This window comes from Pteropus medius, unplaced genomic scaffold (assembly GCF_902729225.1).
Source record: "Pteropus medius unplaced genomic scaffold, Ma_sr-lr_union100, whole genome shotgun sequence".
NCBI lineage: Eukaryota > Metazoa > Chordata > Mammalia > Chiroptera > Pteropodidae > Pteropus > Pteropus medius.
In genome coordinates this window covers 16,566,711-16,638,799 of record NW_024349803.1, presented here as the reverse complement: position 1 = coordinate 16,638,799, position 72,089 = coordinate 16,566,711, and the positions used below count along the sequence as shown (strand labels likewise).

The window sequence follows — 72,089 nt, the reverse complement described above, 5'->3', positions numbered from 1 at the left end:
CGACTGGCTTTTTTTTCCTAACATGCTGAGGAAGTCATGATACCGATGCCAGCTCCTTCCTGAAAATAAGAATAGCGCCTTCCCTTCCAGTTCTCATGCCCTTTTAATTAAGCCTGCTAAGTAAGAACATTTTCTGTGTGCTTTGCAGTGGACTTCTCTGGAATGCTTAGTTCAAATGGCAAAACATACCTATACCCACAACCTGGTGCGACTGCATGGTTACTTATTTGGTGCAAAGCTCGTTTGATCGTCAGAGGCAACTCATGGAAACATCGATGTGCTTCCTTCTCCTACAGCCACGTAAATTAACCGAATCAGCTGTGGGCTTTGCTAGGTGAGACAGAATCACTTCACGAAAACCTGGCCATGTGCTCTAAAACATTTATTCTGTCTCCTTTTAACAGGATGACTTGCTGGTCATTCTAGGTGACAGGCAAAATCCTTTGATATTCTATGACTTTGATTCCCTGTTAGCAAACAATTTATCTCTTCTGCTCTCTGCCGCTCTTGGCTTCACATGAGAAAACGGAAGTAATGGCAGAGGAACAACTCAGTATTCGAAGGCATGTTTAATTCAGCACTTATTAGCTGGATTGGCTCGTGTTTCTAGACAGCGAAGCGAGGAGGTAGAGTTCTGCCATACTCTAGAAGTCAGGAAACCTGTGTCTGCAGCCTTGTGGCCCACGCAGGCTCGTGCTGGCCAACAGAGTAACCTGAACTGTGACTGTCAACTCTTTTCCAAAGGTCGGACTAAAGAGAGCACTGATCACATGGGCTAGGCACCATCTTTCCAGAATTTTCCAGTTTCTGAAAAGTGTAATGGGAACAAAGAAGGAAGCCATTGCTACTTTCAAATCAAAAACTACAGCCCTGCAGAGGAGAAGGGATCTTCTGTGAGGACAGGGTCACCTGCAGATGCCCAGCCTCTGGCAGGTCCCTTTCCCCACTGGCGAGGGGCAGTTTTAGTGTCTCAGACCAGGTGTCAGGGGCTCCCTGCACAGAGTTCAGAAGACTCTCCAAGTTGTCTTTCCTTTTTTTTTTTAATTCCTTCCTTCCTTTTTTTTTTTTTTTTTGCAGTGTCTTATTGTGTCATACATATAGCTGAGAGACTCAATCTGAATGCCAGAAACAGAACTTTGTAGATGTTTTCCAATAACTCTTTGTTCCCAGACCCCAGGTCCCTCTCTACCTTCATTGGCTTTAAAAAGCAGGCAAAATCCTTCCAGTTCCTGCCTTCCTGGAGCAATCCAGTCCTCAGGCAGGCTCCTTTTGGGTCTGGCTGGTGACAAGTCCGTCCCTTTGTCCATCACGCATGAAGAGCAGCTAAGTGTGAGGAAGGGCTCTTCCCGTGAGAATAGTGAGAACAACGCAGAGGCATGAGTTCTGCCTGTATAATATATTTTAATCACAAAATAGTCAAATTTAGCTTCAAAATACATTCTTGGATTCTATTCCCGACTCACCCTGTTAAGTGTCTGACCTGGGTCTCACAAGGTCTGAGGAACGAGGAGAGAGGCGTGGTGTGGTTCCTGATGGGTTTCACCTCACACACTCTAACCGGAGTGCTGTGTCACTTCAGTTCTCACATCTGCGAGAAAATACTGACTTGCCAAGCCGGGTGCATGCCCAGATCCCATAGTGGCAGCAGTGAGGAGTGTTCAGGTGAGTAAAGCGCCCAAAGGAGACAGAGGCTCCACGTGCATTTTAATCTTACAAACCATCGTGACCGAATTATAACTTCCTGGCTGTTTTGGGAAGCTGTGGCAAGCATTTGATGGCGGACGGCCCCCTCTGGCATCACTCGTGGTAGGCCCAGGATAGGAAGTCTGGCTCTCCAGAGATTAGCATAATACGGGGTGGGCTGAACACAGCAGAAAAAATATATGGCAAACAACACAAAAAGGTGGCAGACAGAATTCCAGCATGGCCCAATGAGACTGCTCCCTCCACCCGCCTCTGTGGGCTTGTGGGAGCCCGATGGCACCAGGCCCGGGCAGCCTGGAGTTCGTAATCGGGGTGTCAGAACATGTTCAGAGTACTGCTGTTTGAGGCCAGCTTCCCGCCAGGTGTAACAAAGTGGTCTTTATGAGAATGTGGTACCTCAGAGGGCCCATTCTTTACTTCCCGCTTTTCACCTGAATTGCCAGACCTTGCTCAGTTCTGCCCTGAGTCTACAAGATGCTGAGCCTTGTCAGCGACGCAGAGAAGCTCGTGCTTGCCAGGGCACATGGGTGCCGGGCGCATGGGTGCCAGGGTGCAGCGGGCAGCCTCCCTCCCGCTCCTGGCAGAGCAGAGGCTTCCTCTCAGGCAGTGGTTCACCCCAGCTGCAGGGTAGAAGCACCTGGGGGAGCTTTCAAAACTCTGCTGCCCAGGCCACACCCCAGGCCAATTAAATCAGAAGGGAGGGGTTGGGGACGGAGGGGCTGGTGACTGGTGCTCTGTCAGTGCCCAGGACAGTCTGGGCCCCTGAGTTCTCCAGTAAACAGGAAGCAATGGATGCTCAGGCCCTTTCTGTCCCTCAGCCAAGGGCTGCCCAGATGCAGAACCTCTGTAGCTTGTGAATTCCTGACTATTGCAATAGGAGGATCCCCAAGCTGATCATGGCCCAGCCGGGGGTGGGGCGGGGGTAGAGGACTCTTTGCTTCAAGCCTGGGAGGGTGTGGGGACCGTCCCAGGGCTGCGGGAAGCTTTGCGGGTCTCAGAAAATGTTTCTGCTCTTCTCGGCGGGGAACGGGGATCCGCCCACACATTCTTTCTCAGGTTAAGCTGCACGTGTGGCCAGTGCACGTAGTGATTAGGTTCCTATTATAATCATTACTAATAATGATGCAAAGAACCAATCTGTGCTTTTTAAAAAGTAGTTTGGAACATGAATATTTTAATGATTGATGAGTTGGGGGAAGATTCTGTTCTCCGTCTGATACTTTTTGTAGGAAGTAAATCAGCACTATTATCCTGCTTACATGTTTAATAAGGTTTTAATTTAAGAATCCCAGAGAAACCAGTTTTATTTCAAAGGGGATAATGTTGCTCCCTCCCCACCCACCTCAACCCCAGACAGGGTAGCTAAGGAGAACTAAACAGCCGAGCTGCAATAGGCAGCCTTGGGCCTAGCAGCAACGGCACAGCCGATTCCATCTGGAGCTCAGCCGGAGCCCAGAGCGTGGCCTGGAAGCCATCTGCCACAACCCCCTGCGACACCAGCTTGCTTAGCAGAGACTCCCGGGTCTGAGGTGTGATCCATGGAGAGACTTCCAGGGCTTGTTACGAACTCAGAGTCCTGGGCTCCACCGCAGAGTGAGTCAGCCTCTCAGGGAAGGGCCTGCGATGCGAGTCTGCGGTTAACAAGGTCTGTCTCCTTGGGACTGAACGGTCATGTTCCTTCGGATCAGAAGTTCTGTGCTTCTGGAGTTGTTAATTCATTCCGCCAGCGCTCACCATCTCCCCGGCAAGGGAGTATGTAGGAAGCACGCTGGGCTGGGGCTGGGGCTCAGCCTCCCCGTTCCTCCTTACCAGGAGGGTGGGCGGTGGGTTCTTGTACAAGTTGCATGACAGTAAACCGAGGCCATCCGGACCCATGAGCAGTAGACAGCAGCAGTTGCTTTACCCGAGAGAAGAGAAGCCATCTCAAGGCCAGATGGCTTCTGATGCCATCTTTCAGGCAGGAGCAGTGGGGGCCGGCCCCGTCTGTGCAGGAAAGGTTTGGATGTCACTCACGGACCTCAGAACCAGTGTGACTCCGTCTCAGGCCGGCGGGCTGTCGCAGCGGTTTACTTGGGTTTTCTTTGGGCTTTAGCGACAGGTTTTCAGTTCTGGTCCTGCCGTTCGCTCAGCGTGTCCAGCAGGGAAGTACAGAGACACAGAGACAAGCCGAACCCCAGCTTCCCCCACAACCCAGTGAAGGCCACCAGGAGCACAAGCATTCCCACGATATTCCCTTTGGTGATCACAAAGCTCCAGCAGGCAGATCAAGCCCCGAGGGACCCAGCCACAGACGGAGGGGCTGGGCTAGGGGTGGGTTTGGTCCAACCCACCAGACCGTGGGGCCTGATCACTTGTCTTCAAAAGAAGCCTCGCTGTAGGGCAGGAGAAGGAAAGGCAGAAATGGAGCCGGGTCACTCGTGCAAACTGTCCCTGCCACCTGGCCTGAGGCACGAGAGGATTGTGGGGTCCCTGGCCATCATCCTGCCCTTGCTACCAGAAGTGCAGTTCAGTGTAGACAGCCCCGCGACCTCCCAGACATGCCCAGCCTCCTAGCAGCTGCCCTAGGCAGGGCAGGCAGGGCAGGTGGGAAGGAGCACAGCCGAGACGTTTTGAGTCCAGACGCCTCCCAGAAGGTGCACTGAGGTCACTTAGGGCTGGGTCGTTCAGGAGAGAGGGCCTGCCAGAGGGAGCTCATCCTCTGGCCACTGTGGGGCAGGAGGCCCCTCCTGTGTGATCTGCCAGACACCTCTGCCACCTGTGCCGAGGACAGGGGGCCCCAGCCAGAGCCACACACAGAAATGGGGACGGGGGCAGAATTCGCACCTTGAAAAGAGTCTCAAAGGCCTTTTGAATCAAAACCCATTTGATCAAAACCCATTTTGATTTTTCTCTCTGTGGAATGCTGGGGAAGTGTGGCTGGAAGATTCTGTGACAAGCTAGGGAATGTTTTATGCTCTTATGGTTCTAGTTTAAATTTATTTTAGCCTTTAATTTCTTAGGGTTACTTGTCAAATCTGAAAATAGATTCATCTCTCCTCTCCCGCTCTCCCTCATAAAAAGGCATTTTAAAAGGTCTAATTATTAAATGACACCAGCTGGAAGAGTCTACAGTGACTCTCAGCTGAAATATTAGTTTACCTGGTTGGGGATATTTTACATTAGTAAATAGGCGAAGTGGGCTTGTGTGAGGACAGGCAGTGTTAGTAACAGAAAAGGTAGCAGATGTGAAAAATAGCTTCTAGGGAGACTCGAATGACATGGCAGCTCTGCTCTCCAAGTTTGTGAGCTAAATCAAACTGTCTCATTGCCCCTCAGGCTGAAGGTTACTTAAACATGGGTCATTTGGGCAGGCGTGTCCTTAGGCCAGCGTCAACTCCCGTGCCCACTCTCTGCTCCAGGCCCGCTGAAATGCTACATCCCCTGCAGGAAGAGTCCCCCCACTCACACACACGCACACATACACACACCTGCAAACTGGTCCCCTTCCCCATCGAAAGCTGTCCACTAAACTCTGCTCCCATGTGGACACGTGAGGGCCAGGCAGTCCGCTCTCAACTCAGACGCGGAGGTGTCAGCCTCCAGGGGCCCATCTCTGTGCCACCTGTGGAAGACGGGCCAGGCTCGGACGAGACGAGTGCCGTCCGAGCGAGAGGGTCTCCCGAGGTACCACAGGTGTCGAGGGTCCTCGAGAGGGAGGCAGGTTGAAGCAGGAGGCCGTGGCTTGTGACTTTACGGTCTGTGAAGGGCCTCTCCTCCCCGGAAGCCAGAGGGCGCGCGGCGATGCGTCCAGCCCCATGTGGCGCTTGGGGCTCCCAGGGGCAGCGGGGCCCCAGGCACCAGCAGTGTTTGTCTCGGAGTTTTGTTTTTCCCGTAAGTAAATAGCCGTTATCAGAAGTCTGTGTGTTTGTGTTTTAACCCAAATTCCAAAGTATTCATTCATTTGTTCAATAAAAAGAGCAAGGCTGTAGCCATGTTCTCCAGCGTCCACCAGAGGAGGAGGCTGGGCCCCGGGGGGCTGGGGTGGGGGGGGCGTGAGGGTGCTGCCCCAGGGCGAGACCTCCTCCCCAACGACACCGCCTCAACCCTGAAGTGCAGGTTTCTTCCTCCTGACACGCCCCTCTGAGAGCCAGCCAGGCTGGACCTCCATCCTGGCCTCGCCCTCAGGGAGACGTTGCAGGATGTCCCAGTGGTGTTGGCTGGAGATGTTGGGTCCTGTGGCTGTAGGGACAAAGGGCTGGTAGCATGCTGTTTTGGAGTGTCTGCCCTGGACCAGGGAGCTCGTGTGCAGGGGCCCCCACAGCCGCTCTGCGGGATGGGCACCATCGCTCCCACTGTGCCGACACGGAGACCGAGGCTCAGAGGTCACGTCGCCAAGTTTGCTCGAGTCACGGGCAGAGCAAGGGCTTCCATCTCCCCCTTACCCTGGAGGTCCGGGGGCAAAGGGAGATGCCGGCCGCTTCTCGATTCAGTATCTTTAAAATCCCCTCTGAGCTGGGCTCACGCGTTTCCGCCCGCGTGTCCTGGTTCCCGTGTCGTCAGTCCGGACACGGCTCTCAGGAGGCCTCGGGCGGCGTCGCAGGGCCACAGCTTCTGCGCGTCCAGAGCGTGCTTCAGAAAGGGCGGGCGCCCGTGCCGTCACCGAGGTGCCACCCCTTGGGCTTGCGTAGCTCACCCAGTGTCCTGTGTTCTCTCAACAGCAAATGAAGCTCACGGCGGAGAAGCTGAAGGACGAATCGAGGGAAGAAGGTGGAGAGAAGATGGCGGGCTGAGCGCAGGCAGAGGGCCACCCGGAGCAGCGCGGTGGCCCCCAGGCCCACGCCCAGCGCTCGGCCAAACGCGGCGGCTCCGTGCGGCAGGCACCCCGCCCTCTGCAGTGTCCAGACTCTGGGCTGGTAAAGGGCCCAGCTCCTGGCAGTTCCCTCCCAAGCCCCGCACTCCACACGCCCCACCTGGCTTCAGAGCCACTGCTGCCCCTGAGCCCCTGCGTGGAGGAGCCACCATCTCTCCGAGCTGCCCTCATGGTGATGACCACGCCTGCCCCCCTCCCCGACAGCCCAGGGCCCCATGGGGTCAGGCGCTGGGTCGGGGTATGGGCCCACCGTGCCATCACCGGAGCCATTCTGGGGGGGCTTCCCTCCCAGCCTCAGCTGAGAGTGGGGTGTACGGCGCGGCGTGTTTCCAGCACCCGACGTCCGAACACCTCCTCCTGGTCCTGTTCCGCACCATGTTTGCAGACCCGTTGTCAGCGGCGGCAGTAACTGAGCTATTAAAGGCCACGCGCATCTCCGGAGCTGCTTCCCACGCGTGGACGAGGAGCCCGGGGCGGCCCATTCGAGGCGGGAGCCGAGGGTGGAGCTGGGCACCGGGGCGCCACCTCCGAAGCCTGCAGCCGAGGCCCGGGCAGTCCTCGGGAGGTTCCGCTGCCAGGGGAGCCTGCCCCCCGGTGCCGGGCGAGGGCCGCCTCCGTGCACACGGCACCGGGCCGAGGGCCGCTGCCACGCCTGGCACCCTGGTGTGGCCACGGCTGCGGAGGAGCGGCTCGTCTCGCCCAGGGGTGCTGTCCACCTCCCTGCCTGTGTCCGTGCGGCCGCTTCTCTTCACAGGCGCAGTCGCCCACGTGGGCCGGTGCTAGCCCTGCTCAGGGGCCCCGCGAGCCGGGAAGCTTCGTTTGTGTCTGCAGCTGCTCCCCAGCCTCAGCTCCACCTCACGTCATCAGGCGTTAGATTCTCATAGGAGCACCGGTCCCTGGTGCCACAAGGGTTGGGGACCACTTCTTTAGACACAAGGCAGTGACTAGAGCCCGGGCTGCCCCTGGCTGTGGTCTAGCTGTGGTCTAGCTGTGAGGAGCACCCCGAGAGGCCTGGGCCTGGCTTCCTTTTCCTGCCAGCTGTGGAAACTGCCTCATGAGACAGCCAGCCCATCCCCACCAGGCCCCATGCCCCTCACTGCAGACCGGTGGGCCCTTCCCCTCGGAAAGCCTCAGCCACCTGGGGAAGAGCAGGGAGGGGCTGAGAGGCCTCAGGTTCTAGACCTGCCTCTCCCTCAGGGGGCCAGCGCCGTGGTTCCCATCTTCACATCAAGATGAGGGTGGCCCCAGCAGCCCCTTCAAGCATCCTGGGGTTGAGAGCCCCAGCTCTCCTGTCTGCCACTCGTGGCTGGTCAGTTGGTCTCGCTGGGCCACCCCTGTGCCAGCACGCACGACTTTGCCCCGCCCCTGTGTGGTCTGAGGCGCTGCGTGGCACAGGTATTCAGTGGTGTTTCGATGCTTGCCCAGTGCTCTCTAGAACATGCTCATGCTTCAGAACACCCATGAACGGCTATGACCACTGTGGTCCTGAGCCCCGAGCCCCCGGAGCTCCCTCGCGGTCCCAGCCTAGGCGCCTGTGTGTGCCAGGAGAAGACGACGTTCGGGCAGGGACCCTGGGTCCAGAGTCTGGCTTTAGGGGCCGGTCGCATGAATACCACTGGGTGTGAGGCAGTGGGTCTTGGATGTGAACCCCATAAGCTCATCTCCCCACCTGAGGGCTTCCAGCTGCCTCTGGGAGCCACCCCGTCTCTGGGTGGCCCTCCTCACCCTGTGATGTGCCAGCACAGCCCCCGGGGTCCCTGTGCCTGTCTGTCATCCTGGAAGCCTCCCTCTGCCTTGCCTCAGTCTGACACACCACTTAATCAAGACAAGCCAGTCATGCCTGGGGAGAAAAGAGCCACCTCCACTGGGACCAGGCCATGGGCCACGGGGAGGAGGAGGATGGATGTGGGGACAGGTTGAGTTGTGTCAAGAGGGAGGCTGGCAGGAAGGGCGTGCTGTATAGGTGCCCTAGGCCCGTAGAGGCCCTCCCTGTCTCAGTGCTCAGAGGGGGTGGCATCTAGCTCATGGTAGGTGCTCAGGAGTAGGGGTGGTAGGGGCCATGGCGTGTCCTTCACTGCCCCTCACCTCGTGGTCCTGACCATCTTAATTGAGGGAGCCAGGCAAGATGACGCCGTCTCTCCCAGCCCCCACGCCCGGCCTCACGTGAAGACGGTGCTCCCCTCAGTCTGTTCGGTCACTGGGTGTGGGCCTCGTGATAATGAAAACAGGTGAAGGAGGTTCGATGGCGGTTTCCCTTGAGCTTATGACACATCACACTGACGACACGTGGCCTCTAGATCTTTAACGACGCTGTGAACTTTCTCAGAAGAGAACACGGTGCGAAGCATCAGGTCACATGGCTCCATCCACCTGCTCGTTCATCCCCCGTTTACACTTGAGGGACTGAGGCCCAGGCAGGAGGTTGCAGATGGGGCCGAGCTGGTCAAGTCCAGGTCTGCTGGCCTCCTGGAGGAGCAGCCCCCGCCCCAAGTCTCCCACAGGCACCAGCCTGCACAGCCAGCCGAGGTATGGAGAGCAAGCACCATAACATCACATTAAAGAACTGCTCAGCAACCAGGAAAGTCAAGGTCAAGTGCTGAATGTTACCTAGAGGGCAGCTCAGCAGTGTAGACACGACGCATACCTCCCTTTACATCACTCTCTGGCCCGAAAAGCAGAAACCACATATGTCTCCACCCCAGTGGGAACTGGAGAGCCACTTAAAGTGACCTCTGCCCCTCCCAACCCCAGATCATGAGGCCAAAAACTGGCACCCCAAGGTTTGTCCTTTGCAGATGAAGTCAGCTAAACAGAGACAGGGAAACCAAGAGTGAGCGTGATGTTTACAAGTGCTTTCCAGGCTCTGGGGGCCTCTGGGGGAGCCCTGGCCGTCCACAGTGCCCTCAGGGAGCAGCCAGCTGCAGCAGCTGCCCAACTGCGAATCTGCGGGGACAGAAGGAAGCGGGCAGGGATCACATTAATAACCTGCATGGACTCAGCGGTGTGGCAGACTTCCGCCCAAGCTGTGTCCACTGGTCCAGGTGTTTGCTTCCTACAGAAACGTGGAAGATGCTGATTCCTATCAGATCACGGGCATCTTGGGGGTCGAGAGACCCTTCCTCCCATCTGTTTCCTCCCAGATGGCAGGTCCCGGGGAATAGCCATCCAGTCCAGAGAAGCTTCAGCTGGCTGGAATTCTCTGGAAGTGCTGTGAGACCAGACCTCAGACCCTGAATCCAAATGATCCCTCATCATGAGGTACAATGAGCTGCCCTACTTGGTCTCATATGTCCACAATCCCCTAAGACCAGGTGTGTCACAGAATCGGAGTTTTCAGGCATTAGGTAGCAAGGTGCATATACGTGTTAGAGGTTCATGTGGTTTAAAGTGGAACCCTATAGTCCGGTGCCTTAATAATGCCTTGCCCAGCCCTCTGGTCAAAGGTCAAAGGCAACATTAAGACCGTGTCATCCACTCTCTCCTCTCTCCCCATCCAGGTGGGCAACCTGAGGAGTGGGCTCTGGGATCACAGCCATGCGCCCTGGGCAGGCCCCTTTACCTTTCTGAGCCTCAGTGCCCCCACAGTGAAACAGGGCAGTGCGCCCCCTGCCCATCCTTTTCTGCGGGGCGCATCAAAATGACACGCGCACATTCGCTGTTACTGTGCCCACCTCTCACCTGACGCTTCTCAGAGAGGCTTGCTCCTTTCGACCTCAGAGGAGCCTCTGGTGCTCAGAGCCGATCTGCAGACCACTCGGCCCTAAGACGTTCTCAGGCTCACCTGCTGGCCTCCTGCTCTGTGGACCCTCCATTCCTGGCTTCCTCGATGCTTTCTCTCGCCCCTACACTTGAGATGGACCCTGGGCTTCTCTCTCTGGCCTCGGCCGCTCTCTCTGGGCCTGTCTTCTCACCGAAGTCTCCCGTTCTCAAGGTTGAGGTCACCTCCTCCACACTTGCAGGTCACAGACCTACAAAGCAATCCCTCAGCCGGTCCCACTGCAGGGCCCACTGCAAAATTAAAATGAAAACCCTCGATCCAAAGTTAATAGGAATTGCAAGACAACATAGAGCTTAAACTGTGGAGGGCCCCGAGTGACTACAGGCCGTACACAGTGCGATAGCGAGTCAGCCTGTTTCCACCTTAATGCCGGCATTCTGCTCAGCAGGCCTCTTCTAATCCTGAGACCCTGGCATCCTTGCGAAAAGGTACAAGCAGCAAAAAGGATTCTTCTCTTTCAGCAGAGTCCACTCCTACGCCCTGTAGCTCACACAGGAGCCGACAATCTGAATCCTGCTCAGCTACTCTGTCCCCTGCACTAATTCCTTCCCTGACTCACCCTGCTCTAACGGCCCTGACCCTGACACCATGTCTGATAATCATCTGCTGTTAATCTAAACCCGTTCCTGCCCCCAAAGAGACGTTATGAACTCACAAGGACCAAGATCCATTTTTTTTCCTCTTCCTAATATCCCCACCTATAACGCCTCGCTTGGAGTGAGGTGCCCACTAAGCGCTCAGTCCTAGAGTCGGAAGTCCTCAAATCAGTGCCTCCCCAGCAGTCAGTATGCTTGGGCCCCATTTCCCCTTCTCATCTATCCCAACCCAGAGCCCAGGAGTCTGAGGGGCCCCATCCCTGCTTGTCCACTGTGGGGGCAGAAGGGCAAAGGGGCAATCTGAAGTCTGACATATTCTGCAGCAGAGCCAGCCAGCTCTGGAAAGCTGCAGTCTTTGAGCACTGATCAGTACAGGTGTGCGAGAACTCTACCTGAAGCTGGAGAGAGAACCCCTGGCAGGCAGTAGGCTGAACAGTGCTTGGAACTTACAGGAAGCTGGGAACAGTTCATGTTCCCGGTAGCCAGAGTTGAGAGACTTCGGTAGAGTGCTCAGAAGGACATCGCCTCCATCGTGAGCCAGTTTAGTCCTAAAGACTGCTCTGGGATCTGTCCTGATACACTTTAAAAGCAAGACCCAAAAGAGTCCAACTGATTCTAAGTAACTATGCCAGAGGAAAATCCGACAGTTTTTACATGAATATTTCAAAGTCCAGCACTCAACGATGTCAAATTTAGCGTCCAGCATTGCAATAAAAAAGTCTACCTTGAATTCTATGAAAATATCCTTCATGAATAAAGTAAAAATACTTTTTCAGACAAGCCCAAGCTGACAATGTATTGTCAGCAGACCTGCACTACAAGAAATTTTAAAGTTTTCTAGGAAGAAGGAAAATATCAAAATGTGGATCTATACAAAGAAATGAAGAGTGCTGTAAATGATAAAGATGTAAGTAAAATAAAAAACTTTCCCTCTCATGTTTCGTCTCTTAAAAAAACTACTTAAAGCACAGATATTTATGCATATGGAAAAATACAATGTATGACAATAGCAGCACAAAGAACAGGAGGAAAATGGAAGTACACGGTTATAAGTTTCTTACATTCTGCAGGAAGTAATACTGTAAGGTAGACCGTGAATACATATATTATCTCTCTATAGCAAGAGCTAAAAAATAAAAGAGGTATAACCAGTAAGTCAATAAAAAGCACTGAGTTAAACCAAAAGAAGGTAGTAAAAGCAGGAAAAAGAAACAAAAAAACGGATGAGACAAATAGAAAACTGGAAAGATGGTAGATTTAAACTCAACCATGTTGAGGGAGGATCACTTCATAAGTTACATATAAATGTCTAACGACCATGCTGTACACCTGAAACTAAGATACTGAATATCAACTGTCATGGAAAAATAATAAATTCAACCATGTTCATAATTACACTAAATATATTTGGTCCAAACACTCCAAATGAAAGTCAAAGATTTGCAGACTGGATATAGAAAGCAAAACCCAAATACATGCTGTCTACAAACCAAAACGAACAAAATATTTTAAATGTAAAGACAGAGACAGGTTAAAAGGAAAAAGACAGAAAAAGACCTACAAGTCAAAGGAAGCTAGAGTGACTATATCAATATCACACAAAGCAGACATCAGGACAAAGAATAATGTACCGGGGATAAAGAGGTACATTTCACAATGATGAAAGGGATCGATTTTCAAAAAAAACAATCTTACATGTGTACGTTCCCCTAAAAACAGAGCTTCCAATTTTATGAAGTAAAACTGATAGAACCAAAGAAATAGGCAAATCCACAATAATAGCTGGATTTCAACACTACTCTCTCGGTAATTGGTATATAAGGTAGAAAATCGGGGTATAAAAGACTTGAATATCATCATCAATCGACTTGAACTGACAGATATAGAACACTTTACCGACAATGGCACTTCTCAAGCACTCATGAAAGCATTCGCCAAGACAGGCCATTGGCTGGGCCACAAAACAAGTTTTAATCGGTTTTAAAAGACTACAAATATACAAAGCATGAATTCTGACCCAAACAGAATTAAATTAGAAATGAGTAACAGAAACTTCCGTGGAAAATTCCCAAATATTCAGAAATTAAACACCTTTCAAAAGATACGAGTTAGCTCTTTTAAAAGGATTGCTCGACACTGCCCAATGGAGAGCAGATGAGAGAAAAACGAGCGAGAGCAGCAAGACCCTTTAAGGGGCATTTACGGTCGTCCAGATGAGTGACGATGGCATCCTGGATCAGAGCGGTAGCACCGGAGGTGATAAGGGGTCAGTTTTTGAGTGGTAAGAGTTGCCGATGGTTTAGATGTTGGCGAAAGAGTAAAGGATGACACCAACGTTTTTGGCTTGTGCAAAACTAATGAAGGTTTAGAGTTGCCACCTGTGAGATGGGGAGCATCGGGGGGTAAGGATCTGAAGGGGGAAATTAGCAGGAGTTTTGGACTGGCAAAAACTGAGATGCTTATTAGACACATCCGAGTAGCAACGTCGAATAGGTAGTTGGAACCTGGTGTTCCCGGGAGAAACGCGGGCTAAATGTGTTTGGAATCTGACAGCATGTAGACGTTAGACTGCGTGGGATCAAGACTGCAGGTAGAACAGGGATCCAGAGCGGAACCTTGGGGTATTTCGAGATTAGAGGTTGGGAGAATGAGAAGCTGGTGGACTAAGGTAGAAGTGGGGTCCTGAACCATGGGAAGTTGAAAGGAAGAGTGATGGACTCTTCAAACGCTAACACAGGATTGAACCGCCCTGTGGATCAGGGGTTGCCTGGGGCTGAGGCTGGGGTGGGAGATTGGAGAGAGAGGGAGAATGTGCTAATGGGGGTAAGATTTGTTTGGGGATTTATGGTAATGGTTGCAGAACTCTGAGAATATACTAAAACCACTGAATTGTACAATTTCAATAGGTGAATTGTGTGGTATGTGGATTATCTCTCAGTTAAAAAACAAACAAACAACTAACACTGGATTTAGCACATGGAGGTCATTGCCGACCTTAAGTAAAGCAGTTTTGGTGGGATTATAGCAGCACCAGCCTGACTGGAAAAGTTCAAGAGACAGTGGAGAAGAGGAAGAGAGAAATGTGGTAACGGCGAGAGAACACAAAAACATTTTTTAAAAACGGGAATAAAAACCGTATTTGCTGCGTGCTGTCAGGAGCGATGTAGTGGAGAAGCCAAGGTCGATGATGCAAGAGAAAGGACAAGTCCTCCCGGCTGCCTCGAAGCTGTGACGTCTCAAGGTGTAGGCGAAGGAACTGACCTCAGGATCACACTGCCACGAGGAAGGGCAGGGCATGTGGACACGCACGGAGGGAGGGTGGTGGACGTGGGGGCTTGGGCGGTTCTGACAGCTTCAGTTTATTCAGTTATGGAGCATGGTGACCAGCCGAGTGGGGAGAGCCGGTGAATGGGGGAAAGAAAGGATAATTACTGGGCAGTCCTGGGGCCCCGCTGAGCCTTGGGATCATGAGGTTAAAGTAAGAACGGTTAAGATTGTACTTTTCGGTCACGTGTGGCGATGCTGGGGCACAGCGTGTGGGAAGCCGGGTCCAACCCAGGCGGGGACCCTACGGAGCTGTATCCGTGAGAAGAAACAACATGGGACGCGGTTTATATTGCTGAACACCAATATGCCACTTTATTATTTGGATTTTTTTCCCATTTGTCACATACCTGTCAATGTTTACACAATGAGGAAAATCAACCAGCAGTGGAAGCAACTGACCAAATCGGCTGATAATTCTGTACCCTCTTAACACATCAATTCTTACTTGATAGAAGTATCTTTAATTTGGTTCAGTCTCACGACTTCTTAAAATAGGTGTCGATTGTCACATCGTTAAATACAGATAGAATTGCCAGAAGTACATAATTTTATATATATACATATACACACACAGATATATGTATATATACACACACATACACACACACACAGAAAAATACAAGACTAACTGTTTTTCCACAATATTTAATTTACACACTACTGTAACTCTATGCAACTTCTGAAGACAGGTTAAGGGGTACAAGAAACTGTTTAGAGCAAGTAAGTAGTTTGGTCCAATATTATCTTAATGTAATGGTTATTCGCTCCCTCCCTTGTATGTGACGACATACTATGACATACAACACATGCACAGTCATTCACTTATGAACAAATGAGGAAGACGCCACTCAGACTAACATTTGTATACCCAGAGGGTCAACCAACCACACACAACTAATAAGGCTATAATACAGCTATGCAGCATAAATGGTCAACACTGCTGATCCTAAAGTGAGCACCATATATACATCTGAATATAAAAAAACCATTGAAAACCAAACACATATGGGTTAGTTAAAAGGTGCCATTCCAAGGCTATACATATCACAGGAAAGAGTATTTACATTACTTGGAAAACAGCTGCAACAAAGAGTTTATTGCCAATGCCCTTTATAAACTTCTCTCCTACATTTAATACAGATGTTACGCTCACTCTCCACGTGAACCACACATCTTATTTCTGGCCCTTTGAAAGATCCCTGCTCAAGAATTTCAAGCAAATATGTTCTATGGCTTCACCCACACGTCTATTCTCGTAGCTTTCAATTATAAATATCCCAATGAACTAGAGCTGTAGCTTAAAACATATCTAGCCTAGGTCTAGAAAGTAAAATAAGTATTTTAAGTATCCTCTTTACTTAGCTTAGTAAGTATATAGCGAAATTCAGAGTGCTGAGTAAAATATACGAATCCTAAAGTAGCGAGATCGGTGTGTACTTGGAGAAACCGTGACCAATGGAATGCCATCCTTTGGTGCTCTGCCCACTCTACGGACCAGGTGACTGTCACTTCAGGGACACGACTGGAGGCTGACGAGCGTGGGAAGGCCCCCAGGGCCCAGCCACATCCTATCCCCAATGTCGCTAAGCACTGCCTATAAGAACCCCCCAGGGCACAGCATGAAAAAAGTAGCATCTGGCCCCTTCCAAAATCAGCAATCTGCAATATACCGTGTCCTACAGATAAAATGCCACAAAAGACGATTATCTGGTCAAAAGTAGTATTTGTACAGGAATAGTTTAAAGCAAGAGTTCTTTGATTATTGTTTTAGCAGGAAGGCAAAGTGAAAAACACTTCCGGCGGAAAACAAAACAAAACCAAACCAAACCCAAAACAAAGCAGGCTTTGTGCATTTTTGTTTGCTGTGTGAATTTTACCCTTTTATGTGTATTTTTTCATGGGCCAATTTTCAGAGCTATTCGAGCTAAAGGATGTACCATGGAAATAACAAGAGAGACAACTAATTACCAAACTCTTAAAAATCAAATCCATACATATATATGGAATCTTTTTAATTTATGGGGTTTTGACTTTGCCAACCTCTGTGTGCACCTTTGCTTCCATATTAGGCCCTATAGTTTCTTCTATCTACAGGGTTTTCAAGGAAACCCTGGGCTGTGCCCTACGGGGAATTTACATCTTTTTGTTCTGTTTAACAGACACTCTAGAAGTAGAGTTAAGACATCATCAAAATTCACTTTATCACATTATAAAATAGGATTGTCTGCTTATAATTTACCACTACAGGGGAAGCTGCCTTATGAATCTAAGTACTTTATCTCACCTATTACAAGAAAATCTTTTTCAGTTAAATTTTAAGAGCCCAAACTTTTTTTTTCACACGATAGCTTAAGACAAACAGGTGTGGGTATGCTGAAATCATTTTAAGGTTCTAGGGCAGACGCTGGCTGTCTGCTCTGCGCGGGCCTCAGGGCCTCGGAAGGCTGGCAGGCGCACGTCCGCGGGCTCCAGGCCTGTGGGCACGACAACGTTATTGCTTTGGTTCTGTCTCAGACACCACAGAGTGTGCCTCAGAGCACGGAGTTTCCGTATCACAGAAGGTCAGGACAGGAATTGTGATTTTTCACAAGGAAACAAAAGCATTTTTTCCCCTTTCTAGGTTAAGTGCAGAACATCAAATTTCTAAGTGCTCCATTTATATTAGGTTCCAAATATACATTTTAATTTAATCCTGATCATCCACATTAAAATTATGAATGTAAAAATTACACAATAGACTTTTCGGCTGGAAAAGTAGTATCTAGCAGCAGCATGCACAAAGACCATGCATTTGTCACATCGCCAGGCGAACAGATGAAAAAGTAATAAATAATTGCCCGCTTTAAAACAGTAAAACCGGAAAGGAAGCAGTGAAGGGAGCCGGCCTTCACCGCCCCGAGCAGGAGGCGCGCTAGTGGCCCCGGGGGGGCCGCAGTCAAATGACCTGGCAGCAGCTGGCCTGGCTGGAGGCGCACAGCAGCCCCTCCCGAGGGTTCCGCTGGATGTTCACAGAGATAGTCTTCTCGCACAGAGGTAGCTGGAGCACGTTATTTTTCAGGTTCTTGCTCTTTATCCGTTCTAAGTCAGTGGTGCCGTCTGCCACATGGTCAGAGAAAAACTTGAGGCCGCCCACGGCCGGGGCGGGGCCCGAGTTCCCCGTGGAGCTGATGCACATCTTCCACGACGACTTCTCCTGGACCTTCACGCTGGAGAAGGACAGGCCGCCCTGGGCGTCGAGGATGTAGCGGGCGCCGCCGTGCAGCTGCGAGCCCAGGCAGAGCCCCACGAGCTTCAGGCTCTGCACCAGGTCGCCCGCGCCGCGCGCCGCCAGCTGCGTGGCGTGCGCGGGGGCGGGGCCGGCGCAGCGGCGCGCGCTGCCCGACGTGCCCGCGGGGGCGCCGCCCGAGCCGCCCGCGGGGCCGCCGCCGCCCGCGCCCCTGTCGCCGGGGCTGGCGCGGTCCGCGCCGCCGCCGCCGTTGCTCGGCTTGCCCTGGCCGCCGCCGTCGCCCTCGCTGCCCGGCGGCCCCTCGCTGCTGTCCCGGCGGTGCCAGGAGTAGGTGAAGCCGCTGTCCTTGTCGAGCCGCCGGCGGCTTTCCGAGTCGTCGTCGCTGGTCTCCGAGCTGCTGCAGCTGGAGCCGCGGCCCTGGCTTTTCCTCCGGTGGTAGCGTTTGTGGACCGTGCCCGGCGAGGCGATGTTCATCTTCAAGCGGCTCAGCTTGGGAGGCAGGTTCTCGTCCATGTCGAACTCGTCGTCCGACTCGCCCTCCTCGAAGATCTGGTTGAGCACGGGCGCGCTCTTCCGCGACGTCAGCCGGTTGGTCACCGACGGCTTCCGGCGCAAAACCACTTGGGTCGACAGGGACATGGGCTTCTTGTCCTCCTCGTCCTCCTCCTCGTCCTCCTCCACCCGGAACAGGCACTTGCGCCCGCTGGCCGTGGGCTTCAGGCCCGCGGGCGGCCCCGCGGACAGCGCCGGCCCGGCCATCTCGGGGAGGTCGTCCTTCTTGGCGGAGTCACAGAGGCCTTTGCCCCTGTGGCCATTGAGGACGTTGTCGGCGGCCCGAGCAGGAGACTGAGGGACAGTCGCGTGGGACAAAGGGGTGGCCGTGAGGTCATCCTCAAGGTCCTGGGGTACATCAATTTTGGTTGGCCATGACTGCCTGTGTAACAGATTGGAAGAAAGAAGAGTCATGTAATAATAGGCAGCCTCTGCCGAAGGATGTTACATTAAAACTTATGGGACAAAACCCACAGACTTCAAAGGAAAGGAAAAGAAAAAAATAAACTGCAGCCTTGCAAACCCATTCAACATCCTGTAAACAGGAGCGAGGACACCAGAAGGGCAAATGTGGTTTTTGAGCATGGTTTGGTCTGTGGCTTACTGGCCAAAAGAAAACTTCATCACAGCTGTGGGAAAGGGGCAGAGAGCAACTCCATCTTTTCCATAGGACAGTTTAGACCACAACACAGGAAGAATACTTTTTAAAAGCTCAAGGGAGTTATCACCAAAGCAAAACCTGAACACCACACATGCTCCTTTGGGTCTGAGATCGCAACCTTTGACGGTATATTATTGCTAATAAAATTCACCTGAAATTTCCAGTCCTCCAGCTATTACAGGACCGTGTAAAAGTCTGGTGTTTACAAAAATAAATGGAAATAGTTAAATGGATTTAAATATGAACATACTGGAGAGAAGAGTCAGTGTATACTGGCATACATAAATCTCTTCTTCACCAATTAAAAAATGTACTAATCTAAACATAAATACGTGTATTTTAAATGCCCACACAATATGCTGGAGAGCAATATCTACTATTAAACTTTGATTTTACTCCCCAATCTGGAACCATCTAAGTAAAAGAACACGGCTTGGTAGCCAAAGAAAAAGACTTTTGAAACTGAGGTCTCCAGCCTATTTTCAATAAACATCTTGGAATTCTCAATTGTCCTCTCTGCCAGGAGACTAGCAGATGCCAGAGACATTTAAAACGGCAACTTCCACACTATGACATTTTCCTCTCACACCAATTATGTTATCCTAGAAATAAAACCCAAGTAAATCTATAGCTTTATAAAACTCGTAGGAATTTATAAGAGACATCTCACCCCCAGCCCAGAGCCTTATCCTGTCTCTCGGGGATGCAGTGGGTCCCCCCTTTGCTACAGTCACTGCTTGGTCGTTTATAAAAGCTGAGTGCTCAACAGTGTTTTTGAGGTCAAGCACTGTCTCTGGACAAGTCACCTGTCCTCTGCCAACACAACTGGACAAACTCCCGGTGAGCCTCGTGGCTCGAAGAACCGAACACACGTTCCTTTGAGGCTGCTCTTGAAGGGGCCCCTGGAACCCCACCCAGCAAGCACGGGGGGAGCCCTGCGATGGGAGGTGAGGTGCTGACTGTGTGTCTGACCCACCAGGGCAGCTGCCAGTCCACTCAGGAAGGATGTGGGGCACAGATGTGAGGAAGGCTCCTCTCTCCGCCCCTCCCTCCGAACTTAAAGCCAAAAGCGCTCCAGAACCAAGCCCCAGACACGGGATGGGTAAACGCTGCGTTGTGTTCTGCTCACGCTATCAGCCACTTCTGAACCCATGGCTAAATCAAACTGTTAAGTAGCTCGTGTGTACTGAGCACATATCTGAGCCCAACACTGCACTAGACCGAGCAAGCAGTAATCTTTATAAACACGGTGAGAAAAGTGTGGCTTACTGTGTAACAAAAAAGACAGACCGCCAACAAGAATCATAAACGAGTCACACTAACAGCACGGTTTACACGAGAGCCAGCACTGCGGACAGCCCGACGAATTAATTCATCTACTTCCCCACAATTCCAGGAGGTAGGTGCTACTAGTCTCCGCGCTTACAGATGAAATCAAAACAGAGAAGGTAAGTAATATGCCCAAGGTCACACAGGCCTGAAGACAGTGACATCTAGCTTGGGTCCCCAGGGCAGTGGCTGCACTCCGCAACCTGTGAAGCCCTCTTAGTGGATGCCTGCTGAGTGGGTGGACCTGTGAAGTCGGGCCTCAATGGTCCTCACCCCCAGTCTCTGTGATGGGTGCGGCAAGAGACTCTCCCATGCCGAGGTCAGCTCCCTGAGGACGTCGCAACAAGGCCTCTCTGCCAGACAGAGCACACCAGGTACTCACCCTCTGCAGCTGGCTCTCCCTGGCCTGACCTGCCCCTCCCCCCACCACGCTGGTTTACACAGCAGTCTCCCGGCTCAGGCCAGGTTTCTGCATCCCCGGTCACTCTGACCACAAGGCGTACTCGGCAATAAAAGCAAGTCAGGCCCAGGGTTTTGAAAGTAAAGTCATAGTGACGTAAAGAGAAGGCAAGAAAGCAGATACCCGCCACCCGCTGGTGGGCCCCAGGCTCCAGGGGGCAGAGGAGCTTCAAGGCACCTCTCCCCGACTCCCCAGGAGGGCACAAGGAAAACTGCACAGACGGCTCTGATAGCTCTTTACAGCTACTGTTGGCTTCGTAATTTCTAAAAGTAAAACCAATTTAACCCAGTTATGTAGTTTGTCACCCTTAGACTGAGTTCTATTCTGTTTCATGAACAGGCAGCAGCCCAAATCCAAATATTTTCTGCTCCCAAAGACTGGGGTGGCCCTGGACCCAGTGGCCCACTGTGCAGTGATGGCTCCGAGGCCATGCTTTCCCAGTACAGGGCCCAGGTCAGAGCTAGGCTGACCCTACCCCCTCAATGTCACGCTCCTGGTGTGTACGTCCCCTGACTCCCTGAGGCCCGGTCCCCTTCCAAGCAGACACCGGACCACAGGCCTGGTTTCCATTACAGAAGGATCCATCCAGGATAGAAATGAAGCTATTACACTCAGCTTTCAGTCCAGACATCTAAGTCTTTGTCCCCTGGCCACCTGGGACCGCTTTCTGCTCTCTGTCGCTCCGGCCCAAGCAACGACCTACACGTGGCAAGCTGACTGCAAGTAACTTAAAACCCAATGGCTTTCTTCTCTTTTAAATAATAATTACTACATATTCACACACATATATTCACATACAGTTGGACATACAGGCAGAGAAGTATTCAGAATGAGGAGTGCCCTTCGGTTTTTGAATCGCTAAAGTAATTCCTATTACTTTACCTGAATAGAAAGGAATTCTAAATAAATTTCATGATGATGATGTAAAACAGTAACTTCTAATGCTCTGATTCTAAATGGAAAGCTAGCATGGCAGGAGAAAAAGGAACTAGGAAGGTGGGAGGAGAGGAGGGAGCGGGCGGGGGAAAGGGGAGTTCAAAAACAGAAGAGGGGCACGCTCACTACTCCATCAGACATTAGTGGCAGGGACACACTCATGTCGACGACAGCGATCACAGGCAGCCCAGTTGGGAGTCCTTCACAGAGAGTAATCATTTATCCCTCGCCACCACCCCAGGAGGTAGAGGGTATCATTACTCCCATTTCGCAGGCCAGGAAGCCGAGTCACAGAGAGGTTACGTAAACTCCCGCGGTCAAGCACCTAATAAATCAACTAGCTGACCTGACTGTCGAATCTCTGAAATCAGAATGTCATGGCACAGAAAGGCCCTATTATGTTTAAAAATTATTTCAAATAACTAAGGAAAAATTTGGCCTTGTTTCTGGAATGAAAAATTCAAGAAAAGAACACATTAACACATGTCAGGCCTGGAAGATTTTAATGAAAATAACTGACAGCCACCCAGGCTTAAGGCCGCTTCCTCAAACGTGTTTTCCTGGCCAGGCCAGCAGCCGCGGCCCCTCTCCTCACTCAGCCCAGGAGAGGACGGTATCCCCGGTGACAGAGGGCCCAAGATCCCAAAGCACATGAGAGCCCACGCACGGCCTCTCCAGTGAGGCCACCGTCACTGTTTACACTCACACCCACAGAGTTAGGAAGCATTAAAAAAAAAAAAAAAAAGTTCACTATTTCAAAACGTTAACTTACTAAAATCAGTGAAGATTTTTTTCTCACCTAAACTGGGCCTTGATATTGCTGGGGCTGGCAGATCTCGTTTGTATTTCTTTCTCTTGTTTTTCCCTCAGGATCCTTTCGGCAAGCAAGAAATAAGTGGCCGTGATGTGGTTGTACCTGTTGGTTTCCAGGGCTCTGAAGAAAAAAAGGGCGTGAACACAGAAGCCACATCAGCAGGTTTATTTTTTTATAAGCAGAACTGATTTTGTTTTTAAAGTACAAGCAAGTGAAATCCAATGACTTGGAGTCTTTAAAATTATGAAAGAACACAAATAAGAAAAAAAACAGCTAGTAGTCATTCTTGAAATTCTAAAAACCAACTGCATCAAAATGTTCAATTAGTAAGAAAAATCCAAAATGCTGATGGCAGCTGAGCTGGATGTCAGTTTTAGAAGTATAAAAGGTAATGAAGCTTCTAAGAACATACACATTAACCAAAAATTTAATCTGTGTCAAAGTGTTTATTTTCATTAAGCTGGCTTGCTTGCTTCCATTAGAAGTATGAAATGAGTTATCTGAATGTGCGTTGAAACACTAGCGGCAATCATAAAAATTAGGAAAAGTTTTTATTTTTATACTCTGCATTTATCGGAATGTTAGGCATTAATGAATTATAAATATAACTGAAAGCACATCATTAGCAACTTCTTGGAATAAAATCAATGTATTCATTCATCCATTTGAAAAGTAATGCTCTCTGAGCAGCTCTCTGGCCGGGCACTGTGCTAGCAAGGTGCTGAGGGTACAAGGCCCTCAGGGAACACGCCCCACTTGCTCGCCGGCAGCTGGCCTTTCATGAGAATGGCAGGGGAGCGCCACAGAGGATTCACAAGGCCTAGAAATACGGAACTAAGCTTTTCAGGAACTTTCTGTAGTCAGTGAAAATACACAATGAACACTTAGAAGCCATAATATGGGGATCACATTTCACAAAATGTACAGGGGGCCACAGCTAATTGGGGCAAAGCGGGCTGAGGTACAAGATTGCAAAGTAAGAGCCCAAGGTGACCTCACAAACCTGTCTTTGAACGCAGAAGGACGTGCTGCTGTGAGGCCGGGGGGTGGAGGGAGGGTGGCGGGGGCAAGGACAGAGGACAGCAGCTCAGGCCTCGGCTCCTGCCTCCCTTAGGGCACGTGCTCGCTAGTGCACGACTGCGTGGAATCGCCTGCATCCTTTAAATGACCGCTCCTTTTGGACTTATAACTGAATTTACATGAATTAAATAGCTCTATATGACATGGCAGGTATTTATTTATGCAAGCTGAGCACATTAAGCCAATTTAGAGGACTATAAAATAGCCTTTTATCCACTCGAAAATGAAAAATTATTTTCTTCACATTCCTAAAGTGACTGTCCTTGGCAGGAACAGCGAGTGAGCTGCTCTTCCCGTTCATTTAGGTCATTTAAGTAGTTATGGGTCAATCTGTGAAAACTCGTAATGCACTTAGAAATCTGTACTTAAACCAAAATTATGAACCTGGGTTTGTTTTTATAAATCTTTCCGGTGTTTTCTCTAAAAACACCCTAGAGATATATGTTCCTTATACAGACACCGCCCTCTTAGAGACCAGACACTCTGGGTGTCCCGGATTACAGTCCTGGGGGACAGTCCTGCCTGCAGCAGAGGTCTGTAAGTCCCGCCTGCAGCCTCCCCTTCCCCACGTCAGGTAACTGGGTCGATCGCTCCGCCAGAGTGGCTCTTCTGCTGGGACCCGTTTTTATGCACCCCCCCCACCACCCACACACACACATAGTACATACTCTTTCCATCATATGCAACCGTGTCATTCAACTGATTAAATACATTTGACTTTTCATTTGTGGAAATTATATTTTTATAAACAGGACCTCTTATAGAAATGAAGCACTGCTTAAAAAAAAAAAAGCGACTGTATCTTTATATTATCCTTGATTCTAAACTTCTTAGGTTATTAAAAAAAGTTAGGTGATTTCCAAACTTCTAGGTTATGAAATCCTTCTTCGGTGTTAATTAACAAGTTGTGAGTCAGACAGGTTCCAGGTCGTGATGGGAGGGGCTCTTCAGGACCAGACTAAATATTTTAGGCTTTAAGGGTGGTGTGGTCTCTCTCAAAACTACCTCGACACCGTAGCACAACGTGGCCACACACAAAACATAAATGAATGGGCATGCCTGCGCGCCACTAAAACCTTGCATAAAAGTGTGACTGGCCCCCAAAATCTAGAGGATTGGAGGTGCCGCCCCATTCTTGCTGCTCGCTGTGAGAACCATCGGGAGACACGGGGATGAAGAGAAGACATGTACTAGGACACAAAGTGGGAGACTCCAATCCACCCCGCAGGAAGGGAGAAAGGCCACAGCGCTCAGTGACACCACCTGGCAATGGTTTACTTGTTCATCAGTACAAAAATAAAAACAAAAAAGAAAAACAACAAAACGTACGAACCAGGCACTGGGCCAGGAACTCTGGAGATAAATGACATAACCTCTGCCAACTGGGATCTCTATCCAAGACATGGTGTCCACAGGCCCTGGCAAGTACAGAGAGAGGCCATTCCAAGAATCCTACACCCGTGTCCCTGTGCGGACGAGCGCTGACGTACTTACTCTACAATGGCGTCTCGGTCTGCTATGTCTCCGAGCACCATGCGCTGGATGATGCTGTTGTGCTCTTCTTCCGAGAGGTTTTTGTAGGACACAAGCGGGATGTTATACTTTGTGGCTGGTGAAGGGTCCACGCCCTGAAGCCAAGGATGGTTTTCAATCTCTTCTAAAGAGGCCCTTCTCTTGGGATCTCTCTGTAGCATCCGTGTGATCAGGCTGAAAAGGAAGGTCAAGTTCACTGTTAAAACAAACTGCTGGCAAGGAGATTAGGAATGGTGGATAATTTTATTAATCAAAATTGCTTCCAACACTTGTATCATAAATTAAGTTCACTTTTGGTGGTGGTGGTTGAGCGACAGGAATAAAAAAAATTTAGTATCAGATTCATAAAATAAAAAATCAAAACTGCTAGATATACTGAGAAGCCAAACACAAAAATATAGTTTCCTATCATCTAGAATTAACTCTACATACCATTATCTGTCCTCGAAATAACCGTGGTTTAGTGATGTACCAGAACCAGAATCAATGACCAGCAATGACATATAGAATGGTGCCTGAGCCAACTTCTGTTTCAGGATGAATGAATGACCCTTCTGATGAAAGCCACCAAAATGTCGTGTATTTTTAGACATATTTTTTGGTTAAAGGCATTGTGTTGGCAAAAGCAGGAAGGGAGGAATTACAGAGGGAAAGAAGCAGGTAAATTCAGTATATAAAAATGGAGTCAAAAGCAAGACTCTTAGGAAGTGATGACAAAGCTGGCCTTTGGCCTGACAATTTCTGCTCCCGTTCTGGAATGGAATATAATATGTTGGGCCTACTGAAGGTGGGGACTACAACCAGAGTCCTGGCAAAGAGCAGGGAACCCCAGCTTCAGTGTGAGGGTGAGTGAGAAACAAGAAACCTATTGCTATGACGTCAGGATGGAAACGTGCCTGCCTCACCATGGCTGTGGAGACGGGGCAGGGGAATTCCTTCTAAGAATATCTAACTCTGAGCTGGTCCGAATTAATGCTGTGTGCTACACAGAGAGAAGACGTGAAAGTGGTATTGGGCTGGAGGTAAGCACAAACCCTTTCTGTAGGAACTTAAAAGAACTCCCCACATATTACAAGGAATTCGACTTCACAGTAAAAGAATGCAAAAGAAACAAGGTACTATTAGCAAGAATTATAAAACATGACAGCAAAATCAGAAAGCAAAGGCTTCAAATATTGAAATTTTCAGATACAGAATATAACTGTGTTAAATAGGTTTAAGATATAAAGTAGAAACTTAAAATTACCATCAGAGAATAAGAAAAATTATACATAGGGCCTCAAAAGTGAAAAATAATTTCAAGTAAAAAAATCAATGGACCAATTTTAAAAATTAGACATAAAGAGAATGAATTAATGAATAGAGAAAGTCAAGGAAAAACCCTGTAATGGTGGAATAGGAATTAGAAAATTTGAAAGAGGTTAAAAAGACAAGGACAGAGTGAAAATACCAAACACATCTAATCGGGTTCCAAAAGGGAATAAGAAAATGAGGAAGAAAGTATATTTGAAAGATAATGAGAATTTTCCAGATTCATCAAAGAACACAAATCTTGAACCAGGAAGCCTAACTTATCCTAAGCGGAATAAACAGAGACTCTCGAGGCAGCCTGAGAGTAAAGACAGATCACTTAGGCCAAGAACAGCAATAAGATGGACAGCTGACTCCTCCGCAGCAACAACAGATGTCAGAAGATAGTGGAATAACATCTGCAATGACCTGAGAGAAAATAACTGTCAACCCAGAATTCTACACTCAGTGAAACTGTCATTCAAGGGCATATATGAGACAATTTCAAATAAAAACTGAGAAAGTTGTTCACCGACAGATGCTCATCAAAAGAAGTTTTAAAGGATGTAGTTTTGGCAGAAAAATGTGACCCCAACTAGAAGAATAAACAAAGTTCTTATCAAACATCTGGGTAGTTCTAAACAGTTTTTACTACACAGAATAATACTGTCAAATTTATGGAGTTAAAAAAAAAAAGGATTACTAAAATATTGAATGGTAACGTGTTCTAAGGATTTTCTGTTGTTTAGGAAGAGAATAAGATGAATAACTAAGACTTTATTAAATTAAGTATACAAACGTGTATGTGTGTGTGTGTGTGTGTGTGTGTATGTGTGTGTTAAAATAAGAAAATTACTAAAATAATTGACTATAACTACCAATCTAGTGGAAAAAGCCAAATATGGGGGGGAAAAAAAAACTTCCATCAAACCCAAAGGACAGGATAAAAAAAAAAAGCATATACAAAAATGGCATAAACAATCTACACTTATCAGTGAACACAATAAATGTGAATGGAATTAGCTCTCCAATTAATACAAAAATGCTCAGATGCGATTAAAGAAAAACCCAGCTCTCAGCTGTTAAAAAAGATGTACTCAAAACCAAGACAATGAAAGGCTTAAAGAAAAAGAATGGAAAACTATATAGTACATAAATGGTAACCGAAAAAATGACTAGTGTGGTTAGCTAAAACTAGATAACGTGAGTTGACTTTAAGGTAAAAAAGCATTATTAAAGACAAACAGTGATACAAAGGTTCAATTCACCAGTTTTCAACTTGTTTGTACAAAAATAACATTGCCTCAAAACACTCAAAAGAAAAACTGACAGATCTCCCAAGAATAAAATAATAAGTCCATCATCACAGTGGAAGAACAGCTCAGTAAGTGTCAGATAAGGAATTCAAAAACTCAGAAAGGATTTAAGTGATTTTGAACAGCATAATTAACAAGCTTGATCTTAAGGATTTATATGGGACTCTGACCCCAACAATTGGGAAAATATATATCTTTTCCAGAATAAAAGTATAATTTACAAAAACTGACTCCATGCTAGGCCATAAGCAGGCCTTAACAATTTGACAAAAAAAAAAAATCCAGTGCCATACAGACTATATTCTTGGGCCACAATGTAAGTAAGTTAGAAATAAATAATAAAGCTAATTAGAAAAACTATATTTGAAAATTTAAAATACTCCTCTAAAAGTCACGGGTCAAATAAACCAAGGAAACTAGAAAATACTCGGAAGTGAATAATAAAAAAAGGACTATAAATCAAAACTAGTGGGATGCAGCTGAAATGGTACTAGGAGGCAATTTATAGCCTTAACTATTACATTAGAAAAGGAAAATTTGTGAGCTGAGTATCCAACATAAGAAAGAAAAAAACAAAGAATCAGTCCATTAAGTAGGTAGAAGGAAATAATACAGATAAGAGAAAATAATATTAATACATAAAACAAAAGTACAACAGTAAATAATAGAGACAGTTATTAAAGGTAGTTCTTTCAAAAAGACTAATAAAATTAACAAACCTCAAGCAAGACAGCTCAAGATAAAAATAAGAGAAAGGAAAAACTCTCAATATTGGAAGGAAAAAGAGTAACATCTCAATCTACAGACTTTAAAAATATAGTTAGAGGATATTATAAATACTCGAAGCCAATAAATTTGAAAGTTTAGATAAAATGAATGAGTTCCTTAAAAAACACAACTCAGCAAAACTGACACAAGAAAAAATAGAAAATGGAATGGTCCTATGATTATTAAAGATAATTCCTCTTAGAAGGAGACACAGAGAAGGCTTCTAAGATATTGGCACTGTTCTGCTTAAGCTGAAACACGTGTACACAGGTGTTCATTTTATTACATACATATTTTAAGTATTCTTTTAAATGAGATATGTCAATATAAAAATGCTAATCTGTTCTAGATTTTTCGGTAGGGGCTATGAAGATGCTCCCTGAATTACAAATATCTGACATGCACAGAACATGTACCCACAGACAGCAGCCCTGCTTCCTGGGGGAGAGAATAATAATAGTAAGGGCATGAAATCATCGTCGTCATCAATATTCATATCGAGGGCTCCCTATGTTCTAAGGATTGAGCTAGGAGCTCTATATACATTAATTCATTCTATTCTCACAATAACCCTGAAAAGTAGGTTCTACCATTCTCACATCAGTAGTAAACGGAGAAGCCAGTATTTGAATCCAGAGTCTGAATACAGCTTAGTTCCTAACCATCTCTCACATGGCCTAAGATGGGGCCCACTTAGAGAAAGGATTCCTCAAGCCCTCAGATTTGCGAGAAACTCAAAACTGTATTACTACAGCAAAATCCTTTTAGTAGCTATAATTTCAGCTGAGCTTATTTAAAAATATCACCCATAATGTCAATGAAATACTGAACTTCCAACAGTTCTCTTATTCCATTGCTGTTATTTCTCATGATACACATCATAGTGGTATACAGTACGTTAAATTCCAATCAATCGACTTGAGTGTACTTTTGGTTGCTGGCTTCTCACAGTCATGTGAACCGAAACAGAGCTCTTTAGTCAAAGGGGAGAGTGGTGTGTGAATACAATTATGAGACACACTATGTAAATCCTGAAATAATGGTGTGTTGATGGTCTATTTCAGAAAAGGAAATGCCCCAACTCTTCTCTGAAACTTAAAATAATTCCAGGTGGTTGTGCTTTTTGCCGATGCAAAAAAGAGAAAAGTCGTTCTCGTCGTAATGTCTTCATTCCGAATGAAGGAGACTGAAGAGGCACATAATGGGTTTCTTGAAAACTGGCATATTTAAGAAGTTATATATTCTGTACTCTAATATTAAATTTCAAATTAAATTTCAAAAACACTTTAAAATAGGATTTTTAAAAAACGAAAATTTTAAGTTCAAAAATTAAAATGAACCCAAGTACACATATACTTTTTTTTTTTTACTTACTCTTTACACTCTTTAGACACATGGGTCGGTACTGTATATTTACAATCCATGATCATGGTCAATGTTTCACTGTCATTGGCCTCTTGAAAGGGTGGCTGCCCACACACCAACATGAAAAGGATCACTCCCAGACTCCATATATCTACAAATTAAAGACATACTGTTAAACATTGGACTAGTTAGAAAACCAAAAACACTTGAGTAAAAGTAGACTAACAATATTATTTTATTTTAAACAGTCAAAGCATTTATATCTCAAAGTAATAAGACCTAGGGACGAAAACTCAAGTGTCCCAATATGGCAGGGAAGGAATCTGTCTTGTTCCGTTTTTACATTCACTTAAGGCCCAAGCAAGTGCCAGGCACATAGTGAATGGTCAATAGCATTCAATGCAAAGATGAATTAATCCTGTTAATGGCAAGAACATCAACTGGAAAGCACCTATCAAAGCCCGCAAACCAATGGACACACACAGACATTTTTACCATTGCGTTACACACCAGAGAGAAAACTAAGGTATTAATTCTCAGACATGAAAAGGATTTTGCTTAAGGTCACAATTATCTCAGTTGTTCTTTACCTCAATCCTAGTGAGATAACTAGATCACGTAACTCATAGTCATTTTATAGATGAGAAAAGTAAAGCTCAAAGGGGAGAGAAATATTCCTGGGCTGTCAATGAGGGAAAAGACTGGTTATGTATTACTTGAGAGGATGGAACTCGGACGGAAGGTATTAGTAACTAAGAGGCACACTCTGGCTTAAAAACGGGAGCTACTTAATGGAGCCATTAAAACACTGGAAAAGGCGGTGAGTTTCCCATCATAGTAAGTATCCCAGCAAAGGCTGGGCAACGATCTGTCTAATCCTCTGCACTGACCTCCCTGCACTGATTGTAGGGCTGGACAGTTGACATCTGAGGACCCTCCCAACTCTAGCATTAGACCGACTTCCACAACAACAAACAGCACCTTACTTCTTGCCATTAAATAAAAAACAGGGCCCTCAACTGGATGGAAAAATGATGTTTTTTCAGATGCATAAAGGATGAATCCACTTAGGAAAGACGTCCTGTGAATTCATTCATTCCAAACACTACAGTACAGACATGATTATATAAATATTCATGTAAGAAGAGATCAATTCAAGAAGCTTTCTAGACCACAAAAGGCTTAGAAGAGAATGAAGGGGGAGGCCACATGGCCTCTGTCACCACATCTGTTAATACTCGACTGCTGTTTTCGTTTAAGTTTAAACACCGAAAAAATGTAGGTTCCATGTTATTTTCCAAGAGAATTAAAACTTGTTAATAAAATGCCTTTCCTTGGTCCAAACCTCAGAGGGTAATAAAGGCAAAAACCCAAAAGTTACACACACTGATTTTTCTGTATGTGCAATAAATTTTACTAAGGATGCTCCGATGGAAATTAGTAAAGCAGATGGGAAAATCTACTAAAATTAAGACAGTTATGTAAATGAGAATGAAAGGTACCTAAAGATCATTCGGTTCAAACCTTTGGCTCTGGAGTGTCCCTAAGAGGTTGGCCTGGCATTGCTTGTTAGATACACGAGTTGTAAGCCCTCTGCCCCAGGACAGTAAGAAGCTCAGGACTCCGTTCTACTCATCGACCCACAATTTCTTTGCCTTGACTTGGAGTCCAGAAGACCGTACCCATTCAAAGTCAAACTATCTGAGTAATGGTGCCTAGTGGCACCTGTTCTTTAACTATCCAGTGAGAATAACTTATTGCCCCAATTCTAGTAGTACCTTATTAAAAATTTTAAAGGAAACTTATAGAGGTTGATATTTAACTAAAATACTATTTTTACAACTAAACCTGCTTTTTTAGGTCACCTGCCCCAACTCTCAAGCCACCACTGGGAGAATTACAATTATTCTCCCTTTAATACATGTGTCCTTTATTTTACAAAAACAATTATATTATAGAAATTAACTATCAAGTAAACTCACCCTTTCACTGATGTTCATTATACACGAAGGGAATTTCTCCAAGTTTTTATTTATAATAACTACGTGGCTATCTCCTCCCCAAAGAAGAGGGGATTTTAAATGGCTTACAAAAAATGCATAAACAAAAACCAGGGTAGTTAAAATAAAAATTGTCTTCCGCTGTTAAAATATTGACAATGTTTAATGCTACTACTATACCTAAACCTAACCGTTAATATATATGTCTTTCATATCTTTCCATATAACCCCTACAAAAACAATTTTTATAAAATGCGTTTGGCGACATTGTTTCTTCTACCATCGCAGATTTTCACTGTGGATACGCTAATTTAGGTTTTAACTTTTCCTCTATGCTAAACTGGAGATGACAGCTGACAGTACAATTATACAAAACTGATGCTTTAAAAATATAATGAATAATGTAAATATCAGCTAATGATTACTCTAAATTCTTATTTGGTTAAAGAAAACTTCTTTTTCTGTTAAATATTAACCTCAACTGCAACAATGAAGTCTAATTATTTGGAAATGTTCTCCTCAGGATCATTTGCCCAAGCAAACTAACACACTCTGCCTGTTGGGGAGTGATGCATGATTAGAAGAGTAAAAAAGAAAAAACAAATATATACACTGTTTCTACTGTTTCCAGTTAGGGCTCAAATAATTTGTGAACATGGAAATGCTTAAAATTTGAAAAACTTAGAAATACAATTCTATCCCAAGTAGTTTGTAAAGCAAAATGACATAATTTGAATCACTTTAACTAGAGAAGAACAGCAATGCAACTCGGGGGGAAAGTTTTAGACCCTCTCACTGAGACAACATGATTATTCAAGGGGCCATTTATTCCATTTACTTATTTTCCAGACTTTTTCTCTTCCTTTCTACTCTTTCGTCTTTGAAACATTTTACTTCTTCATCCCAAGGGTCAAAGGAAAGAGATAAAAACAGTCACTAAACAAACACAAAATGGTCTGGCTTTAACCAAGTTATTTAAAAATGTGTTCCCCGTTTTTAAGATGGGAACAGAAACAGTAACGGAATTCCTCTTAAAGCTGTTTGTGGGCCATCAAAGGACTGAATAGAATCCTCGCTAAGCGCTTGGGCCGAGCCCAGCCCACGGAAAGCATTCTAAGGAGGCTGTGTGCCCTACCCTCCTCCGTCTGCGCCCGGAACTGCTCCAGGCACAGCGAACACAGAAACGAATGAGGCACCCTTGTCCTTACAGGGCTGCAATTCCCTGTGAGCAACAGACAGCAGGTAACGGAAACAGGAAGTAGGTGAGCTCGAGAAGGCACAAAGCCAACACAGAGAAGAAAATCTCATAGAGATGGGGGAGATGAGCAAGGAAGGCCTCTTAGTAATACAGGTTAAAAAAAGAAAAAGGTGATGATTCAGGAGCTTGGGTCTCCAGGACGAGACACCTGTATTACAGGACTAAGAATGGCATCAAGAAGGATTGCCCTATGTTCCTGCACAAATGGGGGCGGAAGGTGGTACTCGTCTTAATAAATATTCATTTCAGTAGATATTTTTAATCTTTTTCCATTAAAAAAACAAACAAACAAACAAACCTTGCTACTAAAACTACAGACTCCAAAAGTATAGATCACAGCCTGAGCTTGAGACCCCAGGACCACAAGGGATCCACCAGGTCTGTAAGGGCGGGGGGAGGAGGGGTAAGAGAAAGAGCATGGAACAGGGACTTTATATTATTTTCATTTTTAAAACAGGGTTAATGGAATTGTCTGCTCATATTAGAGGTGCACAGGCCAACAAACACCAACCACCTGAAGGGTCGCACTTAATGCTGATACTATTTAAAGCATGAGTTTTGATGTTAGACCCACATACAGGCCCTTGGTTAATAAAAATGGAAAAAGAAAATATCGCTTAATAAATACGGTTCTTTTGGCTAAAAAAAAAAAAAAAAGAAATCTTCCAACTCATGGAACTGTGGGAAGGGCTGGAAAGATAATGAAGTCTTTGTAGTATAAAGGGTCCTTACTGGCTCTCAAGCTGGTTGGAAATAAGGTCACAGAAACAAGCGCCGAGGTCTCGTGTGCTAACACTCAGTAGGTCCACTTATCATAACACAACTGAATTATGCTATTTCTAGTATTGGAGGTGGCGTTTCTACTACAAAGTTCATTTTAGGCAGCCTAAGAGAAGATCAAAATGAAAACAAAACAGAATAAAAGAACATGCTGATGATCAGTCTGGAAAAAGCGAGTGGCAGCGCGGGGTGAGGAGAACCTCACGACTACCACAGGCTTCCCTCACCCCCCATTTCTGAGGTGAATTATCCAGACAGCGAAAGAAAGATCAGGGACTAGAGAGTAATCAAAATGGGAAGACCAGAAGAAAGGTTTTAGGTAGAAACCTCTATTTTCGTCTCTGGCTTTCTTTTATCAGTGCTAAGCCATGAGTCATAAAAGCAGCAAGAGGAATGGAATGTTCTAAAACCACTACAGATGAAGTAGGGAGCAACACCTTGCACCACACCGTTTACAACCAGCGGGACTTATGCCACCACTTTCCAGGGCCAACTGTGGTCACTGGCAACTGACATCTGACCTAATACTAACAAAGAAGGCAACGCTTTCTCAGAACAGCAAAGACTGTGGCAGAAATGTGCGGGCCCCAGGACTCATTTCTATGATATGGCCAAGGACTTTTGTTTCTTGTGTGATATTCTAGGGTCCACTGACGTGAATTCTTACCTACGCAGTAAGAATTGCTCATATGCATTCAAAAATCACCTGGAGCTCTGCGTACTAAAGATTCTGGCTGTGAACTAGATCAGATCAGGGGCTGGTTGTAAGGCACACTGGACTAGAGACCATTCAGAAAGTAGAAAACTGTCAGGTCATCTGAACAGCGTGACAATGAAACCAGAAGATGAATGAAGAATTTGAGTAAGTCTCTGATTTAGGATGTCACTAATACTCAAAGTTTTATTATTTAACAACGAAGCATCGCCTCTTTAAAAAAAAAAAAAAGAAAAAAATGAATGCTATCACATTCACTTCAAAAAATTTCTTCCCCAGACCTGAATCCACTTACATGCTAAATGCCTGCTGGGATTTCAAAAATCGGTGCTGCGCAAACCATCTTACCACCTCTCCCCTGCACCTGTCTGTCCCCATTTGTGTTCTAGTCTGGTCTACGGCACCTCCACCCAGTCAAAACTTAGGAGACGTCCCAGACTCTGCACTCAGCAGGTCCTCCGACTTCCAGGTCGGGGAGACCCTGCCAATGCCACCGAGTGCTTGCGATCCTCCGAGGCCCCCACGGACCCTCATCTTCCCCGAGGTCTCCTGACGCTCGCTGCCCTCCAACCTGGCCAGCTGGGCCACCTGGTGACTTCAGCATCAACGCAAAGAGCTGTAATTACAGATGTTCTCGTTTCTCTCCATTACTCAGAGTTCTCAGAGTTCCTCGAATGCAGAGTATGTCCCAGGCACAAGGCAGTGCCCGCCCGACAGAAGTTTGCTGAATGGAGTGAACCAGAAACTCAAGGGAAAGCAGTACTTCTGGGGAAGGACTGGCTGGGCAGGGCACCCCAGAAGGTGGCTGAAGCGGAGGTGGAGGGTACAGGGCAGTCGGTGGCTCTTCATGTCCTTCGAAGAAAAGCTAAGAGGGAAAGGAGAGCAAGTGCTCGGAGTGAGTGGTGGGTGGCTGAGTGGGTGCTGGGGGGTGATCGATGAAGACAAGCTGCAGTTTGTTTTAGTCAGCTGGTTAAGGCCTTGTGCAAACTTGTTTTTCAAGTCAAAAGAAAACAGGAAAAAGTTCAAGGAGTCAAAGGGTTATCAGGCTCGCCCTGGGACGGCACGCGTCCACACAGACCCGAACCGGAGGAGCAGACACCTTTCCGACTCAGCTCTCTCATAAATCACTTTACGAATCCGATTTTGACACCAAAAAGTGACCTTCACAGATGAAGAGGGAACGACAACCCAGGCTAAAACATGGTAGAGACCTGGGCTCAAATTCTACCCTGGCCATTCACATATTCTTGGCCAAGTCACCTGGCTTGTGTGCGTCTAAGTCCTCTCGTCTATAAAACATGGACACCACCACTTATCTGGTCATTTCTCAGAGGTGTCTGGGCCAACAGTGCTACATGCAGCACTGCAGAGCCTGTGAGGACTGATAAAGACTGTCACCTCTAAGTACGAGAGGGGCTGGTAGGGAAAAGCGAAAGGGATTTTATACTTTTTATTCAACATACTGTATTATTTGAATTATCTTACATCATTCATTACTCGTAACAAACGTAATTAAAAACCAGCTGTACTTAACAGAATGTGATGTGTGCACACTTTAGCTGAATAAGCAGAGAGCTCTTTATAGGAACATAAAGGAACTTTAAAAATAGCCTGGATAGGTTCTCTCTGCTCACTGCGACAGTGATTCTCAATCTGTGGTCTAGGGACATCTGGTTTGGCAAGGTTCCCTTAACGCATTCACGGATCAGTCTCTCCACAGCACGGATATCTACAGCAGGAATGATTTTAATTGTGATTGTTAGCACAAATAACTTCCTTTAAGGATTCAGAAAACTCGAATATTAAATTCACTGCTGTTTCATAAAAATCCCTAACAGACTTATAAAATGTAATGGGAAAAGGGGGAGGGGGCGCTGAGTTATGGGGCCGCAGACTCTCCGGATAAACCTCAGTGTTCCTGGTGGGATCTCAACATTACACGTCTAGGCAGGGTAGTGCTGCTGGCCATTTCACCATCTGCTTCGATTTTCCAGCTTCGGGGCAACCTGAGGGTTCTCAAGGGAAGGATGACCCTGGAGCCAGAGCCACCACCGGGTCACCTGCCCCGAGTAGATTCCCAGACACAGTCAGTCTGGATGCTCTGGCTGTCTCAAAATTGCCACCTAGCCAGAACAATCCCTCAAGGTATTTGTAAATTAAAGCAAGAGTTAGCTATAAATTCACACCTTTCCAAAATTAGATCTTTTTATAAGTTCCTTATGAAAAAGGGTTGCATGGTGGCCCACACACCTCTGAAACTGCGCCTCTGCATCTCTCTCTGAAGAGAGGGATCGCAGCTTTCATCAGACTCATGATGAGTCCAGAAATCATTAAATATACATAAAGAAGGCAACAAAAGGAATTGAGGTGTGAGCAAAGAGACCGAGAGGAGCGTGGAAGGCGACCACCACCCAACATCACAAAGAAGTTCAGGAGAACGCACGGTCTAGCCTCTTTAGTTCACCTCCGTGACATGTATTCATTTAAACGAACATTAAGAGCTTGTCGTGTTTACCAGGTGACGAGGACAGAACACAGATAAGATATCAACGGACACGCAGTTCTCGCTCTCAAGGACCGTACTATTGAGCAAGTGGGCAAGTGAGCCACCTGGAGCGTGCGAGGCTTGGCATCGCCCCATCCAACTCCAAAGGGAAAGGCAATCGGGGCGTGTGCCCTCTGCATTTCATCATCCTCTTTATTTAGCTGTCTCCAATCTCTCCATTATTTTTATCCAACAAACCATGTCCCTGGCTTCATCCCCTGCATCTACGAAGAGGGTCTCGCTCCACGGTTTTGTTTTCCTACTCACCAGACAGTGCCACGAATGCTCAGGGCCTACGATTTTGTCTTTAGGTTTCAAGGTTTAAAAAAAATTGGAATTAAAATTTTACACGGTTAAATTAGGCACTGTTTTATACTATGCTGGATGTAATTTTACACATGCCACTATAAGGCTAGTAAGTCAAGATAAACTAGGTAAGTCAATGTTTTCCAAAGACGAAGCAGGTCATGAAGAAAACGGGCTACACAGAATGGGGGGAAGAAGAAGTAAAAGATGAGCGAAGGGGGCTCCCCGTCTTCCTCCACCAAGGTCCACATTTGCATGTGGGGGTCTGCCTGACAGACGCCACAGCTCTAGAAAGAAATAAACTGCACGCTACGTTAACGCGATCGTTCCCCAACCGCCATTCTGGGAGTCAGGTCATCTCCAGGACACGAGGGGACAGGGGTTCCCTGGAAACTGAGGCCTGCCACTAACTGGGTCCGCCGGGTCTATCTCAGAGAGAGCACGGAGAGCGAGCACGCACCACTGCCTCCATGTGACACCCGTGTTCTTCAGCAGGTCTGCCCAAGGGCACAGAAGCATCACCTGCCAGTCAGAGTCTTGGCAGCACTGTGTGTCCTAACGGAACTCCAAATTTATCGTGTTCAAGTCTGTTCTAACTACTGAGTTTTTGCTCTGCTAACTAGACTTTCTTCAACAAGTTTGTGTTTTACACACACACACACACACACACACACACACCCCTTAAAAAAAAATACCCAAGCAGACCTGAGGTTTTCAACTCCCTCAAGGTTTCTTCTGTTGCAACCTGAAGTGAATATAAGTGGTTTCGGTTTCTATATTATTTTTGTATTAAAATAGTTACTGTTTTGAGGGGTTTGAAAAGCTCTTCTGAAGATCCAAGCAACTAAAGTTACCAAATAAATACCAGAACTTTCATTTTTTTCCTTGTATCTAACATTGCACACACATGCACGCACGCCCAGAGAAAAGTACCTGCTTTAGAAGTTAATCTAGTCCCCAAATACAAACAGCCTAACATTCCAAAAGTTAAATACGTCTAGAAATGTGGGAAAAAGATACGTGAGCAAAGGTCTTGGGCCTGCACGTCCTTCCAGCGTTCCCACAGAAGCCAACATTTCAGGACATTTCAGAAATTCTCCCGAGGACAGATTTCCAAAGAAGAAGAAAGCACCTCAGAAGGAAAACGAGGCCGTGATCCTTAAATACCCTCTGGGCCGGCAGCCACAGCACCAAGGAAATGCAAGGCTCCCTGTGACCTCTCCAAGAGGCCGAGCGGAGACCCGCACGGCTGACCACGGGAGGCCGAGCGCCTCCGGCATAACGCTAAGGACTTCACATGGCGCTGACCGTCTCATTCCGACAGCAATCCTAAGGGGAGGGAGGACAGGCAGTGGCGGGATCCTCCACCTCTGGGATAGAAGGTGAGGCATCGCCAGGAGGGTGGCATGTGGGCAAGAGCGGCCTAGGCAGACGATGGGACGCGGAAGGGACCCGAGGCAGGAGTGGACGTGGAACGTGACTAAACGGCCAGGTGGCAGTGAGGCTGGAGCTGAATGAGCAACTGGGAAAACTGGGGGAGGTCGATGTCAGGACAAACCGGAAGCCAGCCGTGAGGGCCGTGCTGAGCGCTGACAGGGCTCTGGTGTGGGTTCTGAATGAAATGGAGGTCTTTAAAGTGCTCTGAGCAGAGGAATGACATGAACGGGCTTGAAAGGAACAGATTAAAAGGAACCGACAAGCATTACTTTCCTATGCGTGGTGGTTACCTAGAACTGTCACCTCAGGCTGTGGACCCAAGGAGTTAGTTCCCAGCCCCTTACGGCTACTCCCCGTTGCAATTCCCAGCGGACCCAGGCCCAAAGCCCCAGGGCCTCCTCTCAGCCGGACCTGCTGACAGCTCAAAGCCTTGGAAACCTGCTTCCAAAATCCCCTCCTCCTTCCCTTACCTTCTACGACACACACAAGCCTGCCGGCCCAATTTTTACCTCCTCGGATGAAATGGCCGAAGACTCAGAGCGCGGGCTCTAGTTTGAAATGGAGATGAACAGTAACTGAGGCTTTTATTCAAATAGGACCTGTGATTACTGCCTTTGTCTTTCCACACAGGATTTTAGAGGGACGGAATAAGAGGGGCACCAAGGCCCACTTAAAACAAAACTCTGTCCGTTTAATAGTAGAAAGAGCCTTAGGAGACTGCAAAGGCACTGGAAATCTTCTGGGTGAAGACAATGATTCTGAATGAGGCCGTGAGACAAGCGTCTGACCCACGCGAGGCCAGGGGACACCCTAATCAGAAGCACACCGGGGGTGACAGTGGAAAGGAAGCAGGCAGGATAGTCTCTGGGCTCCTCAGGGGAAAGGCAAGGTCAAGGGTGCTCAAGCGGCATCTAGCTTGTCGATCCAGGAACTGGAACATCAGGAAAAATTCCAAAGGACCTGAAATGGTTTTTCACTTACTAAATAAGCACAGAATGTGATTTAAAAATGGAGGGCGAGGGGGGAGGGGGCTTACCTCAACTCTCAACAGCAAAAAAGAAGAAATACACACTCTTATTCACTTTTTGAACCTAAAAAGGTTAAAAAAATTTCCCCTAACACTTATTCTTTAAAGAACATTAGAATTAAAACAGGGAATCTATTTTCCACTAATAACTAAAAACATTTGATTCTATGGGTTTATTAAATCGGCAGTCGGCAAGGCTGGATAGATGCACATCAGAATTCCAAGAAAGCTATGGGTGTTGGCCTCACCCAAGACAATCTAAAGCAGGGTCCTAGGGGTGGGGCCCAGGCAAGGCTGGGTGGCTGGTTGGTTTAAATCTCCTCTCGGTGAAACTGATGAGCGGTAAGTTGAGAACCATCAGTTTAAATCTTAGCATGCCACGGCAACAGTAGAGTAAATTATGCTTCTCAGAATAGTGTCAGCATACATCTCATTTGATCTGAGCCTTATAACACGGTGAGAACAAGAAGCATCAGAGCCAAAAATACAGTAGGGAAAACATTAAAAACACATAAAGCATTTCTATCATATTTTTCAAGCCTCTCACTGAAAAGTCAATGATTGAGTTAGCCTGAAAAAACCATTTTTACGGTGCCTATAGATTATACCACCCATAACATCTCATGCTCAAGAATCTTTACTGCAAGTATTAAACTCAATAGTAGCTTATTTATAAAACCCAAAAGATTTTACTCAAGGCATAGAAGCTCTGCTACCTGCTTCTCAAATACTTAATTACGCAACATTCACATGATAAGCCAATACACTGTGAATACACAACCAATACTGAATACAGTGCTTTTATCTACAATTGGTTTGTGCCAGATCGATTCATTGTGATTTCTGAAATAACTGTCATTTCTAATAGGTATGTGAAACTTCAGAAAGTTTAGGAGAGGATTTTCATTTTTTCTTTTGGTTTTATGCGACAAAATGATGAGGTTATAGTTTGTACCCTTACAGAGTATGTGACCTTGCACTTGGTGGCTGGGTTTGGAGGGTGTGTGCCACATTTCTACGGATATCTTTTTCAGTTCTCGACAACTGAAAGCTACATGTGTGACCATGCCTGGACCCCAGGTTGCAATGCAGTTTCTGCTGGGCACATACCATGCAGGCAGGTTGTACGTTTACCTTTTAAAATAAAACAAACAAGGGACTACTTCAAAGCAGACCGAACTTCCTTCCCTATGCTGAGGAGAGGCACGAATCTTTATCCCTTAAAAATATATAATCCCAAAGTCCACGCTCGGGCCTAAAACTGTGACACAAGCCGAAGGTCTTCTAATCCAGAACCCTTCAGGGCCCATACGTGCAACTGCCAGGAGTCTAAGAGTAAGCAACGTAAAATTTAACCGGGTTCTGACTCTGGGAAGAGAAAGGCAAGTCAAGGAACAGGGAGGGACGCGTTGCTGAGACAACCGTCTCCAACACACAGCACTCTGAGACGGGAAGTGAACGCGGGCGCGCAGAGCTGGTGCAGCGTGGGAAGCACTGTGAAAGCAACTACGTTCACAGCTCTTCTGGAATGAATCGAAATAAAAGCAAGGGGTTATCGATTCGTGCCATAAATTCTCGCAGCAGACTTCTATAAACCAAAGAGAAAACTTCCGATCTGTGGATGTGCTTTTGGACTATTTCGATCTCAAAGGTGAAAGTTCTACCCCAAAGGTATTATGGCTTAGGTTGTACTATCTGCACAGAAAGAAGTGATCCTTTCAAATTTTTAAAAAATACTTTAATACGTAAATATTTGAAAATATTAGACACATAATACTGCAATCAGTTCTTTTAGGGGCCACCCATCTGCTAAGTTCTCCAGGAGACTCTTTTTTAGGAGGGAGTAGGCTGAGATATTCTACCACGGGACCAGAGCAGAGCAAGGAACAACTGTCTGCTTTGAAGCACACTAGATGCAGCCTCTCGGTTAACCACGGGTCTTGGCTTGAACATGCCAGATTTCCAAAAACTCACATATTATACAAAACATAAATTGCATATAAATCAATAGTCAAGAATGTCTCAACTTACGTTTTACGAATCTACTTTTTCACAAGACAAGGCCATTCTTTTCAGATAGACCAGATGGTCATTTTTAAATTCACACTGGATTTTGAGATGTTTTTCAAATGCAGTAAGTTAGGTCAAAGAAAGGAATAATTAAAGATGCTTAAGAATACAATTTTAAGATGTGCCATAGCCTTCATCAGATCTTAAGGCATCACTGAGCCAGTAAAAGTTAAGAATTACTGCTCTAAATAAATACAAATACATACTTTTAACATGATGAAAGCTAAATGCTTTTACCTCAGAGGATACAGGACAATTTTTGGCTGATTACCTGGTTTTAAAATTATTTTTATTTTTAAAAATATAGTATAAGACTGACATTGAACACTGCAAAAATGTGATGTATTTCTATCACAGTGACTTTCATTCCCAGACAGTAATCAGGCATTATTATTAAAAATAAAGTAAAAACAACCCCTACACATCTCAGGAACATCTACATTGAAATACTTGTCTTTCAGACAATGAATAATATATATTATTTTTCAATTTTTAATTTTGAAATAATCATAGAGTCACAGGAGTTGCAAAAACAAACAAACAAACAAACGAAACACCCAAAAAAACAAAACCAGGGAGATTCCATGTACCCTTCACCCAGTTTTCCTCAGCAGCAACATCTTGCTTAACATAGCACCATAACGAAACCAGGCCACAGACACTGGTCCTGTCCACATAACTTATTCGGATTTCGCCGTTTCACACGTGCTCGTGTGTGTGTCCATGTAGTTTCCATGCAGTTTTCTCACACGTGTAGATTCACGTAACTGCCACCAAACGCGGAAGTGTCTGTCACCACAGGGTTCCTACACGCTACACCACTCGCCACCACCTCTAACCTCTGGCAGCCACCAATCTGTTCTTCATCTTTATAATTCTGTTAGTTCAAGAGAGTTATAGGAATGGAATTATACAATACACAAACTTTTGAGATCGGATTTTTTTCACTCAGCATAATCCCCTTGAAATCTATCCAAACTGCTGCATCAACAGTTTGTTCCTTTTTACTGCTGCAAGGATGAACCACGGTTTCACCATTCACCTGTTGAAGGACATCTGGGTTTTTTCCAGTTTTCGGATGTTACAAATAAAGCTGCTATGAACATCCACGTACAGGTTTTTATGTGACAGCAGGCACTCATTTCTCTGGGAGAAACAGCCAGGAGTGTATGGCAGTACATATTTAGGTTTATAAGAAACTTCCCGGTAGGAATTTCTGGGGTACTTCTTGCTAGAAGACACAGACCAGAAACAGGAAGGAACTACATCAAGACAACCAACAGAGGGATTAATTCTGCTCACCCTGTTAACTCACCACGCACGAACAAGCAGACACTTATTCCAGGAGAAAGGAGTGACTGTGGGCGTTAGAGGTAGAGGTGAACTGACAGCCTGTCATACTGTAAGACCAGATTCCAGGACATCCCACTTAGCCACACCTGGATCCTCTCCCACATCCACGGTAAGCAGACTACAATACTCAGACATCATATTCACAGACAGTTACGAGGGACTCTCAGAAACAGAGATAAACACATAACTAACGATCCCCTAGCACTTAGGAAAAATGAGCACACCCTGAGAGACAAACCAGCTCATCGAACGAAAGAACCAATACCCAAGAACGACCACTTAATGGAGCACTCACAGAAGTATTTACACTATGCTTCACAGCGTCAATGCATGAAATGTAATCCTACAATGAAAATAAAATTAGTCTCACGTCAACATTCGCACTGGCAACTTTAGAGGCAAAAAAATGAGAAAATATCTTCAAAGTTGGAAGAAAGATGATTTTGAACATGTATTTCTATACCCAGCCAAATTACCATTCAACTATAAGGATTTGGGGAATTTTTCACAAATCCTCTACAAAGGATTACGTAAAAAACAAAACCACAGACAGGAAGGTCAAGATTGAATGGTAGACCAAGACATTTGTAAAATTAAGTCTAGGTAAGTCTGTATTATAAATAAATAAAAGCAAATAAAAATCTGTTACTAAAAGAGAAGTGAAAACAAACTATGGTGTTTGTTTGTAGGGTACAGGGAATAACATGGACATTGATTAACTCTGGACATCAAGGGTAGACATTTACAAAAAGAAAAACCACATCATGCAAACCACTGGAGGAGAAGCACGGAAAAGTTTCATAACCCAACAAAATATGAGATAATAAAAAAATAACCAGGCAAATGAAAAGCATAAAATGTGTTAGCACAAGTAAGCCTAAACATTCCAGTAATAAATATGAATAGATTAAATTCACCTAGTAAAAGACTGACTCATGGATTAGACACAAAGTACACCTACATATTGTTTTAAAAACATAAACCTAAAACCAACTGACAAATTAGAATCCAAGGTAATAAGCATAAAATAAGCAGTTTCACATAGATAAAAGATATCTAGCCCATCATGTAAAATAGATTACAAACTTCTATATATTTAATAAAGCTTGAAAATAGCATGTATAAAACAAAAATTGATAATACAAAAATCACAGATTAGAGTAAGAGAATAGCATAATTTAGAAAATAACATCAAAATAAAAATATGACACAAAGGAAAAAATTACAAAATTAACCACCTTAATCCTGTATAAAAACTATACCAAAAATACAAACATTTCAATCACACAGGGAAGAGTCACCAAAAAATTATTATGTATCAAGCCACGTAGAAAACCTAAAAATACTCCCCAAAGCAGAAACCAATCGGGCACATTTATTGACGACAACGTACTAAAATTAGAAGTCAAAAACCAAACAGCTAAAAGGGAAACTAGATCTGCCCACTTTGAGTGTTAAGAAACCAAAAAACTTGTGGGTTAAACAAGAAACTAAATTAAAAAAGGAAGAAAACAAACAAAAAAAACCCCTCAAAGATCCTAGAAAGAATTAAAATGAAAGAAAAGGTAATGATATAGAAAACAAAAAGTCCAGCTGATCAGTAAAACCAAAAATCTGGTTCTTTGAAAATAATAATAAAACTATTCCTCAGCTAAGTCTCAGTATGGAGGACCCAAATACTCAAACACTTAGTTGTAAAACGGAACCAAAGTTCTAACATCTGGTAATTTAATAAAATTACATTTTAATCTTTGTCTCCACTAATTTCACTAAGTACCTGTAAAAATTCACTGACTGATTTTGGCACAATAAACTAACATTTTATTAAGAGAATAACTGTCCGTCTGATTTTTAATGCAATTCTGTATTTATTTCAAGCACACGATTACACAAAATGAATTGAAATAAAGAAGTTACCTGTGAACTCTACCCAACCTTACTTCATCGACACAAGGTAACCATTTATCAGACTGCTGATTATTCTTCCAGGCAATTTCTTTTCCTTTCAAAAAACTTAAGTTTTATTATGTAATATTTAAAGTATAAGAGAGACAAAAGAACATTACCATGAACACCTATGTATCTACTTAGGAAAGAAACATCACCAACATAGCTAAAACCTCTACCTTCGCCTGCCCCTCAGAAGGAATCATCTTGATCTCATGCATTCTCCATACTTCTCTTCGTGTGCACGCATCCCTAAACAACGTATAACTGTTCTGCATGTTTTAAGCTTTTATATAAATGTTATAACACTATATGTACTCTTCGCCAATTTTCTTCTCTCTTAAATGTTCCACTTGTGAACTCCAGCCATGCTGACATATGTAGCTCATTAATTTTCACCAGCACATAGAGTTCCATCGTATAAATATTGAATGGCTTATTGCCCTGCTGATGAATATTCCATAATGCTGTCAGGAACATTCTTTGAAAACCCCTTGTGTACCTGAGTGAGAGCTTGTCTAGGGTGTGCACCTAGGAGCAGAACCGCTGGGTCTCAGGCTGTGTACATCTTTAACCCTACGAGATACTGACAAATTGTCCTGTGCATAGAACGCGAGTTCCTAATGTCCTATAGTCTTATCTACTCTTGGTTTTGTCTGACTTCAGCTTTTCCCAACGTGGAAAGTAAGAAATGGTGTCGTAATGTGGTTTTAATTTGCCTTGCCCTAACAGTGAAGCTGAACGCCTTTTTTTTCATGTTGAGACACGTAAGTTTCCCCTTCTGGACATTCTTGGCTTCGTTTTCTGATTAGAGCTGCTCCACTAATCAAAAGTCTCTGGCTAAATGTTCTCATGAAAGACTCAGTGGAGCGTGGTTATCTGTAGCAGGCAAACCCATTCGTTCGCCCTTTCTTTTCCAGAGCATATGGCCTAACATTGAAAAGCACTGCCTCGGTGTACAGAGTATTCAGCATCAGATCACGACTCTTCAACGTGCTCGTCCCCGTGTGTCTTTAAATCTTCTATAACTTGCAAATGATCAGAATGCAAATGGAAGACTCATATCTATGAAGTCTCACCTCGTATACATGTAATATTGGGGCATATTTTTCCAAGAGTAAACTAAAAATTTTTAAAGCTCACCATATCGTCAGATTAACAAATCCTTAAAAATTAAAAATAAATTCCTACACGACCTTCAAAACAGATGTGATGCCAAGGGGGACAAAGCTGGCACAAGCTAAAAAGCAGTTAACACTTCCACCGCAAGTAAATAACTTGTGAGTGAGTGAGAGCACAAAAACATGCTGGCAGGAAGGGCAAGGGCAGCTGGGAATGCCCAGAGCCACCGCCCTTCAGGAGCCCACCACGAAGTAGGCATCTGTATGTCAATTTCCTATCCTACACATGAGATGGACTATAATAACCACACAGGTTGCTGTGAAGAGTAAGATAATATGGGAATACAATAATACAGTACCTATATGTGATCTGATTCTATTTTATGAAGAAATGATACAGAGAGGTCAAGTACACTGCTCAAGGTCACAATAAATGGTTCCAATGCCCACATTCTTCACGCTGCACTGTAATGTTCACAATACCTTCCCAATATGAGTCTCAATGACTATTAAAAGGTATTCACAGGTAGAAGATGACTGAAGAATCTAAGATAGGAAAAGTATTCAGACCTTAAAAAAATTACAATAAACAGATGAGAGTATACCTTAGATGATAACTTACTCATTTTCCCTTGTACTAAACAAATATATTTTAAACATCTGCCATTTAAAGGGTAAAATAAACTAATTGCCAGCTTCAGGGATAGATGGCAACCCTAAAACCCAGTCTGTTAAATAAGACATATCTCACAGACGTCCTCTTAGAAATTATTTTTAGATAAACCACCACTGATTTGACCAACTACACTCTAACCAGTGGAATTCAAGTGGGCAGATACTGGAAGGGTACCTACCTACTGCGGGTGCATCATACTCATCACCAAGCAGAATTTCTGGAGCAGAATACGCAAGAGATCCACAGCTTGTAGTGAGCTTCTTCCCTGGTTGAAATTTGTTGCTGAAACCAAAGTCTGTCAACTTCACAAGACCTTGTTTTTCAAAGAAGACCACGTTCTCTGGTTTTAGGTCTCTGTGAACCACATGGAGTTTATGGCAATAAGATATAGCATGTACTATCTGAGCAAAGTACTTCTTGGCTAAGTCTTCATTAAGACCCTCCTCGTGTTTCATGATGTAATCGAACATATCTCCTCCATCCCCAAGTTCTAGGATAAGGTATAGTTTGGTCTGCGTGTCGATGACTTCATAGAGGCGAACGATGTTGGGGTGCTGCACTAGTTTCATGCACCTCACTTCTTGGAAAAGATGACCAGTGGCTAGTGTGTCCAATTTTGTCTTGTCAATAACTTTGACTGCCACTTTTTCTCCTGTAAAGACATGCCTGGCGAGTTTAACCACTGCAAAGTGACCTCGACCCAAGGTTTTATCCAGATCGTATAATCCAGCAATCTTTCCATCATACCCTCGCTTGAATCCTGCCATGCTGGTCCAACAGAAGAAAAAATATTTACACTGTTTGAAATGGGTGTTCTCATATAAGAGTATCTGGTGAAAATATGGAATTCATTTTCAATGTTGCCATGGACATCTACAAAACAAGAGAAACAAAGTTTCTGTAACTTTTCTTTTATAACTTAATAAAGAGAAGCTTGAAATAAATTGAAACATGAGGGCCATTTATAACAACGTATTTATATATTTAGGGTTTACATTATAAAGGTTGAGAATTAAATACCACATTAAAATTTGCAAACTGCAAAACGATTAGTTAGTTACAACATTTTTTTGGTAATGTCGAAAATAAGAAAACTGGCAAGTGTGATAAGCTATGTTTAAAAAAAAAAAAAATGTTCCAAAAGTAATTTCAATTAGTGTCTTTAAAAAAGGCAAAAATTGACAAGAAGGGGAAAACACAAAGAATAAAATAAACACCTGGACAGAAACCCAACAACTTTTTCTGTTATTAAAAGACTAGCGCTATTTCCTGTAAAAAAAAAAAAAAAAAAAAAATTCCTTTGGTCAAGCCTTTGCTTACTCTCCCAGCTGAAATTATCTGCCCTCTCCGCATCACCTTGAGCCACCTCTGTCTCGGGTGGTCTTATCCTATAGGTTTTTATATACACCATCCCCATTCTGAGTCTGCAAGGTGCTTGACACGGTTCTATTTTTTTCTTCTACCCTCCCCTAACATCTAGAACAATGTTCTACATATAACAGATAATCAAAATTTTGTTAAATTTTGAAATGCAACTTTTTCCCAAAATGTTTACAAGACAATTGTTTGCTTTTTTGTCACGAGTGCCTAGAACTGTATCCGGCACGCATCAGGTACTTAATAAATATTTGCTGCCTGGTACTCACTCTTTGTACTTATCAGTTATGTTTACCTTTATTACGGTTTTCCAACTCTCAAACAGAACCCACCATGATCTGCTTATATTTCAAGAATAAACAGCATGCATTCTTAAATCACTGAAGTCTTTAAGATCATCTGGTTTTAAAGACCATATCTCATAGGGCATTTCAAATTCTCAAACTATGCAAACATTAAATATAGAAATAGGTTCTTATAAATGACCCTGACTCAAAAAAAATAATTTGTATAAAATTATACAAATTTGTATAAAATTGTATAATTTGTATAAAATTATACAAATTAAGACATCACTTTAAATTTCACGGACTGAACACCCACTATTATTTTCTCGAACCAAAATTTAACAGAATTAAACAAAAAAATCCAATGAAGACTACGGCAACCTCCCAGGACTAGCTCTTTCCTATTAGTGCACGGCCAAGCATTTGGTAGTCTTTTCTAAAGCTCCCAGTAGAGTTTCACAATTTCAATTATTTTTTTTTTATTAAGAAAAGTACTTATATTATTTACTGCACTTAGATGACAAAATCTCAATGAACTAAATTGTACATAAAATAAGGTAGTTTAAAAAAAATCACTAACATGAAATGCCTTTAAATCTCGTATTTGCTTAAAAAAAAAAAAGAAAACAGAAGAAAAGCTAACATCTATTGCAAACCTACTGTAAATAATTCATGCAAAATGAATCAACCTGGTGTCACTGGATCTTGACAATGCTAAGAGGTCAGAATTAGCCCCATTTTTACAGCCAAGGAACATTCTGTTCTAGATTCTATAATGTTCTTGGTATATGTGTGACGGTAAGTGCTGAAGCTAAGTTTTAAACAGAATTCTTATTTCGAAGTCCATACCCTTTCTAAACATTTGACTATTTCCAAAATGGTTACATTTAGGATAATAATATCTTAAGAGTTAAAATATCAACTATAAAAGAGGCATAAAGTCATTCTCATATGCAAATTGAAATGATGTGAATCACATATCTGGGACTCCCTCCAAAAAAAAATAAATACATACATATATATATATATGAGCTTGAAAAGCCAATGTTAATATGTATACTAATGTTTCTTATGTTTTAGTAATTACTGTAATAATAAATATCAACCACCCTTCACTGAATTGGTACAATATGTCAGTCACATGCCAAAAGCTTTACTTCATCCTCATTTAATCCCTATAATTGCCCTCTGAGATAAGGATAATTAGCCCCATTTGGAGGCACAGAAGTAGTAAGTTGGCCTGGGCTACAGAGCCAGTGTGTAAAGAACTGGGATTCTAACTTAGGGCCCTCTGTCACCAAAATCTCCACTCTTAACCACTATGCTACACTATGCTACAAATTAGTTTGTTCCTGCAAATTAATTTCAGAAACCGAAACTAAATTGTTTCTATGAAGATTTTTAAAATAAAACCAGTACTATGAACAAGAGTTGGGGAAAAAAACCCCAAATTTCTTCTATACTGTGTATTATCCTTGGCATCTGAGCTAATAATTTTAATGATAAGATTTACAGGAAAATCCAAGTGGAAAGATCTTGCTTTCTCTGGACAGTAGTTGCCTAAAAGAAAGTTTAAGTCAGGCATATTAATTTTCATATATAGAAACTCCAAGCTAAATCCAAGGGACAGAAAGCTATCTTTAAAATCTTTAACTTCGATTAATTATAAAGGCAGTACTTATTCTTAAAATTCCACCCAAGTCCATGTTTCCATTGTATAAGCTTACAAATGCAACTTTAGGTTTCAAAACAAAGTTCTTCAGGTTGCCCCCAAGTTATATATTTATTTTTTTCATCTATCATTTTAGATGTATTCCTGGAAGGTGGCATCTAAATCAGATTTGTTTAAATTAAATTTTAATTAGTTTTTAAATTTTGTTTTATTACAAAAGTAATAAATGAATATACAGATAAGGGAAAAACAATCTTTTCCAGGGTCTCAGACACCTAGATAATCACAACTAACACTCGGACGTTTCTCTTCCCAGAACTGTGCCAGCAAAAGGGCGCTATGGATCAATTTGTAATCTACTAGCAAGTTCACGGGAAAGAATCTTCCAGGGTCTCTTCAGAACGATGGAATACCCTGCAGTGAAATGACTGACCACGCTCACTATCGAAGAGTGTACTTTTTTTGTACACGTACTCCTTTTTTAGTGTCTATGAAACTACAACCATATACCTAAAAACAGGACATTATGATTAACTGGAGGTTGGAAAGAAAAGTAGCCTTATTATTGAACATCTTTTTAAATACTAGTCTATTGTCTAATCTTATTATCAAGTGTATTTCGAGTGAGCACAGGAAATAATTAAATCATTTTCTGGTCTTTGAGGATCATGCAGAGCCTGAAAATCACTGTGACCATGGACGCCAAATGTTAAGATGTGGCTTATATAAAATAAAGGTGACTTTGTACGTACCCTGCAAACTGCATACTGAATAATCCTTGTTATTATTGTATTTTGTTAGTTGAATCTTTCTCCTAAAAAAAAAAATAAAGAAAAAGATTTTAGTTTAGTTCTATTTGTTTTAACTTTGCTTAACATCAAAATATATTCCCTACGACTGAATCCAGACAAATAAAAATGGCATATTTGTCTTCAGTGACCCAGTCTCCCATTATCTGTCTTCCCTCTATGAATTACAACCCATTCAATATTTACTAAATAAGAATTTCACTGTGAACAGATACATAGAGATTGTCCCAGGCAGACAGGTCAGAAAGATTATTCCACTGGGAGGAGGAGGAAACGGTGATAATGAACAATAGTAAATCCATCATTTTCTAAATGCCTCCTGGGTAACAGGCACCAAATCCACATTTCACAGACTCCTCACTAAGAGCCTGCAAGCAAGGCAGGCACGATGAGACTCAGGTTACCGGGGAGCGGTCTGCAGCTCCAATCTGCTCCTTCTGGCTTCGAAGCCCAACCTGCCTGCAGGAGTCCCTCCGGGCTCATGAAACTCCCTCCAACAGCAGAAGACAGCAACCTTTCCAACACACTGCCCTCTAGCAGGCCAGCAAAAATCAATGATGATGCCACCACCAGAGAACACAAAAACACCTTTGCCTTAGAGACTTTCCATCTGAGAGTAATGAGCAAACTATGAACAAAGAGAACGTGAGCAGATCACCAATATCTAAGTTCTGGGCACAGGTGAGGCAGCCTTGCGAGCCCTTCCGACACTGAAATAGCTCACAAATAACTAAGAGGCCTAAAAATTCTTACCAGGCCAAAGGCGATTCACACAATGCACTAAAGGTCAGAGTCCAGGTAATCATTAAGCTCAAGTTCACAAGCTTGGGGGAAAAGGAGAGCAAAGAGGTCAGGGAGAGTAGGCAGGAAAGGCGAAAGAAGCAGCTAGACGTGAAAACAAATTTACTTCTGGGAATGAGGATGAAGAGAGATGGAGACAGTTCTGCAGCACGAAACGGGGCCGGCAGAAGCATGGGCACAACAAAACCCAGTGACGGGAACCCTGGGATGCCCGCCTGGTCCTTCGGCTCCAAGCGAGAAACAGTAGTTCTCCCCATCACCTGTGTCTGCTTCTCTCTTTCAGCAGTTTCATCTACAGTCTCTAGGGCAAGGCGCTGTGGTGGTCCAGTATGGTTGGCACATGGGAGGCCAAAGACTAGATCTGAATCTCAGCTCACCAATCCATAGCTACGGAACTGAGCAAAACCTGATCTCTCCATACGGTGGGTTTCCTCATTAGAAACTGTGAGCTGTAAGAGTGGACCTCACGGGTTGCGGTGAGGAATAAAGGAATGAATACAGGTAACGTGTTTAGCATAAAACCTGGCACAGATTCATTAAATGCCAGCTACCACCGCCATGATCACTGTTATACTGATGGTATTCTCCCAAGGAGAAATTCTTTGTTTTCCACTCTACTTCAAGAGAATGAATTTACTGAGCTATTTCTTCTCTCTGGCTTTCATCAAAATTCTGCTGTTCATTTTCCTAAAATGTATTAAATTTAAAATGGGTGCTTATAAGAGTGATAAAGGAAATAATGTCTCTGGTTGAGCATCAAAGTCTGACGCTTCTTCAATAAACCATCACACAAAATCTACTTGCTTTTAAAATGATACTAAGATAACTTTCTATCAAATCTATCCTTCCAAAAAAGGACTAAATATTCTTTCACATTTTTCCCATCAAATATATTCTTATAGAAAAATCTCAAAAATACAAAGTAAAAAATAGAAAGAATAAAGAGGCATCCGCAGTCCTACCACTGAAATCAGCACTATTCATATTTTGGTGGCCTTTCTGCAAATATTCATACGCAGCTTCTTCCTTACGTTGTTTTGCGAAGGTGTGATTATTCTGCATATAACGTCTTATCCTGCATACTGCTTTTTCACTTTCCTGTCACTTTCCTTTCAGCATTTTTGTTTCAATTACGAAAGAAATATCTGTGCAATGCAGGGGAAAATGCAATTAGAACATACAGATTGGCAAAATGACAGGAATTTAAAAAAAAATCATCCATTACTCTGTCCTCTGTGATAACCTCCGTTAACATTTTGGTACAAGGCCTTCCATTATTTTCTATGTATAATATATGCCCAGACACAAAAGTTTTAAATAAAATGCAATACGCACACACACACACGCACGCACGCATGCACACATACATGAACACATGGAGGGAGAGGAGGCTGTATCCGTTTTTAAGTATTTCTCCTCACAAAACAGGAAGTTCATTCTAGAAAATTTGGAAAATGCAGAAAGAAAAGTAAAAAAAAAAAAAAACCCCACAAAACCCCAGCTGTCATCTCATCTAGGATGACCTCTCTTCAGGCTGGAGCATACATCCTTTATACCTATGCTTCTTTACCAAACTAAGACAGCGTATACGAAGTATGAGAACTACTTTTTCCTCTATATGATGAACGTCTTCCACGCACTCGGTTGTTCTAAATCAATATTTTTAATGACCACGTAGCTAAGACGACATCTTTTAAAGCAGGAAAACCACTAAATCAGGCCACGGTAAAGCTGTCTTATTCGGCGTGCTCACACATGCATGGAACTAGAATGGGCCCAAGCGAAGCAGACCAAGTCGTCAAGAGCGTTTCTAATATGGAAATTCATGTGTGAGAAACAAGTGCCAGTGTGTGTGGCAAGAACAGCCTGATGTGCTCCCAGCTGAGAGAGCAGAAGCACCGGGCGGGTGTGGCTGGGGAAGAGGAAGGAAGCGTGGGCGGCTCCACACACATTTTGCAAGCTGCTGAAAACAGTTGTAGAACCAGCCTCTGTTAAACCTACTGTCGTTCTAGAATTCGCCCTGTTATTCTTGTCAAAATTCACTTTTAACTTTGCACTGACATCGCCACCACTGCGGTGTGGTCCGTGCATCAGATGAACGTCTTCCACTCACACCTGCTCCGGGAGAGGGGAGGACAAAAAAACAAAAAAACAAAAAAACAAAAAAAAAAAACGGCACGCTGAGCGAAGCCGGCTCTGCCTGGACCGTTAGGCACCAAGCCACCGCCCGGGGAAGAAGAGGGTTGAACGTAAAAGGGCGTGTGCGAAAATCAGGCCACTTCTGCGGCCGCCCCACGTTTTGTGTGGGAAATTATAATCGTCCCCACAAAATCCGCCCTCCAATATTCAAATGTGCCCAAACCTCCCAAATTACATGCTTTAAAAAAAAAAAAAAAATCCAGGCCCTCTCATACAAACAACTAAAAGATGAGCTTTTGCAAAGCCACCCTGAAACTATATTTAAGCTTCTTACACATGGAAATTATCCTGTATCTTCTACAAATATCAAAGAATGAAAACTGTAATTCTTACTCATGGGAAATATCAAATTAAACTGTATGTTTATAGAAAAGCCAACTTAAATGGAGGAACTAACGTTCTCTCAATGAGTATTACCAACCTGACCTTACTGCTGAAATTTCAAAGATATCTATAACGAAAATGGCATAAGCTGAAAAGAAGACAGTAGACTAAATCCTCCAGGAAAATCAATGTCTCCAAAAAAAAAAAACCAACAACAAAAAACCACCTTACCATGCGGTCACCGCTGCTCTTCCCTTTACCCAAAGTAAACAATAGTCCATATTTCTAGAATAGCACTCCTCCACCTGGCAGTTATCAAGTAAGCTATAAATCGAAGATGAAAAAAACCACAAATAGGAAACAGGTCTAGGTCACGGACGGCCCGTTTTTCACTGAACTGGTTGACTAATGCTATGTGGTCACCCTGTAGTGTCTGCAGTCACTGGATGGAATTTAGATGGGAACTACAAATTAAAAGGTTAAAGTCAACTATTTCTTACAAGGAAGATCCTAATAGCCAAAATGGTACCTCCAAATGACGAAGGGGCTATTTTCCAATGAAAGGTAACTAACTGCCTAATAAAGTACGTTCTGAAAGTTTTCTTCCACATTGTCAATGTTAATGGACTCAGGGCCGTTGAGGTGACCAGGAAAGCCGGGCTGACAAGCCTGCTCCAGCCCCTCGAGGCAGCGATTAGGTTGCCGATACAGATCGAGCCTTTGAAGTGCTGGTTTAAGTAATCTTAATTTCCTTTAAGTAAAACAGATTATAGTCCAGGATACACCATGGAGCTTGAATGTATTCAGGAGTCAAGCGATTTATTAACTGACGTAGAATAGTACTTAATATTTGTAGAGAGAAAGGGGTTATTAACATCCAAGCCACAAAACCTGGACCAACAGCACAGATGAGAAGTTCAAATTCCTGAACAGAATTGCCTCTCGTTAAAGTGATGAAAAATGCTAAGCATGTCACTATGTCTACCTAAGGGTAAGTGAGCCTTAAAAATTATTAGTATGGTGACAGCCCTAGTATAAAGTGCTCACAAAACAAATACTGACTTCAGTAATAGCCAGTGTGTAGAAATTACTCCAAAATAAATAAAGTCAACCCACAATTACTTCTTTGCCAGGAAAACAGAATATAAATTGGAAGTTATGGAGAATTAAAAAATAATCTAAACCTCTCTTCCAAAGCTTTTCTGAAACTGTCACAACTCCTTTTGACTCCCTATCATCTTTTCACCCCTCCTGATTTTGTGACAAAGGTGGTCATTAAAATATGGTCCAAAAGGAATGTTGGAACAGAAAAAATAAACTAATCCATACACAAAAATACTGGCACCCAACATTTCACCGACTTTGCCTGAAAAGACAGAATCATTTGGGGATTCTTTTACCCTTCTGGGACTACAAATGACCTTTCTGAAAAGCGATCTGGCAGTGTATGTATCAGGAGCCTTAAAATAATTAATACCCTTGATTTAATAATCTTACTACCAGATTTATGTCTTAATGAAATAAAGACATGGACAAAGATTTATATATATATATTTATATAACAATGTTCAGTGATATTTATATACGCAAAGAAAAATCAGAAAAAACATAAAAGGTCTACAAATACGGAAATGGTTAAATCACAGTATGCTGCTGTGTTCTGAGGTTATTTAATCTCATGGGGAAATTCTCGTAATAAAGTAAAAAAATTCACATACCAAATGTCATAGCCTATGATTCCTATAAGTAAAAAAACTGACACACCAAATTTCATGACATCTGAGTCCAATAAGCAAAAAAATTCACAGACCAAATTTCATGGTATATGATTCAATTGTTTTAAAGTATATAATTTGTCTGTATTGATAAAATTATAGAATTTTTTTTCTCTTTATGCTTTTCTGTTCTTTTCAAATTTTTGGCAGTGAATGTGTGCTGCTTTTAAAATCTAGGAAAGGTGGAGGTTATTAAAAATTCAACTTTATACATAATTAGTCATTCCATTTACTCTTCCATTGGGATCTATGAAATAAACCGATTTCCCTGAACCTATGTTGTCTAAAGCCTACTTACGTTATCTTAACAAACGAGACATATTCAAAGGAATATTTTGCTTCCCTTGGGGAACAATTCCTTCAGGCTGAGGAAGGGACAGAGAACAGAACAGAGTCTATTTTCATTAGCGAATAGTTGAGCTCTAGTTGTGTAGGACACGACGCAGTCCCTGTCCTCCAGAATCTTTCTAGAATCTTATGAATAAGTTTTCTACGTATGATAAATAATTATACCAGTTAGCTTAGGCCAGGCATGTCAAAGGAAGAGCAGAGGAGACTACGGGCAGGACGGGGGCAGCCCACAGAGCAGGGCTCACCTCCCGCAGGAAGTAGGGGAACACCATTCCCGAAAGTGGGGGAAGTAGGCATCCGAGAGTACACATGGCTGCCGGGCTGGCGGGCTGGCTGGGGAAAGGAGGACACCAGTTTGGGTGAAGTTATGATCTGGGGTAGAAGCAAGGTAAGGTCAGTGGGGTCAAGAAGGCTGATCCTGAAAAATACCTAATGGCTCCCCATTGAGACAACTGCGATGAACTCTTACCTACTCAAAGCTAATGGAAAACTTGCCATACTAAATAATTCACCATATATCTATCTTTGAATTATACTGAAGGTCAATTAAAGTGTCATTAAAGAGGCGGCGTCTCGTCGTAGCTGATATGCGGCGTGGACAGGAGAGGACGCCATCGTTAACGTGAAAGCGACATAAGAATGAGGCCCCGGGAGAATCCGAACCCATTAGAAAGTTCACTGTTCACTTTAAAGTTCCATAGAACATCAAGTTCTGTTTTGTTGTGACGTGTCAGATCTCTCTCATTATCATCCATACTACTTTCCTAAAAATCTACTACTGACCTACATCGGTTTATAGAGAAATGAGTCCTACGGCAAAACCACGTGTGACTTTTCACTGTCTTGTTTCAAATTTTAAAACCGTCTTTTACTACCACACATGCTCAATTTAGAATTTCAGTTTTGTTTTAATGCCAGTCTCAAAAAAGAGTGAACAATTTAATAACTGGGCATCTACGTATGTACTAGACTCTTTACGCTGTTATGTCATTTATTCCTCAGAACCAACGATATAATAGAAGTATCACACCCATTTTACATATGAGAAAGCGAGGTCAAAGGGGTTCAAGACTTTCTTGGCTCCAGTGCTACACCCAGGTAGGAGCCGCCTAGACTGGACTCCGGGTCCACTGAGGCCAGGGCCCTGCGTCTTTCTCTACGATAATGCTTCCCTTTGACCTTGCCCTTCTAATTCCCAGGGAAACGACAGCACTAAAAGAAATCTATTTTGACATTTCTGTTGTTCCTCCAATTCTGACGTGCTATGCAAGTTACCTGCCTCAGCAATTAATTAAAAGGAGGAAATTCCCACCGCCACCAAGGACTCACCTGATAAACATTATTAACGAAAAAATTCCATTAAAGGCTTTTCGAAATGTTTAGAAACTGCTTTTTAAATTGAGAAAGGAAGTTATAGCCAAATAACCATTCAAAAGACAGACTGAGGTAATTACTGGTCATCTAAAAATGGAATGGCACCTTGAAAATAACTTCACCTTTAGAGTTTGCAAACAATTTTGTGATGGCAAGATTCCTTCCCAGTGGCAAAGGACAGCCAACACCAAGTACGTAAGTCAGGTAAGATTTAGGGAGGTTGTTTTCTGTTTAAAAACTTCACCCTTTCCAAAACTGCAATTTTAATGTACTTTGCAAATTACATTCTCTCCATTTGTTTCTGAAAAAGGATTTTCCTTCACAAGAGGATTAGCAAATACTCATAAAATAGGAGAGGCAAAGGATAAAATCAGTTCCTAAACCTGCAGGCTGAAAATTCTCATTCAAAATGTCTTCAGGAGCACTCATAATACCTTATGCCAATAAAGAGAGAACTGTCTAACCTGTACAAAATGAGGTAAAACAGAAAGCTAAATTTTACTTTAAAATTCAATCGTTCTGCTTTTGTCCACTGCTAAATAAAAAGGCTGTATAATATTTTAACTATTTTAAAAAGGGACCCATGAATACAGTATACTCCGGCTTCAGAGTCTGTCCACAAATATGTTAACACAATGTTCTAAATCTAAAATGAGCTCTATCTCACAGGGATGTAAAGTACAACATAGGGAACATAGTCAACAATATTGTAACAACTACAACTATGTATAGTGTCAGGTGGGCGCTAGACTTATCTGAGTGATCACTTTGTAAGGTATATAAATATCTATCATCACTACGTTGCACATTTGAAACTAATATATTGTATGTCAGCTGTAATTGAAAAAATATAAATAAATAAAACAAACTTTATCTAGACAAGTTATACTTACAACATCTAAAACATAACCTCTCTGATACAGAAGAACCAACACGGCTGAATAGTAAACCCCGTTCGATGTGTTATTCAAACATTTTCCCCTAGTTGTGCAATATGAACACAACAGCCTAAAAGGTGTGTGTGTACAGGGGGAGGGAACAACACCCTAAGATGCTGCATTTCAGAGTACCATGTGGCCCACTTTTCTTGCCATTTTGCCGTGGAGGTACACTTTAAAAATAATCAAAATGCAGTGGGAAGAGCATCAACTGCAGGATCTGGAGCCCCACAAGTTACTAGACTTCTACAGGCACAGTCTTTATAAAACCAAGATAATCGCCACCTCGGAGTGTTACTGAAAGCTAAATGGGACAGCATCTATGGGCATGGTGTGAGTGGGGTCAAAATCACACAAAGATTTTTTCCACAGCTCTTCAGAACTGGCCTCCCTCCCGGGAGAGCCTGCTATCTGAGAAGGGCCACGCGCTTAGCTCCCCATTTCATTCTGGGATCAGCACCCTCGCCTCTAATTGGCTGAACAAACTGCTCCTAAGCATCTCTACTGGACATACTGGGAAGGTCTCTGCCTCAAGGTGTTTACAATCTCTTAGGAACAGACATATCAGAAGAGGTGTCTCTTCCCTGAATCTGCCTTGGGGAGTTCGAAGGAGGCATCTCAGAGAAATTCATTTTGTGTTCGATCTAAGAACTGAAACGGTGACGGTGGAGAAAGTCTTTCCAGGAGACGCCCGAGAGAGCTTAGAGCGACCGGGACAGAGACACATGCAGAGCATAGCAGACAAGGTCAGACAGGGAGGCAAGGGCCTGTATGCTGTGCAAATCAGGTGACAGTCCACAGGTCTGGCTAGCCTGCCCGGGCTTTAGGGCCCAGCGGAAAGGTCACCTTCCCGACCACCACCTTCTCCCCACACCCCTGCACACGGGCATCCTGTGCCCTCTCGTGGCACCACGTCCTTTTCCGTTACGGCCCTTATCATGGCTGTGGTTATATAATTATTTGTGTGATCGTGGGATTAATAATCTGGGTCCCCCAGGAGACTAAATAGTAAATTCGGTCCGTGTAAGGCCCACGTCCGTTTTATTCAGCTCTGTATCCCAGGGCCTGCAGAGTACAGCATCAACCTCGAACATACAGATACATTTTACTAAATGAACAAATGAGAGCTGACAAAGAAGAGTCCTGAGCAGAGGAGCAGCAATCAGAGATGGCAGTTAAACCAACCACTCTGGCAGCCAAGGGAAGATCAGACTAGAAAGACAAGGCTAGAGCTGGGAGACAGGAGACAACTGAAAATGGTTCAGGCAAATGAAGACTTAAGATTTAAAAATGAGAGCGGCGATGATGAAGATATAATGGAGGAGACACACCGAGGAAGTAGAATCCGAGAACTCAATGCACAGGGGGCAAAGCAGAGGGAAATCTACGATGACACCAGTGGAGAGTGGTAAGAGGTGGAGACATTCACTCAGGCCAGGAGTACAGGACAGAAACAGACATTTCCTGAGCATCTACTACATGTCAGTGTTGGGTAGCTCTATACTGCTTTTACTTCTAAAATTCTGAATGCAAAACAATTTAAATCCAACCCAGCTGTGTTAAAATGGGTATGGTTTCTATTAATAGCCTAATAAAATCAACAAACTAAAGTTCAGATGTTTTGTTTCTTCCTGGGCACACTGACTATGCCCGAGGCTGTCTCTGGACTGGGGATGTAGAAATCAAAGAAGTGGTCTTTGCCTTCGCGGAGCTGACAGTCTTTTGGTTTTGAGAAAGATAACTGCATGTCAACAACTGAGGAACCAAGGCCCAGTGAGGCTATGATTTGACCAGTTACATGTCCTATAACCCACACTTTTGGAGAACTGATTTCATAACCTACATTTTCGGGCCAATATGCAGTTGAAGGAGTACGTGTTTAGAAGGACAAACAGATCCGATCTTGCTTTGAGGCTGGAGACACTCCAGAACTTAAAAACGTCACAGCACATAGGCAGACAATGCCCTCCGACTTTGAAGTAACTACTGAGTAGCCACATAGCAGCAGTCTGGGGCATACGACACAACAAGGAAGGAGAGGGAATGAGGCCTGATGTGTCATGGAAGAGCCTACCTGAGCAGAGACCAAATGCTGCAGGTGCCAAAGCAGAATCTCAGGAGGCTCTGGAAGTGACAGCAGAGAAATAAACGTTCAGGGGAGGTAGAGCAGAAATCCTCTTTAGACAGGTTCCTCCCAGCCCACCAGCAAGAAATGGTTTCCCATAAGATACAGGGTCTCTACTCAAAGATGATGTACAGAAAAACAGATGAGAAAATGATCCGCAGCAGGAATAATGTAGCTCCGATCATCCAGTGCAGACGTTCCAGTGTTCACTCATAAGGCCATTAAGGCTGAGAGATTTTACATCAGCTCTTCCCAGACTAAAACAAAATACCAAGCTTAGAACCATGTCTCTACCTCTTTTCATCCACTTGGCTCTAAGTTCTTCTTCCACCACTTGACCTTGTCTTCTCATCCTCTCTGAACTCCCTGAGCCCTTTCTCCTCCTCTCTGCCTGGGAACTCCACCTGTCCTTCAAGAGCAGTTCAACATCACCTCCTCTGGGAAGCATTCCCCAGTCAGATTCCTTGTCTCCTTTTCTGTGTTTCTGAAGGGTTTTGTCTATGTCTCACCAGAGAATTCACCAGACCCTACGGTTACTGTCTACCTCAGTGTCCCCAGTAGCCTGTAAGCTCCTTCCAATTGTTATCCCCTAACCCAAAGCCCCAAAAGCAGACACACGAAGGCTCCATGAATAAATGACTGATCATAGGTTACATGTACCTTCAAAGTTGCTAGAATCCACTCAACTTTTCCACCTAAGTTGCTCTAACAATTTATCTGCATATACATGCAAGCTGGAAAGAACCTAAATTCTCAATAATAGTTTTCCTATAAAAGCATATTGGCTAAAAACTCTATCTTTTGGTTGTTAAGCAAACAACTGGCATCCAGTTAAATCAAGTCTTTAGAGTTCCCCACCGGTGTTTTTTAATTCCTAACATTCTGACCATGTGGGAAGTACCCTTTTCTTCCTGGGCAGTGTAACGAGCTCCTAGGCTCAGACGTGCTGCTATAGTGAAGAAATCATGTCTTATTTATATCAAAGCTTAGAACCATGGTTGCTCAATGTCTCTAAAAATAAATAGCTTTTTTTTTTCTATTTAGTTTCACTTTCCATATGAAGAGAAACACCCACAGTAAAGTTTAGACAAACAGTATTTCCTGCAACCAGTAAAAATATCATGAATGCCCTTCAATTTTAATAGGAACATTTAAAAGCCTTCATTTTAGGATAATGGGATTAAACTTGAACCTTAAATTCCCCATCTATATTGCTGTTCTAGAAAACTAAAAAGTAGTATAACTTCTGAGTTTTCGTATGTTTTAAACGAAAGGGTCTTACTGTAATATAGAAAAATTTACTCAGAACAGTAAAAACCTAACAGAGCGACAGTAATTTTTTGTGTACGAAATAAAATAAAAACTGTGTAAATTTTAAAAACGGCAAGATTTTTTAAAAACACTCAAAGTTCCTGCCTGGAAAACCTTGAAGATGGACTATTAAATATTAAGAAAAGTTAACACTGTGCACTTGATTTGCAATTACCACACTGCTTCCATACACGACCTTGGGAATGCCATGTAATTTCTCTCATTACTAGGTCTGTAAAATGGGAATGTCATCTGTCTTCCTAATAGGAAAAATTAAAGTCAGATAAAAAAATCAATTTTTTAAAAGTAACTTGTCTAATTAGTATGCTTTAATCATCACTTGCACAGTACATTCCTCTTCTGAAATCCTATTCCAAGAGAAATATTTAAGCAGACGTTGAAGACAGATTTCCTTAAGGGAATGATTTTATAAATCTGGAAAGCAATGGAACAAGATTATAAATTAACAAAGTGATTACATAAGCCTTGACAACCTCAGGCATTAAAGTACACCAATAACCGTCTGATAAATTAGATTGATAGCGTCCCAACTCTGTACAAGGAACCCAAACTGAGGAACCTGACGTTTGATAGGAATATGATAGAAATTTAACAGGACGCCCAACATCTACAGTTCCATCACTTGCAAGTCATGGTTCACCCGTCACTATAAAATGTGAAAGGCATAAGTCAGCTTGAACACTTGCTCCTAAGACTGAGAATGCACTCAGCTAAATGGAAGGCGAAAAAAAGTAACTTGACAGCCTGAGAAGTCTTATATCCACAGGCATGTACAGATTTAAGAACCCTACCGCTAAATTCCCCCCCCAAATACTGGACTTGAACTGAACTCTCTACGAAGCTACTGGATTGTATTTGACCCAACTGTCAGGATTAGCACAGCTCCAGGACATCACCCCCCTCCCCGCCCAGGATAAAAGGCTGTCACTTTCTTGGATCTCAAGTCCAAGTAAAAGGTAAGAAGGTTTTTATAAAATGGTCCAGAAAGAAATCAACAGGCGATGACTACGGAAAAGAACAGAGGTTTCCCAATCTGAAAAAAAAAAAAAATTCTAGTTCTCCCTTGGGAATGGCACTGCGCCTCCTTCCTTACCCCGTTGCCCTTTCTCTACAGACAACAATATCCCCATTCTATTGTAAGGCTGCATTTTTACCGAGGAAGCCCCTTGCTGCGGCCAGATTTGCAGATCTGTTTGAAAAAGAAAAGCACATTCGGAGAATACACACTGCACGGGAGAAGCTGGGCGCGGGGAGCCCGGCTGGGGCTCGCGGCCCGGCGGGCGCCGCACTCGGCCCGCTCCGGGGCGGGGCGCGGGGATGCGGGCGCCTCCCGAGGTGCCGCAATCCCGCCGCGGCTGCAAGGGCAAGGCCTCCGGGCTCCCGCGGCCGGCCGCCGCAGTGACGGCTCCCGCGCGGGCCCCGACGCCGCGCCGCCGCCGCCGCCGCCGCACCGGGTCCGGGCCGCCGCAGCCCGGGGCCCGGGGCCCGCATCCGCCCGGGGCCCGCATCCGCCCGGGCCCGCGCTGCAGCCAGCGCGGGGAGCGCGGAGCGCGCAGCGCGCAACTTACTTTCCGCCTGCGGCGGGCGCCCGGGCTCGGGAGCCCAGCTCCGCAACGGCGGAGGCCACTGGGCTGCGGAGGCCGGCCCCGCACCCCCGCCCGCGGCCCCGCGCCCGGCAGCGATCTGCACCCCCGCCTTACCTCGGCCCGCAGGCGGGCGTCCGTCCGCAGCGGCTGCGGCTCCGACGACTCCCTCCCTGCCGCCGAATCCCCGCACCCAGCGCTAATCATAATACCAAGCGGGCGGGCGGCCGGCCGCGGGGAGGGGCGGGGCCGCGCTGCGCATGCGCGGGCCGCTCGTCACTGTGACGCGAGCGCCGGGGCGGGGCCCGGCAGGGGCGGGGCGGGGCGCACCTGCGGGCCTGGCGCGCGCGCTGCTGCAGGGCATCCTGGCAGCCGCCCGACCCCAGCGAGTCTGGGCTGTGGCTGGCGGTAGGAGGCGGGCGAGGCGCCCAAGGAGGGTAGGGAACGGCGAAGGAGGACGCTCCAGGGACTCGGGACAATGGCCTAGAAAAGTGGCGCGAGCTGTCGGGGGAAATCGGTGGGAAGGCACCGCATCCGCACGGGACTCTGCGTCCTGGGGCGGGGTGGGGGTGAGGGGGTCGAGGGCTGGCACTCACTTTACCTTTTGAAAGGTTCACCCTGTCTCCCGTCCGGGTTTAATCAAGGAGAGAAAAGTAAATAAATATATAGTGACATATATGTATACATACATCATACATGCGTTTTTTTCCTCTATAGTTTCTCTCTGGGAACCCAATTTGAAGGAGTTTTGATTTTGTTGCTTTTTAAACAAAGGGAGAAAAAAAGCCCAGCATCTGAACGCAGCGCTGGCGTTAAAGGTCAGCGGGAGACACCCGCCCGGCCAGGCTGCCTCCTCGCGTGAAGAGGCCGAAGGTCGTGGAAAGTATTAAAACATATGAAGTCAGGGATTCAAAACATACCAGGCATTAACCGTGGCCCTGGATGTACAGCTCCAGAATGGAGCTTAGCGCTGGCCCACGGGGGCGGGCGAGGGGGCTCCCGCCTCCCACCTTTGCAGTGGAAGCATGCTGCCCAACGGAGCTCAGCGATCCTGGAAGGAGGCTACCTGTCTGATGCCAGGTTTCTCCAACCTGCTTTTCCCTTTCTGTTTTTCTGTTTCTCCTTTCTTTCTACCCCTCCCCTAAGAAAAATCCCCTAGCAAGGGACACAAGCCAAAAACCAACCAAACAAAAAATGCTACTTAGATGCTCCAAGTTTGGTCAAATTGGACGGAGAAGAGGAATCTAGTTGGTTTCAGCAAATGTCTCTGTTGATCTGCAGATGTCAGAAGCCTTTTCCTTTAGACTCTCTCCACAGCATCAACTTCAGGTACCTGAAGATGCTTGGGAAGCAAGAGTAGATTGTTGGGAGCTGCTACCCTACGAGTAACGACGTAAGGTTTTCTATTAAAGGAGGACTCCCAGTTACCCTAAAGTCCCAGCGTGGGGTCATGGACCATTGGCTGGGGAAAGCCTCAGGCTGTGGACGTCAGACTGAGTCAAGGCCCCAACTCTGGGATCACTCTGATTTAGAAAGACCAAGAAAGAATAATCTCACTTTGACAGTGACATTCTAACTCTAGCAGCATGTTAAAGAGCTCCTAACTGGTTTTGTGCAATTTGTTCCTTTGTTCCTGGAAAGCTGGAAAGTTATGCACTTTTTCTCTCAGGGAAAGATCACTATTCAGGGAACCCTGCAGCCAAGTAAAGGGGGAAAATACCACTCTTATGGTCTCACAGGAGAATGCCAGTGGTTGAAGGCTTCCACCACCAGTTCTGTAGCCCCTGAGATAGAACAATAACCGCAGAACAATGGTCATAATAGATAAGCCGTTGGAAGACAACTGTCTTCCAACTGCGTGTAACTCAGGTTTTGAACGTAAGGAAAACAAGGGCATAAGAATAGCAAAACAATGAAAAGGAACAGAATAAGTTGATTTAAGTCAAGTCAGCTCCAATTCTCTTCCAGAGAAAGGGATGCAGTACTGGCCATGTGGTAAATCATTTATTCATCCCCAGTGTTTCTTGAGAAGCTGGAGTGCTGCTGACAAGAACATGATCCATTTTCAGTTCCACACCATAAATGTGGTAACGTGATCTGATTGTGCTTAGGCAATATTTTAAAATATTCCAGTATAAATTAATATACTATTACTTAACTTTGAATTTAAGCAAATGTGTTCATTGGTAATGAAGAAACCCCTTCTCTAGTCTGCCCTGGGGCTGTCTCCAAGACAAACTGCTTTTTTAATGTTAGGTCTTTTTATGGACTGGTAGGAAGCTTTAATTAGATATACAGCACTCTACAAAACAAGATGGAGCATGCAGGCTTTTATTACAGTCTCTGTAATTCAGCTCTCGAAAATAAATAATGCCACTAATTTAAAAGAAGAAGTTGTTTATTGGAAGAAAACCAGGGAGATGCTACAAATTAGATCAAGATGTGAAAAGCAAGCAGATTTATGAAAGAATTTTCGTCTTGCCCCACTCCCAAAAAAAAAAACAAAGCAGGCATTATCTTTAGATATTGTTAGTTTTCATAATTTAATGTATTTAAAATAACAGATATTGAGTATTCATGTACAGTTTTGACTTGTGACATTTAGGTGATGAGTTCCTTGTACATATTTAAGTGGTCATTTTATACTTGTACATTGATACTTGTGCATTTCTAATCCTGGCTTCATCCCAGTGTGACCAAAATATTACTTCATTGGAATGGCCTAAAGAATTCTTCGATGACTTTCCCTCACCACCCCCTTGGCATCAGTTTGTATCTCTAACTCGTTTATCTCAGATGTCAGTTAAGGCCTCTGTGCGTGTGTGTGTGTGTGTGTGTAGTAGTGAGAGAGAGAGAGAGAGAGAGAGAGAGAGAGAGAGAGAGAATTTTTGATAGTTGCAAATAAGGATTCCCAAATGCCAGCCATTAACTCTGCTTGTTTGCAACCTGTGAACTAGAAGGCATGGCAGACACTGCCTGGCCTTAAATCCCAGCTCCACCATTAAGAGCTGTATGGCCTTGGGCAGGTCGCTCAAACTTCTCTTTGTTTCCTCCTCTGTAAAGTGAGAATGATAGTGATGATAATGATAATTTCTTATAAGGTTGGTGTAAAGCAGTGTTTCTCAAAGTGTGCTCCTTGGACCAGCGGCATCAGCTTCTGGGAACTAGATTGAAATGCAAATCCTTGGGCTCTGCTCCAGACCTACTAAATCAGAAACTGTGGTTTCTCTGTTTTAAGAAGACATCCACGTGATTCAGATACAGATTAGAGTTTGAGAACCACTGTTGATGGGATTAAGTAAATCTATATCGATTATTAGAACAGTGCCTGGCACATGGGAAGCAGTATATTAATAAATACTTTTTAAATGAGTGCCATATGATGTTGCCAAGATATACAAAGTTTAATTAAGGCCAAAAGAAGCATGCCTATGTTCCTCCAACAAATAAATCCTGCTTCACCCTTTGTCCAAAGACTTTAACACAGTCTGCCAAGCCCCTGGCGACCTGGCTCCTGCCTTTCTTTCCTGCACTTTCTATTCTCCACGTGCACCATGTCTCCAGCCTCCCTGAAAAGAAAATTGCTTTTTCACATTCTGTTCCCTCTGCCTGGAAATGTCACCTACCCCTTTTCTCCATTTCCTACACTTCGTGATCTCCTGAATTTCTACTTAGGCTTCAAAGACCAGCTCCCGTGTCACCTCCTCTGTGGTGCCCCCACCCCAGCCCAGTCAGAGCCAGGAGTTCTCGGACCCACAGCTGTACAATCCTCTTATATTTATCATAGGGCATCTTCTTATTGAGGTGTGACTGACATAAAATACCATAGGGTTTTGTAACTGTTTTTACTGTTCCATTTTTTCCCGTTGCATCTTAAACTCTTGGGGGACAAGGCTTTTTTTAATTCAAATTTCTATTCATGCCACTTAACACTGAGGTTGCAAGCACGTAACCCAACGGCTTGCACTACAGACTTGGGTTTTTTTTTTTTTTCCACATACGTCCTTTTAAGAATTTGAATTAGTTGAGAATATTTGAAAATTAGGAGATTTGATTTTTTTTTTTATAGAGCTTTTTCCCATCTTCTCATTTTCTAGATTGTCATGTCTGTGCTTTTTTTTTCATTTTTTAATTTTAAATTTAAAAAAGTTAGACATTTATACAATCCACGTAGCCCCCATAACTCTAGCACCCATCTGACACTATGCTCCACCATTACAATAATATTGAGTGTATAGCCTATGCTATACTCCGAATCCCTGTGGCTGTTTTGTAACTACTGATGTGTATTTCTTCATCCCTTCACCTTTCTCATCCAGCCCCCCGCCCCACCCAAACCCTCTTCCCCCTGGCAATCACCAGTTTGGTCTCTGTATCTGTGAGTCTGTTTTTATTTATTTTGTTTCTTTTATTCGTTAGATTCCCCATGTTAGTGAAATCATACGCTATTTATCTTTCTCTGTTGGACTTATTTCACTCAGCCTGATACCCTCTAGGTCTATCCATGTCATTGCAAATAGTACAATTTCATTTTTTTTATTTTTGAAAGTAGGGAGATTTAATTTTTTTGTTTAACAGTTTTATCGAGTTGTAATTTGCATACCAGAAAGTTCACCCATAATACATGGTAACTGAGTGATTTTTAGTAAATTTATAGTTGTGCAACCATCACCCCAATCCAATTTTAGAATATTTCCCTCACTCCCAAAAAGATTTCTCGTATGCATTTGCAGTCAGTTACACTCTAATCTCCAGTCCTCAGCAACCAATGATTCGTTTTCCATCTCTATAGATTTACCTTTGCTAGAAATGTTGTATAAAAGAAATCATACAATGTATAGTCTTTCGTGTCTTGCTTCTTTCACACAGATTGTTTATCCGTGTTGTAGCACGTATCGGTAGTTCATTCCTCTTTATTGCTAAGGAGCATTCCATTATGTAGACACAGCAGGTTTTCTTTATGCATTCACCAAGTGGTGAACATTTCATTTATTTCCAGATTTTTGCTATTATGGATAATGCCGCTATGAATATTTACATACATTGCTAGGTGGAGTTGTTGGATCTTGTCATTACTCTACGTTGACAATTTATTTCTTGAAGTGTACATTCCCACCAACACCGTATGAGGGTTCTAGTTTCTCTACATCCTTGCCAACATTTGGCATTATTAGACTTTTAGATTAGCGCTATTCTAATAAGTGTGTAGTGGTGTCTTATCGTGATTTTAAATTGCATTTCCCAAATGACTAACGATGTTGGTCATCTTTTCATGTGCTTTTAGCCATTCATTTGTCTGCTTTGGTGAAAACTCTATTCAAATCTCTTGCTCATTTTTAATGGGGTTGTTTGTCTCGTTGAATTATAATATTTTTTGTTATAAGTAGATATATGATTTGCAGATATTTTCTCCCAGGCTGTTTTTCATTTTTTCATAGTTTAACATATTTGGAAGTGCCAAAGTTTTGAATTTTGATGAATTCCGATGTATTGAAATTTTTTTTGTGTGAATTGTGTTTTTGGTGTCATATCTAAGAAATTTTGGCCTAAGCCAAAGTCACAAATATTTTTTTCTGTGTTTTTTCAAGTTTATAGTTTTCAATTTGACATGGAAGTCTAGAATCCATCCTGAGTTAATTATTATACGTGTTGTAAAATAAGGGTTAATTTTAACAAATAATTTATTTTTTGTATATGGATAGCCAATTGTCCCAAAGCCATTTGCCCAAAAGAGCATCATATCCCAATTGAAACACCTTGGCACCTTTGTTGAAAATCAATTTACCATAAGTGTAAGGATTTTATGAACTTTCTATGCATTTCCGGTGACGCATCTGTCTATCCTTATACCATTGTGGCACAGTCTTAACTACTATTGTTTTATAGTAAGTTTTGAAAATGGGTAGAATAAGTCCTCCAACTATGTTGTTTTTATTCAAAATAGTTTTGTTATACTAGGTATTTTACATTTCCATGTAAATTTTAGGATCAACTTGTTAATTTCTATTAAAAAATTGGGGAGGGATTTTACATGGTATTGTGTTATATATATGGGTCAATTTGGGAAGAGTTGCCATCTTAACAATAATGAGTCAATTTATAAACATGATATATGTCCCCATTTATTTAGATTTTTAAATTTTTTTGTCAACAATGTTTTATAATTTTAGATCTTACACATCTTTTGTTATGTTTATTTTTAGCTATTTTATTCTTTTTAGTACTATTGTGAATTGCTTTGTTTTCTTCATTTCATTTTTAGATTGTTCATTATCAGTGTATAGATGTATTGACTTTTGTATCTTGTGACGTTTTTATTTATTAGTTTTTTTTTTAGATTCACTAGGATGTTCCAAATATGGGATCATATCAACTGTAAATAGACAGTTTTATTTTTTCTTCTCCAGTTTGGATGGCTTTAATTTCTTTTTCTTGTCATCTTGACAGATCGGAATTTCCAGTAGGATATTGACTGGCAGTGGCGAGAGTGAACATCCTTGTTTTGTTCTCAAACTTATGGAAAATGCCTTTAGTCTTTCACCACTAAGTATGATGTTTACTGTAGATTTTTCATAGATGCTTTTTTTTAGCTGTTTGAGAAAATGTCCTTATGTTCGTAGTTTGAAAGTTTTGTTGAGAGTTTTATCATGAATGAGTACCTGCTTTTGCCAAATGTTTTTTCTGCATGTTTTGATCTGACCGTTATAGGTTTCGGACTTTATTATATCAATACTGTATTTCGCCTTAACTAATTTTCAGATGCTAAGAGCCTGATACAGCTAGTACCTTGATTTGAACCTTGTTAGACGTGGAGCAGAGAACCCAGTAAAGTCTGCCTGGGCTTCTGACCTACAAAACTGCGAGTTAATAAATATGTGTCGATTAAGCTGCTAAATTTATAGTAATTTGTTACATAGCAATAGGAAACTAATAACACCAACTTTGTCTAGTTTTCTCTGCCACAGCTAGAAGTCCTGCCTCATGGCAGAGTAAATTTTGAAAAATAAAAAAATAAATAAAAATCAAGATTTCTGGCTTCTCTTGAAAAATGGGAAGACCTTGCAACTTGAGATTTGCATTTCTCCCATGTCAAACCATCTGCTATAGATGACCAATGGCTTTCCCCAGTATCTTTGTTAGCCAGGGTCTAGGTCCTCCAGTGCGTCTGCTCTTGTCCTTCATCCCGGGCCTGCATCCAATTACAGGCCTGGCCCTGGGACATCTGAATCTGTAACACAGCTAATCAGCATGTGCCCAACTTGTAGTAAGTGCTCAGTAAGTATTTGTTGAATGACGTGGACATTTGGAATGACCAAGACCCTTCGGTGCCCTTAGGAAGACGTTCGGGGCATGGCCCGCAGAGCCTGTTCACCTGAAGATTCCCTGGAAATCCCATCAACTTTTACGTATATCTCATTGGCCAGCAGTGTGTCGTATGAGCAGCCCTAGTTCCAAAGGAGGCTTGGAAATATCTTTTTCAGCTTGTCACATGTCACTCCAGCCCCAACAAGGAAATCAGGGCTCTGATAGAAAGGAGAAAAGAGGAGGGAGGGGTACTGGGTTAGTGACCAGCAGTCTCAACACCCAGATCGCAGAAAATAACAGCACCCCAGAAGCCTTCTTGTGTCCCCAGGGCACACTCCTGACTTCTTATAATATACTTAGTATTGCCTTCCCTCCAGCTTCATGTAAATGGAATCCTACAGAGTGTGTTCTTTTGTGTCTGGCTTCTTTCATGTGTGGAATGAATATTCAAGAAAAAGAAACGGTATTAGAGCAGCTCAAATGATCTAACAAGTGACTTATTTATTAGCCTTGAGGAAAATCACTGTCAGTGATGGGATTATCTACCTCCATTCCCTGAGTTATCATTAACTACCCATTTGTCCTTCAGCCATGGACAGTCAAGAGAAATGACCTGTAGTAACCAAAGTATACTTTCCCATGGAAGATATTCTGAATACTCTAAAATAGAGCCACATGACCACTAGATGTATAGACACAGAATGCATGGCCATAGTGCTATCTGGGTTAGGACCTTAAGGCCCCTGCTAGGCCAGGCCTTAGTCTTCAGTTGCTGGATCGTAAGGAGGTTGCAGGCAGGGTGGATGGATGCCCAAAGGAGCAGGACTCTGAGGCTCCAGGCATTGGTAGTGTAGCTGTCAGTGCAGAATAAGCTCATTGTTTTAACATCAGTGCAGTGGGCTGGGCGAATGTTAGCACTGATCTTTGCCATAACAGAGTGAAGGCTGGGTGGCCTCTGGTAAAACTGGACATGAGATATTCCAGCAGCATATGGATGATTACAGATCAAATGAGGTGT

General features: G+C 44.0%; 2 protein-coding genes and 1 long non-coding RNA gene across 9 annotated transcripts in view; 2 read left to right on the top strand and 1 right to left on the bottom strand.

The window, feature by feature from the left end:
* Positions 1-6,991, top strand: part of ANO10 (anoctamin 10) — a 153,755-nt gene extending 146,764 nt beyond the window's left edge. For all 3 annotated transcript variants that reach the window (XM_039837458.1, XM_039837459.1, XM_039837457.1), the window contains exon 13: positions 6,402-6,991. In XM_039837458.1, coding sequence (XP_039693392.1) covers positions 6,402-6,473 — 72 coding nt within the window. In that variant the 3' untranslated portion in view covers positions 6,474-6,991. The remainder of the gene's footprint in view (positions 1-6,401) is intronic.
* Positions 6,992-14,537: 7,546 nt separating this feature from the next.
* Positions 14,538-64,050, bottom strand: SNRK (SNF related kinase). 5 transcript variants are annotated; one of them, XM_039837452.1, is made up of 8 exons: positions 63,884-64,050; positions 60,801-60,850; positions 50,908-50,969; positions 46,998-47,692; positions 29,594-29,735; positions 24,807-25,019; positions 22,218-22,352; positions 14,538-18,414 (listed from the first exon to the last, which is right to left on the bottom strand). In XM_039837452.1, the coding sequence occupies exons 4-8, from the start codon at positions 47,584-47,586 to the stop codon at positions 17,190-17,192; spliced, it is 2,304 nt and encodes a 767-aa protein (XP_039693386.1). In that variant the 5' UTR covers positions 47,587-47,692; positions 50,908-50,969; positions 60,801-60,850; positions 63,884-64,050; the 3' UTR covers positions 14,538-17,189. The 5 variants fall into 5 exon arrangements, with proteins under 5 accessions (XP_039693386.1, XP_039693390.1, XP_039693385.1 ...); XM_039837456.1 differs by lacking the exon at positions 50,908-50,969 and having other exon boundaries at positions 63,884-64,009; XM_039837451.1 differs by lacking the exon at positions 60,801-60,850 and having other exon boundaries at positions 63,884-64,009.
* Positions 64,051-64,746: 696 nt separating this feature from the next.
* On the top strand, positions 64,747-70,625 carry LOC120581964 (uncharacterized). The gene is made up of 3 exons (XR_005647409.1): positions 64,747-65,095; positions 66,372-66,534; positions 70,526-70,625. It is a non-coding gene; the product is annotated as an uncharacterized LOC120581964 (long non-coding RNA).
* The last annotated feature ends 1,464 nt before the right edge of the window (positions 70,626-72,089 follow it).

Coding starts and splice junctions, on each gene's coding strand:
- SNRK (XM_039837452.1), bottom strand. CDS start 47,586: ATGGCAGGATTCAAGCGAGGGTATGATGGAAAGATTGCTGGATTATAC. Junction 29,736..46,997: donor GTATGATGCACCCGCAGTAG/GTAGGTACCCTT, acceptor TTTAATTTGTAG/ATATATGGAGTCTGGGAGTG. Junction 18,415..22,217: donor AATATCAAGGCCCAGTTTAG/GTGAGAAAAAAA, acceptor TCTGTTACACAG/GCAGTCATGGCCAACCAAAA.